Source organism: Protopterus annectens, chromosome 15.part0, assembly GCF_019279795.1.
Source record: "Protopterus annectens isolate FY-2018-M chromosome 15.part0, PAN1.0, whole genome shotgun sequence".
In the NCBI taxonomy this organism is placed as follows: domain Eukaryota; kingdom Metazoa; phylum Chordata; order Ceratodontiformes; family Protopteridae; genus Protopterus; species Protopterus annectens.
In genome coordinates, this window is record NC_056749.1 from 144571144 (window position 1) to 144643232 (window position 72089).

Consider the following 72089-nt stretch of genomic DNA (forward strand, 5'->3'; position numbering starts at 1 on the left):
ACACATAAACTACCACCTCACAGCATATTCTATCAACTCCACACATTAAAACAATGTAGAAATATACACCCAAACCCAGGCCCAATCAATTATTATACATCCACTGCCAGCCAAGCTGACCAAATGCTTTACCACACCCATTCATTTACCACTAAGTTAGACAATCAAACATCTCAACACACACTTCACCTAATGAATATAAACATTCACAGCATCTGCAATAAAGCTATAGAGTTCCATGCCTGGCTAGCTTTACACACCCCAAACATTATTGCAGTAACAGAAACATGGCTGAAACCACACATTGCTGACACCGAAGTTGTCCCTCCAGGATATAACATAATCCGTTCAGATAGGCTTCACAAAAAGGGAGGTGGTGTAACATTAATCTATCAAAACCCACTACAGATAAATACCTATGCAAAATATGTTCCCTCTTTTTGGTAATGCAGAGCTACTACTCGCATCCTATCACATAAATAGAAACAAACAAATATGCATAGCAGTTATTTATATTCCGTCAGGCCACAATACCCACATACTTGAAAACTTATCTTGGCTAAATCAAAATATACTTAATGAAACTATAATACTAGACACACCAATATTAATTGGCTAAACTTAGACTCCCCCTCTCCAGCAAACCACATAAACCTTCACAGTTTTACCGAACTCATCACTACCCCCACTCATGGCCTAACAGACTCTGAATCAACCTTAGACTGGATACTTGTAACACATCCCCAAAACTATGGCAACTCAGGAACCCTACCAAACACACTAAGTGACCACCTTCCATCATATACCCATAGAACTCACCCTCATGCAGTCAAAATGCACTTGTATAAAACCTCCAGGAACCTTGTCCATTTTAACCAGGATAACTTCATAAATATTTTAAACTCCCAAAACTGGAACCCACTAAAAACACTCCTCTTAGATGAAGCCATTGACTATTTTAAACTTTTTTTAAATACTCTCAGTAGCCTAGCTCCTATGTCTACTAAACAAATCAAAACTAACCATGCCCCTGGTTAACAAAACTAACCAAACAAACTATTTCTCTTAGAAACAAAGCATGGAAAACATGTCTGAAAAACAGAACACAACAAAATGAATTCCACTACAAGCAACTCTGAAACAAATAAAAAAAATAGTAGTAATACAAGATAAAAAATTATACTTCTCTGATAAACTATCCACATCACATAACAATCCCAAACATTTTTGAAAGTCTGTCTCGTCTCTATTTAACCCAGGCACCATCCCAAACCCATCCCCTGCACCAGAAAAAAGCCCACAAGAAATCTCCCAAGCCTTTAATTCCCACTTCATCTCTACCATTCAAAACCTGCTCAAAGACTGCCCATCCAACTCATATATATATCCCAACTAAACACACCCCCAACACACAACCAGGCAACTCCTTCATCATTCAACCTGCACCCACCTCTCTGATTTTCAAACTCCTAAAACAACTCAAACCTTGCTCTCTCTCTATCTGCAGATAAACTTCCTGCAGAATATCTGCAAACAGCAGCTAGCACAATAGCATATTCAGTTACCATTCTTATAAATAGATCTCTCACTGAATCTTATGTTCCTCACCTATGGAAAAGATCCATAATTACCCCACTATACAAAGGGGGTAACTCCCATGATCTTTCCAACTACCGCCCCATCTCTATACTCTCCCCTCTATCTAAAATCTTGGAGAAATGTGTTCACTCACAGCTTCTTAAACACCTCTCTAATAACACTCTTCTATCCCCTACCCATCATGGTTTCCAGCCAAGACATAGCACTACTACTGCTCTATTGTCTTTCACTGACTCTGTCAACAAAGCTATCAATATGCAGGCCATCCTACCTCAGTAATCCTACTAGACCTATCCAAGGCTTTCGACACAGTGTCACAGGCTAAGCTAATACACCAACTATCAACACTAGGTTGCTCCCTGAGATCCCTCACCTGGTTTGCCTCCTGCCTACAGTACAGGGAACAATCTGTAAAATGGTTAAATGTGCAACCTCAGTATCAACCTAACAAAATAGGAGTACCACAGGGATCCATTTTAGGACCACTTCTGTTCAACATCTTTATCAACAACCTGCACAAAGCCACTCAAATCCAGAACATCATCCAATACGCCGATGATTCAACACTTATAACCACCTCAAAAACTTTCACAGACCTCCTCACACTTACACAACAGGCTTTTACTTCTATCGAATCATGGCTTATTAATGCAGAACTAATGCTAATCCCCAAAAAAACGAAACTTTTTTACATTTCTCGTCAAAACCACCTAACTTTGACTTTAAAATCATGGCTAAAGATGGCGCAGAAATTGAACTAGTGAAAACAGCCAAATTGCTAGGTATAACAATAGATGATAAACTCGCATATGAACAACACATCCTAACTGCAAAACACATCCTAACTGCAATCAAGAAAACCCACTTCAAACTAGGCAAACTATACCGCCACAAACTCTACCTGGACAAAAGTACCAAAATAAAACTAGCCAGTACTCTACTCATCACCTCCCTCTTATATGGTAGTGCCATTTTTACTAACCTGCACAAAACCCTTAGTGAGGAACTACAATCATGTTGCAACAAAATAGCCAAATTCACCTCTGGAAAACATTACCGCTCTCATCAGTGCCATGCGATCACTGAACTAAGATGGCTAGAAGTTTCTCACCTTTTACAATACATCTAACTAACCTTAGCCAACAAGTTAATTTTCAAACCAAATGACTGCCCTGCCCTCAGTGCAGTCCTACAAACATACACCCCCACTAGAACACTAAGATTCTCATGTATACAGATGCTTACAGTAGCCAAACCCAACAAAAGAGCAGGACAATGCCTGTTCTCCCATAGCATAGCTAAACTATGGAATAACCTTCCATTTGAAATAACCCAATCTGATTACCCAAAAACCTTTAAAGCAGCCCTAAAAACACATCTTAACAATCCATCCTGCACCTGGATTCCCACTCCACAAAAGGGGGAGCCATGATGGACCATGGGAGCTACCGCCCCATTAGCGTGATGAGCCTGGTCTGCAAGGCCGTGGAATGTATCATGGAACTCCTAAACAAAGACATTGGTAATCTCCAAACTCTGGACCCTACCCAGTTTGGGTTTGTAAAAGGCAGATCATGTCTCCTAAACCAGACTGACTTCTTTGAAGCAGTCACTAAAGCCACAGATGAGGGTAAGGTGGTTCACACAGCTTATCTAGATCTCACCAAGGCTTTCAACAGCATCCTCCTCTCTGGAATTATAGATAAGCTCACTAAACTAGGTATAAATCCCTATGTCACAAGATGGGTTGCCAACTGGCTCATGGACAGAACCCACACTGTGAAAGTAGCAGACTCCAAATCCGATTTCAAACCAGTGACAAGTGGAGTACCACAGGGTTCAGTCCTGGGCCCTCTCCTGTTTGGTATCAACTTTTCCGAAGTACAGGCTACCACAGAAGGTCTTTGGTTAACAAAGTTTGCAGACGACTGCAAACTAGGAGCCATAATCGAAACACCTAATGATGTGGGCATACTACAAAAGGGCCTCACTGAGACAGATGCCTGCTGTCAAAGCCATGGCCTGAAGCTCAATGCCAAAAAGTGAATTGTCATCCCCTTTTATAAAAACTCTGTACCCATGAACTACCACATAAGTGGTAGTCTACTTAATGCCAAAAGTGTGATAAGAGACCTTGGGACACAGGCGGACAGTAATCTCTCCTTTGATAATCACAGTGCCACAGTGGTCAGGAAATCCTTCTACGTGGCTCCACATCCAGAAAAAATAGGTCATTGTTCCCCTCTACTCATCACTCATTAGACCCATTATAGAGTACAACGCCCCTTTTGGTATGTACCTCACAAGACATCTACAACAACTGGAAAGGCCACAGAAATATCTCAAAAAGAGGATTACTGGCCTCAAACAGATGCCCTACGCAGACCGTCTCAAAAAACTCCAGCTTTACTCCGTTACATATCGCATACTGAGAGTTGATCTCTGCCTAACCATACAAAGCTATGTCAAACCCAGAACTGTTGGACATGCTTCACTTAAAGAAATCCCAATCCCTCCAAGCTTACACGATCTAGGGACCTAAACCTTGTCACCGCAATAAACAGAACATGCTGGAGGTATAGATTCCTGTCCCAGAGACTTCCCATACTCTGGAACAGACTACCTATCTATGTCAAACAGAGCTCCTCATTAGCACTCTTCAAATAAAATCTTGATGACTGGATGGGAAATAGGAAATTCACCCCAGGAATCACTTCTGTGGCTCTGCTCGACAGGGGCACAGGAAAATTATTTTCTTGGGTGGCGAAAGCCAGGGTACCTTTTTGGCTAGGCTTATATAGGCCTTAGGGCTAATAGCCTAGTACCTTTCCTATGAACCTGCCTCAAAAGTGAACCACCTTAAACAATATACTTCACCAAATACTACGACAACATTTTTTGCAAAAACCTAGTCTTCACATTTATTAAATGTACTCTTAATATGCAGGAAGCTGGAATCTGACCATAGAAAGAAATTATGTAACAATACTAATTCAATTGTAAATTTCTTCTTGTATTTTTAACTGTCATGTCTTCCATTGTGTGTATATATCATATGTTTTTCTCTCTTTTTCTTCCTGTCATATCAGTAGCATTGCCACATTGTTTTTAACAATTTGTGTTTTCTTTTGTATTTTTGCTTGTGGAGCTTTTCTCCCCGGGCCTCCACTGAAAATGGGTCTCTGACCCAGTGGACTTTCCTGGTCAACAAATGTTAATAAATAAATAATAAATAAATTAGCACATTTACATTTTTCCCATGAAGGAATGTTAAACTGTATTAATATATGGTTAGCGTCAGGGTTGTAGCATAATATACCCAAAACTACTAGAGTTTGATTCTGAGGTAAAATCCAACAGAACACAGTGGTATGAATATATTACATCATAACTTACACTTTGACCATGCATTAATGCTATTGCCCTTTGGTTATGGTGGTGCAGTTTTACCACTTTGCAAAAACATTACAGTTTTCCTTTATTTGTGGAGGGGTCTTCCCACATCCGTGTACTATCTGGCTGACTACCACACTTCTGTGCAATTGTTCTCTACTAGACAAGGGCTGATTGCAGTGCAGTCATCATCCAGGCACCCACTGTGGTATATTTTCAGTGCTAAGCTCTAACATGCACACATGCCCTGTAGTAATATACTTCAGCATGCAATGGGCTCCACCAGCACTGGGGATACTAACTGATCAATGCTCAGTTCAGTCATAGTTAACTTTAGCTCCCATCTCCTCAAACACAAAACTGAACTGACATTAAAATATTAGTTTTCTATGTCAGATGGTGTAGTTTATGTTCATTTGTTAAATGTTTTTCTTACAACAGTTAACTGAATCACCATACTGCAATCCAGGCTTTATTGTGTATAGTAGAATGTAGACACAGTAGAGAACGTTCCAGAAATATGTTGGTGCAGGTGGGTATTGAGAACGAAGTATAAAACAGGTAAGAATAGGCATATCATGTATTGGATTGTGGCATGTAAAGAATTGCGTAGTCTTTTATCATGAAAAAGCCATATTTATGTCAGGTACAAAAGGCAACGTTAACACTCTCAGCAGATTTTTAAGTCATGGCCTGCAGGAAGAAAAGCTATATGACGACTATTCTCATAAATATCATTTTTTTTCCTCACATTTTTTGAAATTAGTTTATTTAATTGCATTATGGTGAAACTAAGTACATGCTACCACTACTTTACAGGGTAAGCAACTTGTCATGTTGAAGTAAAAGTCCTATTAAAAAAGTGACTCTGGCATGAATTATGCATTAATAGCCTGCTATATAGCTGCTTATTATTTGGAAATGTTTTGTGTATTTATTGCTTATAACATGCACTATAGTATAATTTATATTATACAGTAAGTAGTTATTAGTATTCAAATGGGTGCATGCTGATTGGACACACCTTGTGCCCATTGTAAATTGAGCATATCCCAATAGAAAGAAGTCTGGGCACTAAAATATTAAGAGTCCAGAATTTATATTCTGATATGATAGGCAGTACTTGATATACTTTACTAGGGACAGGACACTTAGAAGAAAAATCAGGGACACGTTGCAAAACTTTGCAGAGATGAAAAATATGGTTGTCAGTGCTACAACTGATCATACAACCAGTAACTATACCTTTCAGGTGTGCAGAGTTTTGCCAAATGTCCCTGATTTTTCTATATTTTTGCCCTGTTTTACCTTTTCTGTTAAATAAGTTTGACTGTCAGTCAGTAATGACATTTGACTCTGATACTTGGAGAAGGTGTTTTCTTTCGTGAAATGCTTTACAGTGGAGTCTGTATGTATACATTTTATGTTGTCGATGGTGAATGCAGAAGTGAAACTGCTAATGTTAATTTTTCTACAGCTTTTTTGTTCTCTGTAGAAGGAATTAAGAGTTTGTAGTATGCTGTGTCAGTTCAGAGCTGGAATGCTTAGCTAGCTTTTAGAACATCGCTTGAATTTTCCATGTGTGTTGCTAGAATAGGTTGAAGGGGTTTACTGCCCCAGCCTCAAGGTGTTAGGGGATATGATCAGGGAAATGCTGATGATGTGGTACTCCAGAACTGAAATTCATTTCTGAAGTTGAGAACGTCACAGCTTCAGAAATCAATACCAATACTTCCATGTTTGGTTTCATACTTCCAACTTAAAAAAAACAGACACACACATATACACACACATATACACACACATACACACACATATACACACACATATACACACACATATACACACACATATACACACACATATACACACACATATACACACACATATACACACACATATACACACACATATACACACAAATAAATACTCTTTCCTATTTTGCTTCCCTGATACACTGTGCAAACATGGACACGTGTAGTACATGAGAAAATAACCGAGAGAGAGATGAACATTAAAGGGACATCATGCAATGATATTTAAGAAAGGTAAGCAGTGTCTTAAATAATAATGTAATTGTTTAATAACAGTAAACTACTACTGGGTGTATTTAACTCTGGGTTTACCCACATATCTTTTTCAACCACTATGACTCCTCCTCCTTGTTCTCAACCCACACCATTTTGGGCTAAATTCTGTGATACCTGCATCTTGGAGTGGATTATTGCTAACATATATGCGACAGGAAACATATCATAACTTACATTATAAACCACACAGCAAAATATCAAAAGCTGGTTGATTCACTGCACTCCTCAGCTGCTTTGATATTTCCTAATGTAACTATGGCTGAAAATAAAACATCTGTATAATTTTATGTTTATACAGGGGATTAATTGCATAATAGTTATGTATAACACTAAGAGTTTACCTCTCACTAAAGTGCATTGACCAATAATCAGGAAGTTAAACGTAATAAATGAAACAAAAGATTTTGATAGCCGCAGTGAAATATAGATAAAAATACAACTGCCATTTTGAAACACTGCTAAAACTAACAATAAATAAATGCATGTTTTTGTTTTTTTAATATCCCCCCAACTTTGAAAACCATTTAAGTTTGTATATTTGTGCCACTTTATTTTATTCTAAAACGTGCCCATTCTGTATGGTTAAAAAACACATTCTTCTATTTTCTTCTACACTTAGTGACACACAGACTAAACTTCCACAGTTTACTGTGAATGTAGTGCACATGTGTAATAGAAGTTGTGTTCCTCCCCAATGACTCATACAAATGCAGAAAAGGAAAGAAAATTTTTACAAGGGAATTATTTTAAAAACGAAGATGTTTGCTTTGATCTGTTGTGTTTTATCTGTTGTGGGGAATTTCTCCGCTTGTATGTAATTACTTAACTATTGTAAAATGTTTTTGTTTATTTTATGGAGCCTTTCTACATTATTCATTGTAAAATATTTAATCTGTTGTGGAATCACCCCTGCACTATAATTATTCAGCTGTTTAAATATTTTTGAATTTGTTATAGACCTTTTCTCCTGGCCTCTATTGAAAATGGGCTATTTGTACATGTGGCCAAGATGGCTGACTGAGAGCAGCAAATGGTGAACGCTCTGTGACAGAGTACTTTTCTCTGGCAGAAAATATAATCAAAGAATTCTAATTTAGAGATCATCATTGGCTAATTTTAATCACGATGTTCTTCAAAAGCTGTAATTTTCCTGTCAGACTTTCAACTGCTTGGTTAAGAGAAGAGATTTCAACATGAACCACTGAAGAAACGGTACTCAGGATTCTTGCGTTAAAAGAAATCCAGGCACCAATACCTAGTATGCAATATATATTGTGTAAAAATTGATAAACTGGATGGCAAAGTAGAACATTTCATAGAAGATACCAGAAAGAAGATTAAACATTTAGAAATTCTTATGAAACAAAGTATACAAATCAGCAGTATGGAAGAAGCTTTAGATGAAAAGAGAATAACTGAATGTGAGTCTGACTGAATTTCTTTAAAAAAAGTGGCTGATAAAGATGATTTAGAAAATGGAATGAGATGAAATAGCATTAGAATTTATGGTATATCTGAAAAAGCACGAAGGAGACACTATAATAAACTTCTTAACCTGGATGCATAAAACATTACATCTACATGGTTATCTTTTGGAATTGAAAGGGCTCCAAAAAAAGGAACACTTATCACCATCTGTAATTATAGCTAAGTTTATACCTAGCATAGAAAAAGATCAAAAATTATAAACAGTATGATCCTCACTTATTAAAATAGGCGAACATATAGTCAGATTTGACCCTGATTGTTCCAGTAAAGTAAGGAGTAAAACATCCCACTCATTATTGATCTAGAACTTTAAAAGAACAATATTAAAGCCATTTTGGTGTTTCCTGCAAAGATGAATTTATTTCTCTCTGAAGAAACTAAAATATTTGAAACACTGGAAGAGGCATCCACTTTCATCAACAAAACTAAAATATGGAACAATACTGAGGAAATGGATTGAAACAGTATAAAATCAAAAAGCTTAAAAGCAAGTGATTTTATTCTCAGATTGCATGACTTATTTTCTGAAAACAATAGATTTACCCTTTAAAATATTTGTATTGGACTTTTAGCTTCAAAACATATGTAAATACATGATTGTATTCTAAGCTAAAATATTTTTCATGATAATTAATATAAATGGTTAGTTTTACTGTTTTACTATATTTACAGTGAAATAATTTATATATTTAATTTAACTAAACATACAAATGTATTTATGAATGTTAAAAAACACTTCCTGTAAGTATAAGTTAAAAATTTTATTTTATTTGTTTAGCTTTACTTAATGTGTGCATTGCTGGGTTAAGTGAACAACACACTTAAATAATATGCTAATTATGTGTTAAAGTGCTGGTGATTTTGTTTTCTTTGTTCTTCTATAACACATTACTTTCCCATGCCATTTAAGAAGCACATAACACTGAAAGAAAGCTTCAGAACAAAATAATGTTTTAGCTGTGTAAGAATACAGGATTCTTACTTGCCTTGAGCTGTTCTAAAGATGATCTAGGTCAAAGTTCATCACTGATGCCTATGAAAACAGGAACTTTTTGTCTTTCTATTTTTTCAAGTATATATGTGTAAAATCTACTCAAAATAATTTATTTTCTTAGATGTGAGGAATTGATAAAAGATATAGTAATGTTTTATATTGACTTGTTGCGGACATATGTGTTTACATTCTGCTGAATGTTAATAGCTTATTCTGTAGTGTTATTACCTCTAACTGTGCATATTAACAGGAAGAAGTAAAATTAGATGTTACTGATAGAACAGTTTAAAAGAATTAAGAATGAGAAACTTAGAGAGGAAATTAGCAGCTGCTATGTGCTGCGAATTGTCATTTTTACATGTACTAATCTAATTGTGAAGCTTAGATCAGAACAGCAGTTCACAATGGCTAAAACACATTCAAATTAAGCATACAGGAATTTTTTATATAGTCGAGAATATATATTCAAGTTTTTTTGTAATACTATAAGAAGAGTAAACATCTTATGAATAATATGCATATGCACAAGGAATGAAATATATATTATGTAAGATTATCATTTAGATAAATATATACACATACTATAATCTCTTTAGAGAGCCGATTAGCTCTTGGGAGATTTTAGAGTAAGGTAGAATATTAGTGGGTTAATAAGAACATATATTTAAATTGTTTATAAGAATAATATGCATTACATATACTGCATATGGCAGAAATATGAATGTACAAGATCTCATATAATTTATATAGAAAATCATATAAAAATATTAAATATCCTGAAAACTGAAATTTGAAGCTTGGTCATTTTAACTTTGAAGCTTTCTGCATATTGTATGTCGTTTGATTCACTAATACTACCTGAAATAACTAATTTCATAAGTCAGAGCTAAAATCTGAGTGTTATATTGCTAAATCAGTACATCCATTTTGATAGAAAGTAAAGCAGATTTTTCAGTATGTTTGAACCCACAAAGGGATAATGGGATTTGAATAAAGCACATTTTAACTTTTAAATACAATACATAATGAAATTGTTTTTTGACTTTATAGAAATGCCATCAAATCCTTTCATCTGGTAACATCTAGAACTTCATTAGAATGATGGAGTCTTAGATGACACTGGATGAAAGTGCTTAAGGAATATAAGCCTGACTAGCCGGGTCTGCAAAGCTATGGAGCATATCATCATGGAACTCATAAACAAAGACATTGGGAACCTCCAAACACTGGATCCTACCCAATTCGGCTTTAAGGGCAGATCTTGCCTCGTGAACCTGGTCAACTTCTTTGAAATGGTCATCAAGGCCATAGATGAAGGGAAGGTAGTCCACACAGCCTACCTGGACCTTGCAAAAGCCTTTGACACAATACCCCACTTGGACATCATAAATAAGCTTACCAGCTTAAATATCAACCCCTATGTCACAAGATGGGTTGCAAACTGGCTCAGGGATAGAACCCACTTGGTTAGAATTGCAGGTGCCATGTCAGACTCTAAACCAGTTACAAGTGGCGTTCCACAAGGCTCAGTCCTGGGAACTCTCTTGTTCGGTACATATTTCTCTGAGGTACAGGCTAACACGGGAGGTCTATGGCTGACCAGGTTCGCAGATGACTGCAAACTGGGTGCCATAATCGACTCGCCGACTGACACAAGGCATCCTCCAAAACGGTCTCACAGAGACCGGTAACTGGTGCCAGAGCCATGGCCTAAAGCTAAATGCCAAAAAGTGCATAGTCATCCCCTTTGGGAAAAACAAAGTGCCCACAGATTACCACATAGGTGTTAATCCATTAAGTACGAAAGAAGTAATTTGGGATTTGGGGACCCAAGTAGATAGCTTTCTCTCCTTTGACAATCACATTGCCAAAGTGGTTAGAAAGACCTTCTATGTAGCCCACCTTATCACGAAAGGGTTCACATCTAGATGAAGAGCGGTCATTGTGCCCCTCTACTCATCAGGCCCATAATTGAATACAATGCCCCATTTGGGATGTACCTTACCTGACCCCTGCAGCAACTGGAAAGACCCCAAAAGTACCTCACCAAGAGGATCAAGGGACTCAAACAGATGCCCTACACAGTTAGGCTAAAGAAACTCCAGCTCAACTCAGTTGCTTACCGCCTACTCAGAGGCGATCTGTGCCTGACGTATAAAGCCATGTCCAAACCAGAATTAATGGACATGCTCCAACTCAGGAAATCCAAATCCCTTAGTGCCACATGCTCCAGGGACTTAAACCTCAACACAGAAATAAATGGGACATGCTGGAGGGACAGATTCATATCCCAGAGGCTCCCCTCACTCTGGAACAAAATCCCAATCCATGTTAGGCAAAGCGCCTCAATGGCCCTCTTCAAGAGAAATCTTGAGTGGATGGAAGATCGTAGTGGGATCTCTTCTGTGTCCCTACTAGACAGAGGCACAGTAAACTAACCTTAAAAGGGCAATCTTCTGTGACCTACTATACAGAGGCACAGTCAACTAATCTAAAAGGGTGGCGAAAGCCAAACACACTCTGGCTAGGCTTATAAATGCCATAGGGCAGATAGCTTAGTATCAATCTATGAACCTATGAAAGTGACTGAAGTGTTTGCCCATTTTTTTTTGTATCAGGTTCATTCATTATATTGCTTCTCCAGCGAGAAGCTATACACAACACACTCACCTTTATACTGGTATTTTGCTGTGGTTTGTTGACCTTTGGGCCATTCATTTTATTTGGTGACTGCATAGCAATAGCAAGACATTCTGTTTGACCTCAGTAATGTTAATTTTTATATCTATAAATTATTTTAATAAGCTAAAAGATTTTTAAATATTTTTATATTTATATTGAGTGTTGCACAATTTTGCGATATGGTCACTTGTACTTTTAAAATTCAGAGCTTTTGTTACATCTAAAAATGAGTATATATTTTAGCATGATGAATATATGTGTGCATTGATTGTCCTTTTGTATAATAGTTTAGTATAAGATTACCTGTCACCAGTAATTTTACAGATATCATTCTCTCTCCAGGCTCCACTTTGTTGTATTTATTTATTTAGAGATTTTAGTTATACTTAAGTTGAATGAGTAAATAGTGTAGGAATATTTAATAGGTAATTTACACTGGTATTACATAAATAGGAATATAGTACACTGTTGGATTATTTAATAATTGTGATTAATAGAAGAGGATTATTAAACTTGGGTAGCAAAGGGGAGGAGAATTTCAAATGGCAAAATATATAACTATATAGTCTCTTATTATTTTTAACTTGCAAGTCACAGCAGTTTTTTTGGCTCATTTGTTGATGAATTTTAGGTGTTTGTAGGTAGAGAGGTAGTATAGTAGTTTGTATATTCAATAGACAAACACTTGGGTATCCATTGCAAGTTGTATTTAATATAGGTTCATAGGTTCATACTAGGCTATCTGCCCTAGGGCATTTATAAGCCTAGCCAGAGTGTGTTTGGCTTTCGCCACCCATTTTAAATGAATTTTGCTATGCCCTTTTTTGAGGTTAGTATACTGTGCATCTGTCTAACAGTGACACAGATGTGATACCCGGGGTAATCCTACGAGCTCCCATCCACTCATCAAGATTCTTCTTGAAGAGAGTCAGTGAGGGACTCTGCCTAACCTGGACTGGGATTTTATTCCAGAGTGAAGGGAGCCTCTGGGTTATGAATCTGTCCCTCCAGCATGTCCTATTTATTTCAGTGCTGAGGTTCAAGTCTCTCAAGCGCGTAGCTCGATGGGATTTGGATTTTCTGAGCTGCAGCATGTCCATTAATTCCGGGTTGGACATGGCTTTATACGTCGGGCACAGATCGCCTCTGAGCAGATGGTATGCCACTGAGTAGAGCTGGAGTTTCTTTAACCGGGCAGCATATGGCATCTGTTTGAGCCCTTTGATCCTCTTGGTGAGGTACATTTGGGGTCTTTCCAGTTGCTGCAGGTGTCTGGTAAGGTACATCCCAAAAGGGGCATTGTACTCAATTATGGGCCTGATGAGGGATGAGTAAAGAGGCATGATGACCTCCCCTGATCTAGATGTGAATCCCTTCATGATTAGGTGGGCTATATAAAATGTTTTTCTAACCACTTTGGCCACATGGTTTTCAAATGAGAGATTATCAACTTGGGTCCCCAGGTCCCTAATTACTACTTCCGTACTAAATGGATTACCACCTATGTGGTAATTTGTGGGCACTTTGTTTTTGCCAAAGGGGATGACTATACACTTTTTGGCATTTAGCTTGAGGCCATGTCTCTGGCACCAGTTGTTTGTTTCTATGAGGCCCTTTTGTAGGATGCTTGTGTCGGCTGGAGAGTTGATTATGGTGCCTAGTTTGCAGTCATCTGCGAACTTGGTCAGCCACAGTCCTTCCGTGTTGGCCTGTACCTCCGAGAAATATATACCGAACGAGAGAGGTCCTAGGACTTGAGCCTTGTGGGACGCCACTTGTAACTGGTTTGGAGTCTGACATGGCTCCAGCAATTCTAACCATGTGGGTTCTGTCCTTGAGCCAGTTTGCAACCCATCTAGTGACATAGGGGTTTATATTTAAGCTGGTGAGCTTATCTATAATGCCCGAGTGGGGTATTGTATCAAAGGCCTTTGTGAGGTCCAGGTAGGCTGTGTGGACCACTTTCCCCTCCTCAATGGCCTTGGTGACTGTTTCAAAGAATTCGACCAGGTTTAAGAGGCAGGATCTGCCCTTAACAAAGCCGAACTGGGTAGGATCCAGTGTCTGTAGGTCCCCAATATCTTTATTTATGAGGTCCATGATGATCCTTTCCATAGCTTTGCAGACCAAGCTAGTCAGGCTTATGGGGTGATAGTTTCCAGGATCCACTGAGGCACCACCTTTGTGGAGATGGACCACTGTTGCTGTACGTCACTCTTTGGGTACATATCCTGTAGTAAGGCTGAGATTGAACAGTAGTTTTATGTTTGGGTTTAGCTCTTCTTGGAGTTCATGTAGGACGCAGCCTGGGACACCATCTGGTCCCATTGATGCTGTGTTTTTTGCTTTGGAGAGGGCGGCTCTTACCTGAGCATCTGAGATGTCAGGGGGGCAGCACTCTGCTGGGATAGATATTTGCCCTTTTTGGTGGGGGGGGGTTTGCGCTGAACCTGTCAGCTAGGATGTTAGCAATGTCTGTGGGTCCGGTGTATTTTTTGTCAATTTGGACTAATTCTGAGCATATCTGGGAATTCCCACCCAGGTTCCTAACATAACTAAAGAAAGCCTTGTGATTATCCTTAGTGTCCTGTGCAATTTTTCTCTCGAAGCTGGCCTTAGATGATTTTATGAGTGCCCATAGTTTTTTTGCTAATACTGATCAGAGATGCCTTCCCTTTTTGGGATTTTGCTCTGTCATGTAGTAGCTTCCTCCTTCTATTGTATAGTTTGTTCATGGTTGGGGTCCACCAGACAGGATGCCTGCCTTTGGAGGATTGGGTCTTGGTTTTATTTGGGATTGCATGATTCATGCATTCCTGAAGTTGTTCATAGAATGCTTTTATAAAGGATTCTGTGGTCTGGGCCGTATTTTCCACAGTCCCGGGGGCTTTGAAGGATTCCACCTTGATTTTGAGGAGTGTGAAATTTGCATTAGAGAAGTTTTTCACTGTGGTTTTCTAGGCAGGGGGTGGGGTCGGGATGTTAATATCCAGTGAGATTAGTTTATGGTCTGATCTTACCAGTGAGGGATACACTTCGGATCTGAAGCATAGAGCCCCCATGTTGGTGATGATCAGGTCCAGTATGTTTTCCCCTCTTGTGGGAGTGGTAACAAGTTGTTCCATAGCATTTGAGTTTATAAATTCTAGGAACCTTTGGGCTAGGGTGTTGGAGCTACAGTAATGCTCCCAGTCTGTTTGGGTAGTTGAAGTCGCCCAATATAATGGTGTTTGGAGAGATCTTCATATTTTCCAGTGTTCTCAGGAAGGCTGAGTGGGGTTCCTGGGTTTGGGAGGGTGGTCTATAGCAGGCTATAAACTGGAAGGCAGTTTTACCCACTGTTGCACATGGATAGTCTCTGATGCTTCATGCTGTGCCACCAACCTGGAGGTGTGGGTATCTTTGACGAATACTGATACTCCCCCTCCTTTTGTAGTTCGGTCCAAATTTTGGGGCTGAAAAGCATGGTATGAGGTATAACCTGTTAGTGCTGGGGTCCTCTTGGGAGCCTTGAATCAGGTTTCTGTTACTGCACAGATATCGATGTTCTCCATGCTAAGGAGAGTTTCGAGTGTGTACATCTTGAGGTTTAGACTTCTGGCATTGAGTAGCATTACTCTTAGTTTCTTATCCCTTGTGATACCTATGGAGGTGGGTTTGTCTTTTGAGCCTTGCCTAAAAAAGGCACTATGGGGGTGGCAAGAGCCTTTGCCAATATCCGAAAGCCCAGGGGTGACCAGGTGCAAGCCGTCCCTAGTGAAGCATCGTGGCTTGTTGAGCATGTCATCCCAGGCTGACAAGCATTGGATCCCCTTTGAATGACACCAATACTTAAGCCAATTGTTGAAATTGATCATCTTGTCTTCATATTGTGGTATCATTCTTGGTGAGGGTAAGATGCTACTCAAGGTCAGGGTCATACCGGCCTAGGCTATATGCTCAGAGAGCTCCTCTGTCTCTTTTCATGTAGTCCAGGGAGGTACATCTCTGGTCATTCACACCAGCATGGACAATGACCGAGTCATATTTGTACTTGCCTTGGAGTGACATGAGTGCTTGTGTTATGTGGCGGATTCTAGCGCCCGACAGCTCACCGTGACCTTCTCCTTGTTCATCCTGGTGAGTGGGACGTCAGTGTGCCTGATGATAGAGTGACCTATTACAAGTGTATCAGGTGTGTTGTTTAGCCTTAAGGGCTGTGACTGTTCAGCACACTGGCTTTGTGAGCTATTTGTTGCATGTGTTTTGTTTTGGGGTAGCGGTTGCTTGGGTGTCTGCTTTGGAGGTCTCTGCTGCTTAGGCAGATTTTTATTTAGAGCCTCCGAGTATGTTTTTGTGTGTTTATGTGTTTGGTTTGCTGTCATGGTAGGTCTATGTGAGACTGGAATTGTAGTGAGTGTGGTTTCCTTCTCCTGACTGGTTACGCCAGTACTGAGTTGAGAGAGATTAGCCTCCAGTTTGGCTATATGGTTGCATCTCTCACATGTGTTGGAATTTGTCTGGAGGAGGAGAGGGTTGTCTCTGTACATGACGCAGTCGTAACATTGCCTCAAGATTCCCAGATTCACCAGCTAGACTGGAGAGGAGATTGACAATTGACCTTTGGACATGCTAGAATAGTATTGGGAATTCCTTTATAATTGAAAAATAGTGCCAATGGGGAACAAGGTACTCAAGGGGAGTTTGTGAGGGTGTAGTGCTTTTTATTTTGTAGTGCTGACTTATATAATTGCTTTAGTGAGCAAGTGCCAGGCTTTAGAGTAGGAACAGGGTGTTTATTATGGGAACTACAGTACTAACTGTTAAAAACCGTCAACTACCGAATACACAAAAGGAAGCAGATCTAAGAGACTCACTGGTAGCAACTCCGGGTACAATAAAAGCCCGAGAACTGGCAACTTTTTTAAGTGTTTACAATAAAATCCACTTTTCGTCAAGTCGCTCTTTACTCAACTTCATCAGATACAATGCACAAGTTGTGAAACTCACTATGAACTGTTGTTAACAATCAAATTTAAATTAAAACTCCCCTCCCATATATCCTTAAACTAGTAAAAACATTGGTACACTTCAACCGGTTGTGATGTAAATAATACAATATGTAGATGTATTTGAAAGTAACCTACACAAATGTTACATTAAAGGGCGTCTTACTACTTAGAGTACTAAGTACTAATTAACAATTGAACATATTTAGTATATATTTAGTACTAACAGGTACCTCAATTACTATGTCCCCCTGTGTCTCGATATATTCTGTTATATTGTCTCTATACACACTAAATGTACCAACACATAATACCTAGACCGCTGTTATAGCGACTCTCCAACAAATGTCTACAAGGAGCGGAGGTCCGCATAACAGCCAGTATACAAAAAACTAAGTAAAGAGACCAGGTGTCAACTATCGCCATTCAAACTAAAAACAAATGTAATCCTTTGTATAATACTTAGCTTTACATATAGCTAAAAAACTCTTAGCAAACATTTGTAATAACGAGTTAAAATAAAGAATGCTACAAAATGTAACTGGACTCGCCTCTAGCCTTCAAATGTTGTATCTATGCTATACCTTGTACCTCATTAACAAAGTAAAAATGGGCTTCAAAGTAAAAATCTAAAATATGTAAATAGTAGGTGAAAGTACAACACACCAAGTTAAATTCAAGTCAAAAGTGTGTATGCCTACAGTTCATACACGAACAACTAACATGAGAAATAACACTAAAGCTATATACAAAGTTATTCATATCTACCTGTTTTTCCTCAGCGTCTTAATCAATCAATACTCTGATGTATTTACTGTCTGTGTAGTTAGGTATAACCTAAAGGAGTCATTGGTTAACTATGAAAATGCTATGAAAAATACTATAAACGTACTATAAAAATACAATAGAAACAAAATAAACACCGTAACAATAAAAATATGTTAATTAGTACTGTAAGTAGTAAGACGCCCTTTAATGTAACAACATTTGTGTAGGTTACTTTCAAATACATCTACATATTTGGATATTGTATTATTTACGTCACAACGGGTTGAAGTGTACCAATGTTTTTACTAGTTTAAGGATATATGGGAGGGGAGTTTTAATTTAAATTTGATTGTGAACAACAGTTCATAGTGAGTTTCACAACTTGTGCGTTGTATCTGATGAAGGTGAGTAAAGAGTGACTTGACGAAAAGTGGATTTTATTTTAAACACTTAAAGTTGCCAGTTCTCGGGCTTTTATTGTAATCGGAGTTGCTACCAGTGAGTCTCTTAGATCTGCTTCCTTTTTTGTGTTTGGTAGTTGACTGTTTTTAACAGTTAGTACTCGTGTTCGTGATGGATCCTGAGTCCTCGCCGAATGCAAAGATTTTTACTTTGAAGCCCATTTTTACTTTGTTAATGAGGTACAAGGTATAGCATAGATACAAGATTTGAAGGCTAGAGGCGAGTCCAGTTACATTTTGTAACATTCTTTATTTTAACTAGTTATTACAAATGTTTGCTAAGAGTTTTTTAGCTATATGTAAAGCTAAGTATTATACAAAGGATTACATTTGTTTTTAGTTTGAATGGTGATAGTTGACACCGGGTCTCTCTACTTACTTTTTTGTATACTGGCTGTTATGCGGACCCCCACTCCTTGTAGACATTTGTTGGAGAGTCGCTATAACAGCGGTCTAGGTATTATGTGTTGGTACGTTCGATACTTTTAGTGTGTATAGAGACAATATAACAGAATATATCGAGACACAGTGGGACGTAGTAATTGAGGTACCTATTAGTACTAAATATGTACTAAATATGTTCAATTGTTAATTAGTACTTAGTACTGTAAGTAGTAAGACACCCTTTAATGTAACAACATTTGTGTAGGTTACTTTCAAATACATCTACATATTTGCATATTGTATTATTTACATCACAACCGGTTGAAGTGTACCAATGTTTTTACTAGTTTAAGGATATATGGGAGGGGAGTTTTAACTTAAATTTGATAGTTAACAACAGTTCATAGTGAGTTTCACAACTTGTGCATTGTGTCTGATGAAGTTGAGTAAAGAGCGACTTGACGAAAAGTGGATTTTATTGTAAACACTTAATAAAGTTGCCAGTTCTCGGGCTTTTATTGTAACCGGAGTTGCTACCAATGAGTGTTTTAGATCTGCTTCCTTTTGTGTGTTCGGTATTATGAGAACTAGATCAGTTCTAAGGGAAAAAGTGAAGAGCAGACTTTGTGGAGCCGAGAATGGTTTAAACCCAATTAAGTGGAGCTGCCCGATGCTGCGCTATGTGCAAAGCCGCTCCGAAGCGGGTTTTATTCAGGGGGACTTGAAAGAGCTAGAAATTGGCCCACAAATGGCCAATAGACTACCAGATTCTTGTGCTGGGAACACTCCTCCAGGGATAGATAGGCTGCTGTAAACTTCCCACTGCCACTAGTGAACAAAGAAGCCTCCCTTTATCCAAGAAAGGAAATGGGCAACACAGGAACTTTCCAAAAGTCCAGAATACAGCAAAGCCTGTATTTGGACTACTCTAGGTCAGGAAAGACTGGAAACAAGGATATTTTTTTTGTTTTTTTTCTTTTTTGCAACAAACAGCAGGGAAATGCAATAAATATGTAACACAGGCTAGCGCACTTGAGTGTGTAGTCTTAACAGGTAAATGCAACAAACAGGACAAACTTTAAAAGTGCAGGTGCAAAAACAACTTTAAACAGTTTAAAACAGTTCAAGAAGCAGAAATACATGCAGTTTAGCTAGATCGGACAGTCGCCCAGGTAGTAGCAGGAAAAACAACACTTATCAGGTTAGCAGTCGCCTTTTAGCCTCTCTGCTGCTAGCACCACTCTGCAGGACCATGAGGAGCTTGGCTGAGTAGTAACAAGTGCAAAAACTGTGCCAGAGTGGGTTTTATACAGGGGGGACTTGAAAGAGCTAGAAAATAACCCAAAACGGCCAATAGACTATCAGATTCTTGTGCTGGGAACACTCCTCCAGGGTAGATAGGCTGCTCAATGCTCCCCACTGCATATACATATATATATATATATATATATATATATATATATATATATATATACATATATATATATATAAATATATACACAGTTACAGTTGTAGACTTGTTTTGTTTTAGTAGTTTAGCTTGTAGAAAGGAAGAATTAAAAATGTGTAATGTTAAGGTAGTGATGAAGGAATGCATTAGTGTTGTATACAATTTAATATGGTGGATAAATGTTATATTCTCTTTTAAAAATCTTTTTAAATACACACTATGGATAGTTTTAATCTACTTTCTTTTAATGTACATGGATTAAATAATGGCAACAGAAGGAAATTAATGAAATATGTAAAATTAAATAGAGGAGACATTATATTCTTGAAAAAGATTCACTTAATAGATAAAGATAGACAATATTTAAATAACTTAGGTTACCAAATATTATCATCTGCCTCTTTTAACATGAAGAAGGGAGGAACTGCTGTAATTTGGAGAATACTGTATCTTATGTAATGCTTAGGGTCATGGACTTCACTAATGATTCCAAAGGGATGTATACATTTGTAATAAAATATAATGGCAAACTCTATACACTAGCTAATTTTTACTGGAGCCTCTGACATAGGTGCAAGATCTTTTAAATGTTCTACAAAGTCATTGGAAGGGTAGTTCAATTATAGCAGGGGATTTTAACTGCATATCTAGTATAAAAAGTGTAAGTAAACAAAAGAAAGCTAAAATTCTGGCATCAACTAAAACACTAAACAGATGGATTAGTACTTTAGTTGATTTAATAGTAAAAGCAAAGTAAGTCATTGTAATTCACTAATTTTTCTTATTCACATGGGACACAAACTAGAATTGTTAGGATGTACGCTTCTACAGATTTGCTTAATAAAATTAATTATTTTAAAACAATTCCTTGTCCTTTACTTGATCATAATGCACTAAGTATTAAATTAATGGATATTAGGGAATTTAAGATTATAGAATCCCAGTATGTATAATAAAAATTTAAATTATGATTTTTTTGAATCAAGAATTTTGATCTTTAAGTTTAACTGATAATGGTCAGGTTAGTGAAGTCATACTATCGGACTATTTAAAATGCAAATTAAAGATAGAATGTTAAGATGGGCTGATAAAATAAGAGTGCAACAAATAGTTCGTAATGCAAGATGAAATTCAAAAAACTAGGTTTGAACAACCAAGAAATTAAATAATACCAAAGTCATTAAAAAAATTATGACAAAATCAGTTTTAATGCATAAAGTGGAGATAGCTTTAGAAAACATAAAATTGCACAATGATGTGATGACTTAAAAATCTACTTGATTAGATAATAGAGGTAAGATGTTAAGCAAAAAGGCACATCAGTAATATCTGAAATCCTCAAACTAAAAAGCTTACTTCAGACATAGAGGAAATGCTTAATATTTTTTAAATTTTCTATGAGGATCTTAAAGATAAAAATAATCCTGATTACAAAATTGTCATGTCTTTATAGAAACATTTTGCTAATAAACTTAATGACTGACAAATATATTTGTGGAATAAACCTGTCACTAACAAAAGTTAAAGAAGCTTTAAAAATGGAAAATTGTAAAGATCTAGGATCAGATGGTTTAAGTATGGAACTAAACTGCTTCTGCTAAATATTTTAGAATTACTGAATTTATTAAATATAGAGTATAAAATATTTACTTCCATTTTCACCACAAGATTGAGATATAGTACATTAATTTAAAGATCAAATAGAATTTATAATCAATAGATTATCATACAATATAAAAATGTATTAACTATCTTAGATTTAGCACAAGGAATGAACAATTGTCCCTAATTAGAATAAATATCAAGAGAACTTTTATTTCTGTAGATTGGAACTACTTGTTTAAAACTTTTAAAGTGTTTGCATTTCCAGAACAATTTACTGGAATATTAAAAAACTTGTATAGAGACTTTTCTATCTCAAGGAATCTCGTTAAGCAGATGCACAAAGCAAGGGTATCCCTTGTCCCCCTATACTGTTTCCTTTAGTTATCAAAGCCTTAGCTAATACAGGTCTATATCACATAGTCAAACTGCAATAAGTTTAAATATGTAAATGTTGAACCTAGACGTTTGAAATGCAATAACTTCGAACACTCAGAACAGCGATTTCCCAGGGAAAAAAAATCGCTGTGCTGGTACAAAACCAAAAAACACACGTACACTGCAAAATGTTCCTAATGTGGGGAGGCTTCACCCCCCCCACACCCCTGCTACTTAAATATACTAACTCCGAGATTGCACCACAGTGGAGGAAATAGCAAAGCCATGGAAATGGCCCACCAATTTTTTTCCCTGGGAAAAAATTTTGGTGTTCTGCGGCTTTGCTTATTTGACATTTTGAAATTCCTAGTTCGATGTTATGGCATTTGGACACTTGTGCATTCGAACTTCTAATATAGATCCACTAATACTACAAGAAGCAATGGAAAGCATGATGAATTCTTAATTAACAAGGATTGTCGATCTAAAATGCAGTGTTTTGCAGATATTTTATTAACTATATGAGATTTAAGTTATTCAATTGAAGAAATAGATGAAATTAAAATGTTTTAATGAGTATTGTTGCTGAAATTTAATAATAAAACTAACTTTAGTGCTAAAGTAATTAGCACGTTTAATGATAAATATAATTGGGAAGGAAAAGGCCTAAAATATTTATGACTAAAGCTCTATTAAGATGAGAGTAAGATTTTTGAAACAAATAATTGTAATTGAAGCATTACTTCTTCTTGATTAATTGTAATTAAATGTATATTGCAAAGAAATAAGTATGTTTTTAAGGGGTTATCGTTTGATAACTGTTCTTGAAGTACAGAATGATTTTTTTAGTTTTGAAGATGACTTAGTGCTTATTAAAATGATTATATTACCCAAGATTATATACACATTACATTGAATAGCTTTAATACCAGAGAAAATGAAAAAATGTTAACTTCATTTATATGGTATCCTAAAAAATCTAAAAATTGCTTATAGAAATTATATAAGATTATGGGTGCATGGTGCTATCCGCTACTCAGCTGTAATAGACTCAGCTTAAACTAGTCAATGGAAAAACTATTCAGGAGCAGATTTTACTAAATTATTATAACTTTATAAAATATGATAAATTATAAATATGTAACAGTCCTTTCATCTGGTTAACAAAATTTGCCTTAGAAGGAAATTAATTTCAATCTTTAGACTCTGTATATATGAAATTAATTTGTAAAACATTTAAGAAATATGTTTTTAAAACTCTAAATATCAAAATGGAAATTTTTCTGCTTTCTAATTGCACATACATCTAGATTTAAGGAAACGCAGAACAATGTAAAAATAAATTTACTAAAAAGGACTGTATTAGTATTATCATCTGATTGCTTTGAAAATGGAAAAGCTAAGTCACCAGAATATTTAATGAAAGATTATAATTTGGATGGATCTGTTAAGCGGTTAATATTATCCATTAATAACAAATTAAATGAATGTGTAAATAATATAAGTGAAGAGGAACAGAACACTATTTCCCCATTATATGAATATATGAATGCTATCATCAAGGGTAGATTGACGAACAAAGGAAGCTTGTTCTAGTTATATATGTTAATTATAAATAATGTTGATGCACAATTATGGAACTTTGTAGATAGAAGTGGACTGAGTGACTCAATAGATGGCAAAATAGAACTTTGTTCCTTTAATCAGTTAGTAAAACCTCAAGTTTATACTGGAAAGCTTTTATTTTGAAATATATACGTAGAATGTTTGTTACTCCATTTGAAATCTCTAATTTTAGTAAAATGATTTCTTCAGTCTATTGGGGGTATAATACAGATGTAAAAATTGATTGGACGCATGCATATGGATTGTGAAAAATTAAATGTATATTGCAAATAAATAAGTATGTTTTTAAGGGGTTATGGTTTGATAACTGTTCTTTAACTAGATCAGTAATTCGAATTAATGTTCCTCTTCCTTTATCTGTAAAGCCAAACAAAATTGTGCTGGAGTCTCCAGGCAGTAGCTAGAAAAGTTATTACAAAAAATTGGATATCGAATTCAGTTCTACATTCAAAGTACTTTTAAATTTAACAGCAATACTATGTAAAACTGAAAAAGAAGTGATCAAAATAAGATCTATAAATCAAAGTAAGACTTTTAGCATTTGCAATAGCCTTGATATGTTGCTATTGAAATACTAAGAGTCTTAATGTGTTTATTGCTTAAGACTACCTTTGATGATTTGATGTATTCCTAACTTTATTTAACAGTATGTGATGTTGAATTTCATCCTTTCTGTGTAAATATGTTAAAGGTTCTTAAGAAAACTGAAAATGGGCTGTTGGCTCAATCACACTTTCCTGATTACCAAACAACTAATAAAAATATTTAGATAATGCCATTGTATAACAAGTAATTCTTATTTTAACCTATGTTGGAGGAACTTCTTTCTAGTTTCTTGAGCTTACACCCTCCTGGCTAAACAATGTCTCCCCATGGCTAAAATATTTATTATTCCAACTCTCTGAGGTGGCATAATGCCATATTATATCTACTAGCATTTTATTGCAGTATATTATCACTCTCTTGAGTGCAGAAGGCATTCTGCTTTGCTTTATGAATCTGATTGTTACATTTTAATCTCCTATGCATAAGTCAGTCTACTTTTCTTCATTCTTTAAATCATTATATCCAAGTGACGCCTTTAGGTGTACCTGCAGTTAACTCCTACTGATACCTCTAGGTGTCAAATATTGCTTGTTCATATTTGCATCAATAATTCTAAAATCATGTTATGTACACCATTTAAAAAAAATTCATCTTAAAGCTTACACAGTAGTATACTCAACTGCATTAATATTTCAGGTCTGTCTAGTGCAGCAAACTAGGTATTACCTGTTTTTTATTATATTAATTTGTATAGATATAATTTTCACATTTTTCTAAATATCTCAACAGCCATTTAACAGAATGCCTTAGCCTCATATAAAAGCTCTCAGCAAGATGAATAAAATGCTGCTGACAGTATGTAGTTGCTGAGATATTTTATGTTTATAAAATATTACAAATGTAATAGTTACTGTGTTTACTGTGACTTATAAAATTAAGTTTGACACAGAACCTAAAAAAATACTACCACTATAAAAATAGTTTGTGCTGAAGAGTTTGCCATTTATAATCCCTATGGTTCCAGGGATATGAACATCGGTTTGAAATGTGAGGACATAATTTGATTCTGTCAAAAAAGGCTTAGGCTCCACCCATTGGAAGTTACAGTGCAAACTTCCTGAGCTCCAGTGGAGTGAATGAGTTAAAATGCTTCTCAAAGCATGTTGCTATCCTCCTCTAATTCTTTAACAACAAGGCAGATTCTAGACTTGTGATAGGCCACAGCTACTGTGACATCCTTATGTATGATACCACTGAGAAAAGAAGCCCTCTAAATTAAACAAATTAAATTAGTCAGAAGAACAACTTTATTATGGTATCCCTTGGTATTGTACCATGAAAATAGAGGCATTTTTCATTTACCTCACCAGCAGTGCTTGGGTTTTAAAAAGCTTTTGTGTATGCTGAAATAACACCATTAACTTCTTGACTGTAGTATGTATCAGTTGACGGATCAGAATAATGATAAACACTATGTTTTTATCCAACATTGGATTTATCACTGTAGGATTTGAACCTTTAGTAATAGGCTTCATTAAGAGTTATATGTTTAGTCACACGTTGTTTCACTCGGCACTCTGCTAATCTTAATTTCAGCATCTAAACCATTAGAACATTAGACATTCAAAACAGTGATTCACTAAACATTACATATAAGGCATAACCAGTTCCTTTTTCAGAGGGGCAATCCCCTCCTACACCCTTCAGTGTAAAGGAATCCCCACAATTTCTCTCTGTGAGTGTGTATGTATAAATATATATATATATATATATATATATATATATATATATATATATATATATATATATAAGGACAAAAAAAAGGAAAACAAACGCAAAAGTCATGTTCTCTGTCTCGTGTGTCTTAATTCTATTCACTATTACTTTAAAGCACTTAGCTTTAATTGTTGCTACATCTTTCACTATTTGCTTCCTATTGTAACAAAACATCACATTGTAATTGCATATAGTCATTAGAGTACAGTACAAGGCTGGAATTATCAACAGCTTGTTAGCTGGTTTTTCTCTACTGTGGATTATGGGAACATTGCAGATATATTTTGCTCATATCTAGTTGTAGAAATGCCTTGAGCTTTTTTTGAAAAGCCAGAGTCACAAGTGAGGTAGTCTAGACAGAAGCATAGACAACTATTTTTGATTTTGGTAGATATCACAGATTCATAAAGGGCAACTAACTCTTTGACTATGTCCTTGTGGCTGCAGCAAAGTGTTGACTATTCTTCCTCCACTATGTATACCCAGCTAGCTGCCAATGCATTTGCAGTAAATCACTGACTTTATCAGTACTAAATCTTGTTATTCAAGATGGCCTGTGCTTAGAAAATTGAATGTCTTGGTCAGTCAGCAGTTTACTGGATTTGCAATAAAAATCCTTATGATTAAGGAGAGATTTGGCTTTGGTTAGTTCCCCTTAAGTCATCAAAGAAGCCATACTTCAGGCTATGTCTTTATCACTGGATATAGCTATATACAGGCTGCAGGTAAAACCAGTTTCCATCTTTCAGTATAATCTGTTGGACTACCTACATTAAGGTAACTCAGTATTGAATTATTTCAGTATAAAGAATTATGATACAGCTGTAATGGTAAACTGATCTCCATACTGAACCAGAACCAAGACCAAATGGACTGCAGTGCTGGTGATGCTTAGGCATTGGTCAGTGTCTACAATTTTCCAATGCCTTATGGCTTTGGTCATTTAATAGCTGGTAATATGCATCCTATCCCAAACATATGTCATGTGGTTGTATGATCATGATCTTCATGAGACATGGAGAGCATGACCAAGTATCAACATTTAGTAGAGGTTTAATCTTTTGGAGCACAATCTCAGATCAGATATATATAATATGGCATATCACTGAGAAATCTCATGGAAGAAGGTAATATTCTCATCCAGTTAAATTTCTGCTTTGTCTCACAATTTAGGAAAGCTGTTTAGTTGTTATTAATCTACATGATACAGCCTTCCTGTTCAGCTGAGAGGATTTACTTCTCCTGAAGGAGAGGCAACTGAACAGGTATTCATTGATAAGACTGGCATGATTAGGCTCGCTCTTCTTCCTTGTGCCTCTTTTGAATATAGTTCATAATGTGGATTAGTTTGATGTCTGTTGGCCAAATTATGGCTATGCTGACTATGAAGATGCCATGAATGTGGCCTCCGCCTTTAATTCTACCTTTTTAAGGCTGGACCTTCATCTACAAAGTTTGTTAAAACTTGCATGGTGGTCCTAGTCCAGTAATTTGTTCAGCTTGTGTAGGTTCTTAATGGATGAGGGCGTTTAACATTTGCCTGAAGCTTTATTCTTCCTTATTCCTTATGACGAATCCCTATTTAGATCTAAATATTTTGGAATACTGCTAGTTGTTCTCAAATGTGTTTTTTGGAAAGTTTTTTTTTTTTTTCAATTTTTATTCCACAAGCAGGTAAAGCCTCTTTCTGAAACTGAAAGGTGCTGAGTATGTTAAGTAAATGGATTGCATCAAGGACATAATGAACTTGACTTAAGAGAACTGATTCTCAACTGTAGCACCCCAAAACCAAAGCAGCAAATGTATAAAAACTGGCTATAATGTTTGAAGAATTAATCACATTATACATGAGAGCAGTAGCTCACAAATTAATATTGTAGCACAGGAATTGAGCAAGAATCTGAAATCTATGACTAAGAAAATGTTTTCTTTGTTTTTGTTGTATCGGATTTTGACATTGTGGTAAATCGTCACCTTAGACATTAAATATTCTGTATAGATGTGCTAGTATGAGCTTCAATGGTGATCAGTTTTTTCTCCGATAGCCTCAATTCCAGCTATTGCAATTTTATTTAGTTTCAAAAATATATGTATTCCTCATTGTTATGCAAAACCAGACATTTTAACTTCACACTTTTTTATGGCTTCTATCCTTGCATACCAGACATAAAGTTGAACAATCCTATAGCGTGTCCTTCAAACCCACACTCTAAAAGACTCCAAATTGTCTAACATAAACAGAAAACCCTCTGTGGTTTGCTAGAAGGTCTTTTTGAAGATGATGTATAGTCTTTTTTATCACTTTTTAACATCACTTTGTATTTTCAACTGCCCTTCATGTCTTCTAGTTGATCAACAGTTGGGCAGGGTTTGTGTTGACAAGCACAAACATGTTTCATATAAAAAGCTATACACTTCATTCATAAAGTCTCAGTCCAGAAAACCTGTGTGAAAACATGAGGTTAAGATTATACAATTTACATAACATCAGATTCTTCCCAGGTTTGGAGTCCCTTCCCCAATCCTATTTATTCCAGCATAACTCAGAATTTTGCTTTGTATAAAAATGAATGTCACAAGTATATCTGCCATTAAATATGAATCCATACATTTATAGCAGTTGGCCTTAAATCTAATGTGTCAGCCAACAAACTGTACATAAAAGTAGCCTTATCAGAATGTTTTCCTGTTCAGTGTTAAAAATCATAGTTTCATCACAAACTACATATGTAGATTTTTTTCTATTTTCATTGTCTGGTAGATCTTGGTAAATTCCTTGATGGTAAATCCAAGAAAACACAAAGTTATCACTGTGCTCAATACAATAATCAGTCAAACAGCAAAAAAGAGAGCACAGAATGTTCAGTATCCACACTTTAACACAACAATACAATACTTAGAACAGCAAAGCTTTCGGGTCTGAGGAAGCACTGAGGAAGGGGTGACCTGAAAGCTTTGCTGTTCTAAGTATTGTATTGTTGTATTAAAGCGTGGATACTGAACGTTCTGTGCTCTCTTTTTTGCTGTTTGAAATTCTTTGATGGTAGCAGCCAGTTCTTTCTTCTTTACGGCCAGTCTTCCTGGCTTGCGAATTCCATCAGCCCCCTTGTTCCATCTTGCATTCACAGTTGCAAATTCAGTTGTTTTTTCTGCTGCTATAGTGTCTCTGACTGACATACCATCCAAACATTGCTCACTATTTTTTCTGCTTTACTAAAACTCCATCAGCTTGTCCTGCATTAACTGAATTTCGTTTAGATGGAAAAAAACACTGTCGGGTGGAAAAGTTCAACAACAGCGGCTGAATAGGATTTCCAAAAAGGCAACAGCTTATTCTTCTGCATTTTTGACAACTTCATTTTAGTTGTAATAGGATTTGGCAATATTTTTCCTACATATTTCCTGTCTCAAGATTCATGCACTGGTAGAGTTTTCACTTGAATCTAAAGCAGAAGCTCCTGTTAAAAAAGGGGCAGTTAGTAGGGCATACAAAATATTGCATGATAACTATAAGGATCAATCACAGGATGTTAGAAAAGAGTGGGGCGAGAGATTCAATAAGCAATTTATAAGGGAACAATGGGAGGACATATGTATGGCTCCTAAGTGTGCAACAAAGTCCAGAAGAAGATTTAGGATTTTTGTTTGGAAGTATTTGCATAGGTATTTTATATGCCAAGTAAACTTCGAAGACTTTTTCCTCATAGAGATCGCAAATGTTGGAGGAATGATGCTGACGAAAAAGGTAAATGGAAACATTTTGAGAGTGCAGTGAGTTGGCAGATTTGTAAAACTTCTCTATAGGGTATTCTCTTAGAAATACTGGTTGAGCAAATGGGTGTAACTAAGGGAAATGATTCTTCTGAAGTGGGGCACAGGGTCCAAATTGCCTGTACACAGTAATTAAGTTAAATTTGACAACAAATACTAGAAAAAGGAAATGAAAATCTAAGACAACTGTATTTGAAGTGTTTAATATTGTAATGGAGATAAGAACTAGAAGTGGAATCTTTAGAAAAGGGATGAAGCAAATTACATAGAAATAAATTGAAACTGTGGGAACAGTACCTGTAGAATAAAGTTCAGGAGAAGGAGACAGGCCTATGGGAAGGCAGGAACTGAGCAATGTAATTTTGGACTAGCACTCAAAAAAGAACATCTGTGATGTATGATGTATGTAACTGGAAATATTAATATGGTTTGTTTTATTTTATATTGATGTATGTTTGCTTATGTCTTAAGTAATTTTATAAAGCTGGCATAAAATTCATACAACACTCATTCTTGTCACATTCTCCATGATTTCTCTGTGTAACTGATTAAACATCTTTTCATGTTAGAGTGGGCCATAGTTAAATGTAAATGACTGAACAGAGTTAAATACAAAAATAGAAATATGTAACGTGGGTAATACTGGATATTTGCATTTGGTATATCATCTAATAGCCCAAAGTGTACCAGCAAGTACTATCAGAATCCTTCACTCTACTAATGCCATTCCTTTTCCACAGAACGGCCCAGTACAAAAGCTTAAGCAGATACATCCCAGATTAGTATTTATAAACTGACTACACTTAATGGGTTGCTTACCTAATATGAGAGAATCTTGCAATGTTTGCTCACTCATATATATATATATATATATATATATATATATATATAGGTGCAAGAAAAGTTTCAAATTTTCGCAGGTGTACAACAAACACCTCAACTGTGGCTACTCTGAGCAGCAATGAGCCCAGTCTTCTCCAGCTGTGCATCCACAAAAATGTCTTGCCCCTGATTTTTTTGCATGTTGGTCTGAACCATAATCAGGTAAGCTGGGTAGAGAATGACCCATAAGTACTTGGATGCAGCTCTGTTCCATGAAAAATGTCTGCATTGGGTTGATTTCCCATACTGAGCCATATTATTAATTGCTTACACTTATGATCTGCGAACACTAGTCCATAGACAAGAAACAGCTGCAAACCTTGACATCATCTTCATAACTGTCTGAGTGTCAGTTATAGGGTCTCATGTCAAAATGGCACAATTGTATGCAAACACCAGTGCTGTATTCACTACTATAAACATTTTCCACCCTTAAACTTTGTTGAGAAATCCATACTTTATTCAGTGACTCAGTATCTAGATCAAAATGGGCTACTGACAGGGGAAACACTTCATATGTTTCCTTAAACAGCATAAGTAGCGGGGGACATCATACTTCTGGTTAACACTCAGGCTGAAAGGGTGGAGCACAGAGCTTTAACAGTCCTGCTCTACAGAACAGAAGGCTTTTTCTAAGTCTTCCATAACTGGCAGAGTTGGCTTAGGCAATCCCTTCAATGTCTGCATGTACAGAGCATTCCCAAGTGGTCAGCACCTGTTTTGCCCATTATAAAATTACCTTTTGTGGGCAGTATGATAGTGAGTAGGATGGTCTCCAGACTGAATTATAAAATTGTAACATAGAACATTAAATCAGCATCTATAATGGAGACTGGCCTGTAGTGCCCCATTAAAAGAGGATCCTTACCTGACTTGGCAAGTAAACTGATAACGGAGACTAGAGATGAATATTTCAATTTCTCTTCTTTCTGAAAGCTCATAAATAGATATGTCAGCATCACTGAAATTTGTTCTGCAGTCACAGTATGTATTTCATCAATCATCCCATCCTGGCCAGGATTTTTTTGGGGGGACTTTAACTTTTCTCTCCCTAAAACTGGCAAACTTGGTGCCACTTTTTGAGAGGGTTGTGCATTGGCAGGTCCACCTTATTTAGAAGTAATCTGCCTTTTGCAGTCAACATTGTTCCCTTGAGAATCAGGTTATAAGGCCTCATAAAATTGCAAGAATTCCCTGTTGTATCAAACTTGTTTGCCATGACGACGGCACCTCATCTGGCTGTGATAAAATGAGTAGCACTAAACATTTCCTCTGCTTCATTATGAAAGGCAAAAGTTTGCCTAGCTTGTTTCCCACAGGCCAAGACTATAAGGATGCATGCTAAAAGTACAGATGCTCTGTTTCTAGCTTGGTTTCCTCAATGTCTTGTGCACTTTCCTGTAAATATTTACCTGGGTTTTATCTTCAAATCTACTCTATATGATTGGTTGAGAAGCACCCTACATTTCCCCTTCTCATCCCCTTGGTCTGCTAAGATCTATCCACTGAGATAGCATTGCAGTATTCCATCTGGAAACAAAATACCACCAAACTTTTGCAGGCATGCTTCCCCAAGGATGCCTCACCATATAGCCTTTCATATCATTCCAAAATGACTCCCTTAAATTCTCCTTCTCTTGTAATATAATGAATTTATCTTCTATGCCTTGGCACATTTGTCGTTCTCAAAAAGCTTAAACTCTTGACTAACTGCTACATGATTTGCTAGTGCCTTTTGAAATTAGATGAGCTATATAGAAGGATTTCTGAACAAATTCATTAACAAAATGCTCTAAAAATGAAGAAATATCAACAAGCATATCTAAATCTGTTACAATAATACCTACCTGGAAAGGTAGGTCACCTATATGCGATGATGTGGAAATGTTTGGTTTATCAAATGATCTGTACTATATTTTTTCACATTTAATTTGAGACCAGGGTCCTTGCAGCAGTTGTTGACATACACAATTGTGAGTCTGTGGAAGATCAGATAACATCCAATTTTCAGTCATCTGAAAAACTTAAGATAACTACAGACAGGGATTGTTTGCTTGCTGGTCTGTGAAATAGATATCAAATAGAAGAGGGTCATCCTTGAACACTAAGGCACACAGCTAGAATCTTTCCTACTTTAAGAAATGACAGCTGTGACTCTAACTGTATGGGTTCTTACAGAAAACCAATTGGGTATCTATCAAACATTTGGATTTATATTCAGTTTCAAGTCTGTCAGTAATGCCTGCATGGCAAGTGGTATGAAGGGCCTTGACCAGAATCATGTACGTCATAATATCTATCCATTTCTTTCATGATTTTTTTTTTAAGAAATTGAAAAGGTTAAATAGGCAGATCCTGCCTTTGACAACCTTTCAAAAAAAGTTGAATTGATAAAGGTCAAGGATTAATAGATGTTCAATGTCCAGATTAATTGTGTCTAAGATAATATACTTTGTATATGAGGTTAGGGGCTCCTAATGTGCATATAAATTGCCCCTTCTGCATGGAGCCAGATCCAAAGATCACTAAGTTTCTACTTTTGACACCCTTCCTCTAGAAGTCTTTAGGACTTGATGTGCCTCTTTGGGAGTTGGCATAATGGTTAAAGTGTTTACCTCATGGATAAGAGGTATAGGGTTTGAGCCATATCAAGGCAAATTGGGTAGGCCTAAAATGGTCCACAAGATTAACTAGTCTAGTACTTGCCTATATCTTATTTGTGGGGTGTTGGCATAATTAAAGTGTTTCCCTCATAAGCACAAGGTACAGGGTTTCTCACCTTTTGAGAGAAATTGGCTAGGCCTTAAATGGCTCAAAAGGGCAGCAAGCTTAATACTTGCCTGTCATTATATCCTAATGGATTCCTTCACTACATAAAAGTCTCCTGCTATTGCAATATGTTATCTTGGGTCTAGTTTCTCCAAAGCTGTTAGAAAAAAAAAAAACTACACAATCATTTTTATACCCATACATGTTCTTTGTCAATAGCTTGAGCTGAGGTGCGGACCACAATGTTCTCTGCTCCCAGCCCCTCTGTCTTGCTATCTGAATAAACCTGTTGCATTTTCTAGTCGAGAGTCACGAATGCAGAAGTGCATCCCAGCCAGTAGCTTAACTTCAACATTACAAATGCAGTACATCCCTCAAATCCTTTGTAAAAATGTGTGCATGCTTCACAGCTAATTTGCATTTTTTGTAGACAAGCAACATCAGCTTTCATCATTTTAACCATTTAATCATGTATTTCATATTTTGTGTAATGAAATACTTCACATTTTGTGATGGGCGCAGTCTGTCTTAGAACAATAAAACAGTTAACCGGTTTCTGATCCAAAACTCTTAAGAGAATTAAGCAGTCCTTAAAAGTTCAAAAATAATTATTGTCTTGTATTCACTGGAAAGGGGGCAGAGAGAGACCGGCTGCTATTTGTATTGATTGGTAGACTGTTCTTGCACAGTCAAGGCACCCGACTTATTACCTTCAAAGACAGTCGAGTTTGAGCATATATTGGAACCTGATTTACTGATTCTTTTATGCTTCATGAGTCCTCAGTTGTTCTCAGTCCCCTATCTCTTTGTAGCTGATTTTTCTATCACACTGGCAACCTTCCAGATGTTTCTAAACATGGATGTCCTGTTTGTTTTCTTGCAGCTCCAAAGCCAAAGTTTTAAAAATGTTCTTTGGTGGTACTGCAGATATGAACAACTGCCTTGCCAAATTGTCCTTGTCATTGCTCTTCTGTTTTGCATTGAGGTTTCACTATGAAGTCAGGCTGCTTTGATACAGGCTAGTTGCATAATGACTACATTGCCAGAAACTTGTCAGGACCTGCCACTGTTTTTGAACTATTGCCTAATGTTCCTTGCAATGAAAACCTATTAAGGTTACAAAAGTGTAGCATTTTCTTGGAGGCAAACAATGATATGGCTTACCTAGTTCACCTAATGAGCAATTCCATGCAATACGTAATTGTTGTAGATAGTATGTTCTTGCAACATGGCGGGTATACATTTGAGAATGCCCATCTCTTCTTCATGGTGCCTAGACAGAAATCTTGTAATAGCAGAACTGTATATCCAGCCATCAGAAACTATCACCCTTCTTTGGTTGTCAAGTATTCATGCATGACTTTGGATCATAGACATAGATCACTTTGGGGAGATAACTTCAGGCATCATGAGTTGGTGTCCTATGTTCCCAGTCAAATACAAAGGATATTCCTGGGCTCAGGTTTAACAGTTTTTACAAATGCTTCTCTAGAAATTTGCACAGGCTTTTAATTTGCACATACTCAGATAAGCCTGCCAGCTAAAAATTGCCCTATTTCTGGGGTTTCTACCTATCTTCCAATTTACACTGTAAGAATGCACTGACCATGATGCGGTAACTGAGTCACTTGTGTATTTCAAGCTGTTGGTAAAAAGGTGATTCACTCTACACATGCTTACACCTTCTCTTGAATAGCCAGGTTCTCAGCTTTGACCACCATGGTATCTTTCAGCACTTTGGTGACTAGATCAACGAAGTTAGCCAAGCTTAACTTCAAGATCCTAAATTTGTTGGAATCCAGCCAGGCCACCTACTATATTGCTATCTCACTAGGTCTCAACCCACCTTTCTGTGGTTCAAAAGCTACTTGTCCAATAGGTATCAGTCAGTAAAATTACATTACACACACACACACACACACACACACACACACACACACACACACACACACACACACACACACACACACACACTCCTCACCTTTCAGTCACCACTGGTGTTCCTCAAGGCTCTGTCCCTGGTCCCTTCCTCTAACATTTTCACCAACACCCTGTGTACATCCACACAACATGCCACCTTAATATAATAGAGCAAAGCTTTCTGGTCCACACCTTTCTTCAATACTAAAACTTAATACACTACACAGATGATTCCACTCTCATTTGAACATCTGACATGTTACACCTCCAAACAATGACTAAGGAAGCTTTAACAGGCACTGAAACATGACTTTTGTAACTCACAAGTCATGCTTGACCCAAAAAGACAAAACTACTACTTTTTTTTTACCAAATCCCTCTCGCATGAAAAAACACAATTTAAAGTCCTCTCTCTTGATAATACAACCATTGAAGTCACTTCTCATAGTAAGTTATTAAGGGTGATAGTAGATGATAAGATTACATTTGACCTGCATATACAAAAGTACATAAGAAAAACTCATAAAAAACTAGGGATGTTTTACAGAGCCAAAAACATTCTCACCGATACAATTAAACTACACTTGCCACTACTAATCTCCTCCCCATGCTTCTTTATGGTGCTGCCATCCTTATTCCAGTCTTCACAAAAATTAAAACTTGAACAATGCTATTGTAAAGTTGCTAAATTTGCAGCATTTACCCTTTCAGAACCCACCACTGTAGAGCAGTGAAAAGCCTAAATTGGTTAGAACTCCCACATCATCATTTTATACATAACTTCTTAACCCCTATAAAATTATCCGTCTCTCTCTGCTTGTCCAGCACTAAAAAACATTCTACACAACTATGTTTCCAGTGATCAAAATCTCCTGTTTTTCTACAAACCTAGCAAATCTGCTGGGAATTGTTTGCACTCATACAAGGTTGCTAAGGCCTGAAACTCCTTACTTGTATCTCTTTAGGTGTGTAGCCTCCCATCTTTCAAAATCACTCTGAAAGACTTCCTAGCTAAAATCTGGCTGTGTTCTTGCTCAAAACTAGGATAAACTATATCCCTAAATGTGAACAAGTAACCTTTCATTCCTTATACTTCCTTACTCTCTCTTCTAAACTTACTTTCTTACTGCCATCTAATTCTCTTCCCTGACTTTCTCTCTAAATATACCATAAGCTATGAATACTATGCAACAAATCTTTCATGGCTCCTCAACAGGAGAGTAACCAAAACATACAAACTCTACTGAGATGACAAGTTGAGCAGCAGAGGGCCATTCATCTCCTTCTGGAGGAAATCTGGGCTCCAGATTTAATCACAGTTCCCAAGGAAATGCAGCTTTCTGCAAGTTATTATTAAAGGTGATCTACAATGTCACATGCAGTTATTTTACTCGGTGTGCATTTAAAATGTCAAGTCAGCAACTGCTAGTCTGTGCTTTTTAACAGGCCACCACTTGGTCTTAATTGCAATAGAAGTCTATGACTCCAGTTCTATCCAAAATTAGTACAGCAGATTACATTGAGGCCTACTTACTAACCTCTTAAGGAGCAGCCAAAATGGAATGGTGACCATCAATGAATAGGCTGAGCTGATGGGCCCAATTTCTGACTGGCAAATTCCAGCAAGCATGCATTGACTTGACTAACACTGGTTAATGACTATAAGGAGATGAAAGAAGAAATGTTAGTCCCCTCAAGAATTATATCTACGGAATATGCCCAAAGATTTAATATGTACTATTATCTGGATAAGACAGTCTCTTCCTTTTCCATTTGTTATTCAAAGACTAAAGTCAGGCTTATGTTTTTCTGTTTTTTTTCTTACAGAACCAGTTGAAATGTGATTGAATAAAACCAACTTATTTTATTAAAAACTGACTGAGTAAGACTTAGTTGATTACCGAATTACACTAGAAAATATATTGTAACAGATGTGTCCTGTTCAGGTCATGATATTGTTTCCTGCCTTTACAAAACACCTTAATGTTTCATCCTTGCATTAAAATTATTGCTAAATAACTCTTTTGGCATGACAGCTTGGACAGCTCATCATTAACCATGCAGGTTTCTTAAGGTGACAGGGAAGTTGTCACAGCTAATAATGAGATGGCATCCCTTATCTCTTGTGGAAAGCCTTGCACCAGGCTGTGTCACCCATTTCTTTAATGTTATCAGCAACCATGGTTAGGCATATCAAGAGGACACTGCTTCTGGTTTATACAGTGAGCAGTACTGCCATTAATAAAAACACTTCCCTTAAAATAAATGGTGAAAAGAAATACACACACACACACTCACATGTACACACACACACACACACACACACACACACACACACACACACACACACACACAAACTTTCTTTCAGTTTGAAGAAAAATGGAAAATCGTACAACTCAAAATGCAGAAACTGTAGCCATCAAAGGAAAAGCTATTACAGAAACCAGCAACCCACGAAGCACACACATTATTATCATAATCAGTACAATAAAATGGTTGCCTACGTTTACAGGACAGAAAACTTTGCCCAGTTGGGTTTAATACATAAAACACACCTCACCACACCATGAAAGGCTGATGCACCTAAAAACTGATTTAGCAAATGTAGAACACATATCTCCCCACACTGAAATTACTTTAGCAAATGATCATTTCACTACTCCTGCAGATTAACCACTTAGCTTTGATTTTTTTCACTTCTGTACTATGGCCCACCATTTACTGTATCCAGCTGCCCCTGTTTAATAGTCACAATAAAGCAAATAAAAGTGATATGATCATCCTTTTATGGCACCATCCTGCAGTAAGAGAGGATTTTCCCATATGGCTTCTCTTTAACCCCATCCCCTTGCTGTGTTAAGCAGTGATACCTGTATGTACTGTATGGCTTTTGTACATGCACACACAATGTCACAGATGATTTCCTGTGCTTCCCCACACAATATGTCTTCCTGAGGTAGAAGTTCTGCCTTTGTAGGAAGCTGAGGCCAGGTGAATAATGTACACTGCCACTCTGTAGATTGTGTAACGCGATAGGTAGCAGGTTCAGTGCTCAATGTGGGAAATGGGTGTGTGTGTTTGTAAGGCTTTGTGCTGTATCCATGTTGGAAAAATATGTATTAATGTGTGTATTAGCAATATGCTTAGTGCATTTAGAAGCTTGAAAAAGAGTTAACACATTTATTCTATTTCATACTGCATAAATCTGTACAAACTGCAGTTGCTTTCTGACCTTGTACTGTTAGCTAAAATCTTGCTTGTGCCTTGGAAATTTACTGAGAAGCAGGTGATTTCTGCTTGCGTTAGGAAAGTAATGAATAGAACAATACTACTTGTATGAAACTTAGACGAGAAGTTCCGCTGTGCCATGAGAAAATACACAGCTGTAGAGGTTACAGATAATTAGTACAAAGCCTGCTTGAAAATATGAACTGCAATCAGCATTTGCTTGTATCTGTATTGGAAAAGTACCTTGAAATGTAATACTGTACAATAGACGCTTGTAAACGGATTAATGGTCACCAAGGCCAGGTTGTGTTTCTGAAAAGTTTCTCACAAATCTAATCATGTCAGCAGAAAATCTGAGTAACATCTGCTGTAGAACAATACTGAAAGTTGTGTTTGATTACGTCAGCTTAGAAGGCCATGTCTTGTAAAATAGTATAAGAATGAACATACTTCCTGTTAGTAGTTAGACAAATCCTTGTATTTGCATGCTTTTGTCTCCTTGCTGCAAGTAAATTAAAGTGCCTTAACTGAACCTTATGTGTATTGGTCTTTGAAGTTTTTTCCTTTGACAGATTGGTCCTTCGGACCGGAAACCTTCACTTCACCTCAGATCAGACAGGCCAGGTGGCTTGAAACCATACGGGGAAGAAACCACATCGGTTCTTCTTATTTGAAAAGTCCTCCGACTGAATTGTCGTACAAAAGAGGCCAGCCACTTTCTGATCTGCGACTGAAGGATGGGTTTACTCGAACCAGGTGATCAATCACGAAGGCTCAGGTAAGGTGAATCTACCTTCTTTTTCTGTTTTAGATCAGGGACTAGATTTGTATTTGTTCTGTTAGACACTTTATAAGTCAGGGACAGAAAGATTACTGTCTTGTCATAGATCAGGGAAACAGAGCAGGTAGGCAGTCATTCTGAAGAGACTATAAAAACATCTGTGGTACCACATTAAAAATAAGGTGTTACGTAACGATTAAAAGGGTGGAACAAAATGGGTAAAAATTGTACAAAAAGGTCCCAAAATCCGCCGTTAACCGAAGACGCAAAATACATGCAGTCACAGCGTGCTGATATTAATTAATAAGTATGAATTTGATGGTAAACTAGAAAAATCCTCACTTGTCAAACTTGTCAAACAGCTTAAAACCGATTCTAGAGGTCGGGTAAAAAAGCAACGTCAGTTAGGAATTCCTCAGGCACACAGGTGGATTGAGGAAGTAAACCGAAGGGAACAAAAGAGTAATAATTCAAAAGCAATGTTTTTAGATAAGGAGGACAATAACTTAGTAATAGCATCAGCCCCTCCGCCTCCTTTACCAGAATATGAGGCAAGTGAACAAGTTAGTCCACCCCTGTGATATCCTACTGTCACTATGAGTAGAGACGCTACAAAAGCGAAACCATTTATTAGAGATCCCGTCGAGACCAGGTCTTGAACACGGGCAGGAAACTCAAAAGGGGACATTGAGTTATATCAAATGGGTAGAAATTCATGATTTATGAGTGAAGAAGAAATATGCCCACTTATAGAAATGCCTAATCGTCAGGCAGGGCAAGAAGGTCAGGACCCAACTATTCTAGTGTATGGACCCTGGACTCCGGAAGACATCCGGAAAGCCACTGAGGGAATTCCCCATCCAAAAGTTAATTTTAGAAATTCTTAGAAGATTTGCAAGGAATGAGGCTGAGTTATAATTTAAACGGAGAAGAGGTAGAAAAAGTAGTCAGACAAATTGTGGGACCAGATTGGCACATGATTAGTGGCGACTGGAATCCCCATGATATTGCGCTCAGGCCCCTCCCACATAGCAGCGCAGAATTAGACAATAGAGTTTAAGGTCGTACAGACCGAATCTCTGAAAAATGGAAGCCTAGGGCAGACTGGACTTGCATTAATCAATGCATCCAACAGGAAGGTGAAGCTATTGACCGATATTATGCCAGACTATTAGAATGTTTTAATAACCATTGTGGAATGCAGGTTCCTGAAGATCAGACACACAATTTCCCCATACGAGCAGCAGCTAAAGAATGCATTTCTGAAAGGCAGTATTGCACCTATAAGCAGCTTTATTACAAAACACATGGTAGATCATCGTACAAGCAGGTTACAGTCATTGCTTGAATATGCTAGACATGCCGAAAGGCATTTTAATAGCAAAAAGAAAAAGAAAGCCCAAGTATTTTCTGTAGAAGATGGAGCAGAAGTATATGTAGTACAGTCCGGGAAAAAGAGCAAGAAAAATGCCCAGGGAAACAAACAATCTGATCAATGATCAGAGGACTTTGAAGGGCGAAAGAAAAGGGGTGAATGTTTTAAATGTGGTAAGAAAGGACACTTGGCAAGGGATTGCAAGAAAAACAAGAAGGCAACCTTGGAGGATAAGGAGGGTGAGGACTGACTATATGATAGTCAGGAATCACTAGAAGGGGATAGCAGAGAAAGGACAAATGAGTATGTGATAGAGGGAGTAGAGAATGTGACAGAAGAAATAGAAGAAGTGCAAGAAATCGTGGATAGTGAAGAAAATGAAATATTAGGTTTGGCTTTATTGAGCTTAGAGCTCTATTTAGCAGACACAAAACCAGAAGTTACACTCCTGGTAGAAGGGAGGGAAGTCAGATTCTTGTGTGACTCAGGGGCATCACGGACCCTGGTACATCCCTCCAAACTGCCAGAGAATTCAGAGTCACCTGATTACATATTAGTGAAAGCAGCTAATGGACAGCTGTATCGGGAGCCCCTCTTCCATAATATTGTGATAACTGATCCTGTTTCAGGATTGACCCAGAAAAGTAAAATTGTTGTATCTGCAAAATGACCAGTAAACCTCTTGGGCAGAGACCTTATGTAGCTATTTAGTATAGCAGTAGTTCCGACTATGCAGGGTATGGAAGCACAGCGACAAATTGATACCTTTGCAGTGCAACCGGAGGGTGAAATGTTTTATTGGTACAGCCAGGACTTGGTTACAACTGGTCCAGGGGCAGTGACCAAAGAGTTGATGAACGTAGCCATCAGCAAGTTCCCCTCTCTTGACATTGATAAACAGCATTTGTTGCACTGTACTCTGTATTATTGTAATACTCCAGGACCTGATAAGGAATATGAGCAAGAATTGTTTAGAAATTGTGCGAACAGATTGGTATTATATAATCTGTACTGGGACACAGAAGGGAACAGTGTAGCCAGCTGTTCATTGCCCCAGGAGTTCTTTACACTCTATAGATCTAATTGATTACCACATGTTAGCTTAACTAAGGACAAGAGTGTAAAATGGGTAGACTTAGGAGAAAAAGTCATGAGATGGGAAAAATAGACAGAGTTAGAAGTGTCAGAACAAGGAATACAAGTGCAAAAGCTGAATTGGATAACTTAGACCCACCCAGCTATACACTTGCAGTCTATCAAGGACAGCTGATTGGCAATCCTATTGAAGGAGGAAGAGAATTCTTTACAGAATATACCAGAAAATCTCTGGTCGACAGGAAAATTAGATGTAGGACTTATTCGTACAGTGGGACCAGTTATTATTACGCCAAAGTCAGCATTTAGACCACAAAAGAGACTGTATCCCTTAAGAAAAGATGCAGTGGTAGGAATCAAACCTATTATAGCAGCTTTACTTAAGGAAGGGGTGCTGGTGGAATCTCCTGGTTCACCATGTAACACGCCCTTATTTCCTGTTAAGAAAGCAAATGGAGAATGGCGTATGGTCCAAGATTTACAAGCTGTAAATGATGCAGTAATACCAAGGGCACCTACGGTGCAAGACCCACACACCCTGTTGAATGATTTAAAACCTCAACAGAAATATTTTTCTGTGGTAGATATCAGCAATGCGGTCTTTTCGATACTCATACACCCTGACAGTCAGCATTGGTTTGCATTCACATTTCAGGGGAAAAGGTATACATATACGCGACTACCACAGGGGTATTGTGAAAGTCCAACAATATTCTCACAAGAAATGTCCAGCAACTTGGCGGCGTTTACCCCATCAAGAGGTAGTCAGATTTTGATTTATGTTGATGATATCCTGCTGGCGTCCCCCACCCAGCAAGATTGTAAAGAAGATACCATAGCGCTATTACAATTTTTAGCCACTGAAGGACATAAAGTAAGCAAAAATAAACTGCAGCTTTGGAAAAAACAAGTTAAATACCTAGGATATGTAATATCCGAGGAAGGTAGGACATTAGATGAGGACAGAAAAATAGCGATTTTGCAAGCAGCAAAACCCACTACCAAGAAGGAAATTGTCCTTCCTGGGTACGACTACTTTTTGTCAGAGTTGGATTCCAAACTATGCCTTGGAATCTGCACTGTTGACTAACCTGATATATAAAAAGCCTATGGCAGCACAGGATTTGCTACAATGGACACCAGAAGCCGAATCTGCTTTCTGCAAACTGAAACAGTTAATAGTGTCCTCATTAGTTTTGGGATTACCAAACTATCATAAACGTTTTTTCCAAACTGTAGACTGTAAGCAAGGTTATATGACATCAGTGTTAACACAGCAGCATGGGGACAAGCAACGCCCTATTGCTTATTATTCATCACAACTGGACCCAGTGGCACGGTCTTTACCTCACTGTGTACAAGCAGTAGTTGCAGCTGCAATGGCAGTACAGGCTTCGGCCTCAGTAGTGTTGTTCCACGCTCTCACATTGAGAGTGCCTCATGCAGTCGCGATTACTTTACTGCAAGAAAAGGTATCATATCTTTCCCCTGCTAGGCATCTTTCCTGTATGACTATATTGTTGAGCCAACCTCATATGACAATCAAATGATGTACAACTCTGAACCCTTCTACCTTGCTCCCAACCCCTGCAGATGGCACACCACACAGTTGCCTGCAGGTGATTGAGCAAAAGACACTGCCTAGAAAAGATCTTACAGATGTTCCCTTGGATGATGCTGAGGTGACATAATACGTGGACGGCTCATGCAAAAGGGGTCCTGCAGGACAGAACCTAGTAGGATATGCAGTAGTTTCTGACACAGACATTATAGAAGCGAAATCTTTACCACATAGTTTATCTGCACAGGCAGCAGAATTGATTGCCTTGACACGGGCATGTACCTTAGCAAAGGGTAAATGTGTGAACATTTTTACTGACAGCCAGTATGCTTTTTCTACTGTACATGTTTTTGCGCAACAGTGAAAAAATTGAGGAATGATAACCTCTACTGGCAAACCAATCAATCACGCACAGTTTATTTTAGATCTTTTAGAATCTATTCAGTTACCTCAGAAAGTAGCTATTTGTAAATGCACAGCTCATACCAAGCAACAGGACAGGATTTCAAAAGGTAATGCGAGAGCTGATACAGCTGCAAAGCAGACAGCTTCAGAAGTATTTCCTTTGAATGAGGAATTACAACCCTCTGAGATTTTAGACTTAGAAATGCTAAAGACAATGCAAACACTTACTATGCAAACTGAAAAACAAAGATGGGTAAAACGAGGAGCAATTCTCGAAAAGGGGGCTGTACATCTCTAAAGAAGGGAAACCGATATTGCCGTCTAATTTGTTTAGATATGCAGCTTTGTTGAGCCATGGGCAGTGCCATGTCTCAACAGGGGGGATGGTACAGCTGGTGAACCAAGTGTTCACGACATATGGATTCTTAAATTATTCTAATTCTAAAAAATTCTGTTCGATGTGCCATGTTTGTAATAAACATCATGCACAAGGGGCGTTAAAGCCCAAGCAAGGGAGTTTCCCTACACCACCGTATCAGTTTCATACTATCTGTATGGATTTTATAGAATTGAACAAATGTGACAATAAGAAGTATTGTCTTGTCATTGTAGATATGTTTTCCAGATGGGTGGAAGCCTTTCCGACTAAAAATCCAGACGCTACGACCGTGGCCAAAGTTCTTGTTAAAGAAATCATCCCTAGATTCAGCATTCCAGAAAGGATCTACAGTGACAACGGCACACACTTCGTGAATCAGACCATACAGCAATTAAGTAAACATTTTTGCATTTCCCTAAAAAATCATTGTGCATATCACCCTCAATCAGCAGGGCTAGTAGAGAGACATAATGGGATTTTAAAGAGCAAGCTAAGAAAATTAGTAGCAGAAACGCAGAGAAACTGGGTGTGTACTGTCTGCCCCTGGCACTGTTGAGCATGAAAACTGTTCCGAATGCAAAAGGATTGACTCCTTTTGAAAAGCTCTTTGGAAGGGCTTACTATATACCTCAGTGGAAATCTCTCATGCCTGCAGACCAGGAATCTGACAGTACATTAGCAGAGTATATGCGTAATTTGTTAAATTCTAAACATTTGTTGCAGTTAAATTCTGTTTCAGATAAAGAACGAACCAGACCATTAGAAGTGGCAGTGCCCCCTGGAGCGTGGATCTGGCTGAAGGTGGTCAAAAAGAAAAATTGGGCGTCTCCGAAGTGGGAAGGTCCATATCAAGTGCTTTTGTCAACATCCACTTCAGTCAAAATCGCGGAGCGTGCTTCTTGGATCCACCTGACGCACTGTAAATTAGTTAAAAACTTTGAACTGGACAAAAATCTTGTTACATGCCAAGAGCAAAAAATGACAGAGTCCAGAAGAAACAGGAATGCAGAACAACCCTTTCCTCAGAAGTATTGCATAATCATCCTGTTAACTGTATTTGTGACAATAATCTTTTTGTTGTGGCCTTTTCTTTTTCCAGCCACACAGACTGAACTGAATAAACGTGAAGCGTTACTCTTGAACTGGCATCCAAACTTTAACACTTACCAGGTAATTATATATGTGTATGCTGAGACTTTCAATGTTTCGAATTGCTGGATTTGCACAGCTTTGCTGACCGCATGCGGGGAGATTATTAATGTCTATAGTCCCCCTAGGGGTCAATGAGACCTGGGAGAACTTGATTTATGATACCTCAACCATTACAGCACAAGATAAAATAGCATTGCACTTGTCTGTTCCACAAAAGGGAACTGTGTGTTTTTATAAAAATTATACTGTTCAGGTGGGTTGGAGCAATTGCAATGTGACTGTCATTTATAGATGTCACACTAAAGGTAACAAAGTAGATCTTTATTGTAATACAAACTATGATTCATTTCTTGGATTGATGCACAAAACACTTGATGAAGTAAAACATAATTCTGTTCTTTATAAGCAGCTGTCTATAATTGATGGAAAAATGTTTCATGCAGGGTGAGTGTATATTCATAGCAAGGTTACTACTAAAGTAGAGGATTTTTATTTTGTGTGTGGCAGAAAGGCATACAAATGGTTACTTGAGAATTGGTCCGGCAGTTGTTTTTTGGGTTACCTGGTTCCGGCCATATGACACACTGCAGTTTTGCCTCATGGGAAAATTTGAAATGTCTGAGAAGTCGTCAAGAAACCTATAAATCCAGTGGGACAAATCGATGCACGTTGGAAAGACCATCACTCTTTAAGCAAAGGACTGATGCACATGGACTTGAGCAATAGCGTTATATTGTGGGCAGGCATATTACCAGCATATGGAGCAGTGAAATCGATCTGGGAGCTGAGAAAACTGTCAAAACCTCTTGAAGTAGTGAGCAACACAACTTTTTCTGCTCTCAAATTGGTGACTGATGAACTGAATGCTATGAGAACTGTAGTGCTCCAAAACCGCATGGCTCTCGACTTCACCCTAGCGGCGAGAGGTGGTACGTGCTCTTTAATCCAAGAAGAATGCTGTTCGTATATTCCTGACCATAAACACGAGATAGACAATCATCTTGAGGTAATTAAGCAAGTGTCTGACATGACCAAACCAGGCCCAAACCCACTGACGGACTTTTTACAGAAATGGTTTGGGGGGTGGGGTACCATCCTAATGAACATCCTGATTGCCATTTGTGTAGGTATGCTCCTACTGGGAGTATGTGTTTGTTGTGGTATCCCCTGCATGAAAAGACTGGTTAAAGACCTAATAGACATTTCAGATTTTGAAACCCTATATCAAAGTACTGAGTTTGAAGAACTGTTAAGACTAAAAATGCTTTCATAAGTTTAAACTGACTCTCTTAACTGCAAATCTGGAGTGGAAGAGGTTAGGAGAAGAAAACAAACTGTTTATGCTTATTTTGAAAGTAGAATAAAAGTATTAATAGGGGGGAAATGTTAGAAAAATATGTATTAATGTGTCTATTAGCAATATGCTTAGTGCATTTAGAAGCTTGAAAAAGAGTTAACACATTTATTCTATTTCATACTGCATAAATCTGTACAAACTGCAATTTACTGAGAAGCAGGTGATTTCTGCTTGCGTTAGGAAAATAATGAATAGAACAATACTACTTGTATGAAACTTAAACAAGAAGTTCCGCTGTGCCATGAGAAAATACACAGCTGTAGAGGTTACAGATAATTAGTACAAAGCCTGCTTGAAAATATGAACTGCAATCAGCATTTGCTTGTGTCTGTATTAGAAAAGTACCTTGAAATGTAACACTGTACAATAGACGCTTGTAAACGGATTAATGGTCACCAAGGCCAGGTTGTTTTTCTGAAAAGTTTCTCACAAATCTAATCATGTCAGCAGAAAATCTGAGTAACATCTGCTGTAGAACAATACTGAAAGTTGTGTTTGATTACGTCAGCTTAGAAGGCCATGTCTTGTAAAATAGTATAAGAATGAACATACCTCCTGTTAGTAGTTAGACAAATCCTTGTATTTGCATGCTTTTGTCTCCTTGCTGCAAGTAAATTAAAGTGTCTTAAATGAACCTTACGTGTATTGGTCTTTAATGTTTTTTCCTTGACAATCCACTTCTCCTGAGGGGAATTCATTTAGACTTCTCCTGTGGTGCTTGTGACTGTGCTCATGGGTGTGCATTTGAACATATTACCAGCCTTCTGCCTTGTTCCCCTGGCTTACAAAGCCAGTATTGAACCTGCTTGTTCTATGTCACAGTTAGGGTTTGTTCCTACATCACCATGGCTACACACTTCTTTATGATGCTAGAGAAGCAAAACAGTATGGTCTTTAGTCCTATATCTGAATTTTGGTTCACATTTCATTTTGAGCCAGTACTTCTAAATGGTCCTCCATTCCTGAAGTGCAATCTTTTGGCTGGGGCTTTGTACTGAGGAAGAAAAAAAAGCTGGCTCAGCAACATGGAACTGAAATATTTTATTGAAATAAAATATATAAGCTTTTGCATAAAATGTTTTCTGAAATATTTGAAACCAGAAAGGCACTTAGACTATTAAACAGTGTATTAAATCATGTGAAAATCATATGTAAAGTAAGTTCATAGGCTCCCTATTGAAATGTTGGCACTCAAAATGACAAGTGTTGACAATCACTGTTCTACTTAAAGCTTCTTTGTGTGTGTGTGTGTGTGTGTCGGGGGGGGGGGCAATCTCCTCTGTACCCCCGAAATCTGACATTGCCATACCTTAAAGAAAAGTGAATAATCTGAGAAATGGCATCTTGGACTTGGGTATATGTAAGTCCATTCTTCAAACTCCCATTCTAAAACCATCTCTTGTTTTCTGTGTTTCAGTCAGCAAACTATGTTGCATTTTTCTTCTATTAAAATACTAAAATAATGTCATAGTGCCATAGTCAGTTTTCTGCAGATCACAAAAAAAATGTAATGATGCAAAGAAAACAACAGGGTTCAGCAATTCTAAATTTCTTTTCTCTTTCCAATTATACAATACACTTCTTTTTATTGAATTCAGCTTAGGGCCCAAATTATAGAAAACACTACATTTAATGACTCATATTTATTTTTATATATTTACTTACATTTGTTGATCAGGTAGTTGGGTTGTCTGCTGACCTTTTTCAACTTTGACCTAGGCTGTAGGAACACAAAAAATTTACATTACTCTAAAATTATTAGTACAGTACAGTAGTGACTTCTACAGTGAGACTAATGGATAAAATATTTAGCAATTACAATATTTTCATAGGGTATATAGCAAAAACAAGATGATTTAATAAAATGAGGGTTATGTACATTATTTAAATCTGTTAGAGAAACATTGATGGAAGAATTAATGTATTAGAGCAACTATGATGGAAGACCGCCATTATCTCTGTAACATCTGCAGCTACATTCACTAATGAGGAACTTGTGGGCAGCTGCTTTCTGTCTTTTTTGACAAGACTCATGGCCTACAAAAACTAAACACACTGTTTGGGGACTCCTTGCTGGGTGAGAAAAGTAACTCTTTTTTTTTTATCTTTTAGTTGCTTAAACTGATGGAGCTGTTTTCTGTTTTATCTGCTCCATTCTGTTTTCTGTTTTAAGAAATCTAATTGGCCTAGTGTTTTTGTTCTATGAGGCAGGTAGACAACTAAAATACGTAGACTACACTTTTCCCGTTTTTTTTTTCCTTTGGTTAATTTATTTCTTGGATGATACTTAAATAAGCACAGAATTTGTGTCTTTGCCATTATTGATATAACTCAAGACCTGCAAAAACTACAAGTACCGTGGTGACCCCTGTTGGTTATTTTTCCTACTCACCCTCCCATTCCTTGATATGTTTTTAAACTTGGTGATTTTAAGCTGCCCCACCTTATTGTAAATTGAGCTTTATAAGCTCCTCCCTTTTTACACTGATGTTTACATCTAGAATTATTTATTTCCCTTTCTTTGTGCTTTCATTGAATAATCACACTTCTAAAAGCTGTTTACAGTACACTACTACATCTGTATCTGTGTTTGTTTGTGGTACTATTTAACTCCAGACACACTTTTCCTGTGCTTTTACATTGGGAGGACTGGGATTATTCTTCTGGTGGCAGTAGATGTTTACCTGGTCTATGTGATTTGGGAATCACACAAAAGGGCTGTATGTGTAGTTGTTTTATTGACCAGAGGGCTCAGTAGTCAGTCTTATGAATTTCCAATGCTGGTATAAATCTGGCACATTTGCACAGAGATGCTCGCTGTGTTAGTGCCCTGTACAGATGCAAATATCTAGAATCATTGCTTATTTTCCTTATGCTGTGAAAGTTTACTGTGCTATTTACCTTATTAAGCAACCCAGAACTATTGCAGCTCAGAGAGCATCTGTTATGGCACTGGGCAGCATCGCTGGTTAGGTTAGCTGCAGATTGCACCAGATAAGCACCCTTTCCACGTCCATTTACAAACACCCTCCACTCCTATCCTTTCAAGTACACATTAGGACCTGCAACCATTGATGGGCACTTTACTGCTATCTCTGCATCCCTCACTGGTATCCTGAGACAATATAACAATTGCATTATGTACAATAACAGCCATTTAATTCTCGAACAGACATACAGTATGTGAGAGATGTAGTTACACATTTACGCTGGAGGATAAATTCTCATATACAGACACAAAAGGCAACAAACAGGTTGTCAGCAGCTCAAACACATCATTCACCACACCTGCAAAGGACTACACAAACAGACCAACATATGTGGAGGTGCTCACATGCAACTTACCCAAACCTCAAGGGACCTCTGAGAGACAGTCCTCTGAAGCTCTGCATGCACACACATGACAATTCACTTCACAACACACAAAGCCACATCTCATTGTGTCTCGACTACCAAGCCCATTACGTGAAACACTCCACAACCCAGTAGGTCATAGGAATTTTGAGACACACTGATGTCCCTCTTAACAGGCTAGATAAGGGGAAAATTACAATTTGTTGCCTGCCAGGGGCCAGGATTCACCAGATCACATAAGCACTCCTTTCACTTACCCCTAAGTACCAGTGTGACTCAATCATAGTCCATGTAGGTGTGAATGACCCGATTCCTATCTCCTTGGACTATATGAAGAAAGATATGACTAAGTTCTCATGATATGTCACAGGTAGGCCTAGCATCAAGCAGCATTCTACAGTCTCCAAGGATGATGCGACAATTCTTGTTTTGGCTTTTCCCGGTTAGGGGTCGCCACAGCGGATCATCTGTCTGCTCATGATTGGCAGTGGAGTTTTACGTTGTCAAGTTGCCAGCCCGGCACCCAACCTTCAATGGAAGGCACACACATGCACGCACTCATGCCTAGTGCCAATTTAGAGTGTCCAATCCACCTACAACATGTCTTTGGGATGTGGGAGGAAAGCGGAGCACCCGGAGGAAACCCCCGCGACCACAGGGAGGACATGCAAACTCCACACAGAAGGCACCCCAGCCGAGGATCGAACCGGAGAACCTCTTGCTGTGAGGCTACAATGCTAACCGCTGCACCACTGTGGCTGCCCAAGGATGATGCCACAATACCAGCAGAAAATTATTTACTTTAACAATTGGCTTAGCTGCTAGTATTGGTCCAAGGGGGTCCAATACTTGTTAGCCTGGGAGGACATGGTTGACAGGCCACACTGCTTCACCATAGATGATCTTCACCTGTCCCCTCTATGCTTTTGGGTACTGGTCAAAACATTATCCACCCTTATAGTGTCTTTTTTAGCTATTGCTTAACAGACGCACCTAACATAAAAGCTACTCAGGACAGACTAAATGTGTTTCTACTCACTACTATGAGCTTCAACAAGAAACTGCACTCTATAAAAGCTTTCTTCACCCTGGTGAATGCTGAAATCTGTGTAGTTAAAGAAACATGGTTCAAAGCCACAGAAAGTACTGCAGCAGTACATGCCTATGATGGCTTTCATACATTCTGGCCACCCACTACATGAAAGTGTAAAAGACAGAGGTGGATCTACCTAAAGGATAAGCATACCTCAAGGCTGGTCAAGTGACATGCTCAAACTACTCCATGTCCAACTAACCATGGGAAAAATCCATTATCATATTTTTGGTAGCTACAGGTCCTGCATCATGAACCAGGAAACCCATACATCATTCCTGAAGCTACTAGAATCACTCACCATCCAGCCCAATACCATATTAATGGGTGATTATAACTACCCCTCATTAATTGAGGCATACACGACCACTAACATCTAGGTCCGAAGATTTCTTGATTTAGTGAATTCAAATGCCCTGAAGCAGCTAGTCTGCACTCCCACTATGGGAACAAATACTTAGATTTGGTAGTCAGAAATATGGGAGAGTGCTGCACTTTAGGGTACATGCCACTTGTAGAATGAGGAACCTAGTATATTTTGCGCAGTGTGCATCATGCTCTAAATTGTACATAGGTAAAACAAACAGAATGCTGTTTGAAAGAATGAAGGAGCACGAGAGATATAAGAAATCTTAATATTAATAATTTGCTGACTAGACATGTTAAAGAAACTAATATAGAAGACGCTTTTAAATTTAAAGTGATAGAGATATTTAATGACCATAGCAGACTGAGAGATATGGGCAATGAAACAGACTACAGTAAGTTATTTTGGATTTTGCATTTGCAAGCTGACAAGACAGGAGGTCTTAATGATGAGGTGTCTTTAAAACCCAAATTAAAGAAAGGAAGAGGGTAATTATTTATTTTTTTTACATCATGTGATTTGAAGCTGCTGGCACATTGAATAATGTGTGTGTTTGAATTTATATTTAACTGGTTGTATTGTGATGCTATTTTAGGGTCTGAAGAAGTTTTTATGAAAGTGCTTACCTACCTGTTTTATATTAAAAATACCTACTGCCATCATAGCACAGTTTTTTTTTTTTTTTTTTTTAACAAAAGAAAATCCTGTGGAGAAGTAAGAAGGAATGTGCACAACAGAGCAAAACGTCCCTTAGTAGTCTAAACCAAGTAGATCAGAGAATTATTCAAGTATCTGAAAGCAGACTTGGAGGTAAAAATAGCCCCCAAAGCTAGGGATAACTATAAGACATCAGTCATGTCTGCAGTCTTAAGGACAACACTCAACAATGTGTGGAATTAGTTGTAGATGCCATCATCTATACTCAGCCAGAAGATGTAGCAAATCTGTTCACCAACAACTTCAGCTCAAGTTTCACCTCCCATATCCATCAGTTCTCCCCCAAGAAATACCTTGGTGAGGAAGTCCTTCTGTGACACAACCTGTATGTAAAGGTATGGCATTCATATCCAAGGAAATTATAGTCACGCTATACTTACCCTCATTCAACCAATAATCAAGTACAGTGAGTCATTTAACATGTACTGGAGAATGCACTTATAGCAGCTGAAACAGCCTTAGACATTCCTCACAAAGAAAATACAGGATGTAAACAACATGTCCTATTCAGATGAACTAAAAGCCCTATCCCTTTACTCTGCCTCCTAATGATTAAGGGGTGACCTATGCCTGTCCTACAAGGCACTTACAAATCTAGCCCTGATGTAGCTACTCTACATCCACAAGTCAAACATTATGAGGGTCACCTGATCTAGGAATCCAAACTTATCAATTCAAACAAAACATGCTAGAGAGACAGCTGTGTCTCAGAGATTGTCCATTCTTCAGAACGGGCGCTCTGTTCACATTAAGCAGATCCCTTCCCTGGCCCTCTTCAAAAGTAATTTGGATTAATGGATGGGGGATCACAAATTCACATCAGGGGTAGTGCCTATGTCCCTTATGAACAGGGGCAATCTGTAAAATACTCAATGCATAGGCACAAATCCATGCCACCCTCATGCGCCTCAGGGCCATATATTGGATAAAATTGGATTATTGGCTAGCCTTGTAAGAGCTCTTAAGCTGTTTGCCTAGTAATCTCCTATGAACCTATGGAAACGTATCAATGCCTGCCAATATAATAGATTTTCCCTAAAACCATTGAATACATTAAATAATTTTGTGCTCCTTGATTTAACTTAACGTTTTACAAAAATTTACTGTTTTTTTTTTTTTCTTTTTTGTATTTCTCTAACTTCAGTCCATTGTTTTACCACACCTTATTTTCCTCCAACTCACAATACTTCAAATTTGGATTGTTGAAAGTATAAATGACTAAACCCCTTACATTTATTCTAAACTTTTGCTGGAATGCAGTTAAAAATTTTCTACAATATGTCTTACCACGTTCTTCTAGGACTTGCTGTTTCCATCTGCACTAAATCATCTTCATATACAAAAGCTATCACATGAAACACACCCTTCTCAAGCTTCCATTTTGCTTCTGTTAGCTTAAATGATGCTGTCTGAGAGTATTCATCATCAAAGTAAAGACCCACTTAAGCAACATCCTTGTTTCACCTCCTTACACACCTTCACCTTCTTAATGAACCACTGCTTAACAAGTCACCTCACCCATGCCTTATTATATGCCATTTTAATAAATGTTACTATTTATCCCATAAACTGCATACTTCTAAAATAGTTTCTAACTGATTATAATGCACTGTATCAAATGCTTTTTCTAGATCCCCTGCTATCATTTTCCCTTCTTCTTTAACCTGGCTATATTATTAACAAATTTCCTAACGATCTGCATTGTATTTTTACCTTCTCCCCTCTGTACCATATATATTCATGGTAAAATTTAATTGCAGTTCTACAACATTAATGACTGCCAGTTATTGAGATAATTTCTTTGTTCTTCTTTTCTATGAATGCAACACTATATCTGCACTCTTCTTGCAAATTAAACAATGCTGTCAACAATTTATTTCTTTTTTTTAGAAAAAAAATTATTTTTAACTATTTTTGTCTGCTTACAAAAATGATATCCAGCATCATCTTCCCCAGATGAAATGTCTTATTTAACAGCATTTAGAACAGCATACAGTTCATCCATTGTAACTTCTTTCTGTAAATTGAGCCTCTCTTCATCAGATCATTTCAGAATATTCCAGTCCTTTTTTACATTTATTTATCATTAGTCCCACAAGACTGGTGGCCTATTTTTAGGTGATATTTATGCTGATGAGGGGAGATTTGGTCAGGGTACTGGGACGTTTCCTTATAGGTTCATAGGTAGGTACTAGGCTATCTGCCCGAAGGCATTTATAAGCCTAGCCAGAATGTTTCGGCTTTCGCCTCCCCCTTAGATTAGTTCTCTGTGCCTCTGTCCAGCAGAGCCACTGAAGCGATCCCCAGGGTAAACTTGGTTTCCCATCCACTCATCAAGGTTTCTTTTGAAGAGGGTTAGCGAGGAGCTCTGCCTAATGTAGATTGAGAATCTTGTTCCAAAGTATGGAAAGTCTCTGGGATAGGAATCTACCTCTCCAGCATGTCCTATTTGTTGTTGTGGGGAGGTTTAGATCCCTAATTCCTGTACTATTTTTTTTTGAGATAGAAGTAATCATGACTTCCTGTATGTTTGGTTGGCGGTAGAGGATTTCCGGCTGTGATAAATAGTTTGCACCTTTTTCTTTCACAAAAAAAGAGAGAGAGAAATATTGTACTGGATCTTAATGAAGCAGCATTTCTCAAATAAAAAGATTAATCAATTCATCAGATCTCCAGGTGTTTTTGCTATCTTATGGTCAAATACACTAAAGCACTGTGAGAGACTGCATGCTGTGAAACATAAGAAGAAATTCTGCATCAGTCAAACTCCACTTCTAAAGATTACATGCAGGAGTATGATAACATTGGCTATAGGGAACTGCAGAGGCTGAATGTTCACCAGAGACACACAAATATTGTTGCTGTTACAGGAAAAGACTTGCTTTTTGAGAATTTCATCAAAAAAGAAACATAAGCTGGATGGATTTATCATGGACAATGACATAAAGCCTTTATGTTGTGTCCCTTCAGAAATGTGTTAATAATACCAGGAAATTAGGTCTTTGGCATTATATTTGAATCTTTCGATTTAATGAATTACTTTTTAAGTAAGCTAGATTCAAAGAAGCATGATTATCCATGGAATTAATTTATTTGTACAGAGACTTTTTTAATACAGACTTTGGATGCAATTTCAAATGGGCATTGTGTCAGAATTTAACATCAGATCTTATTTAATGCATGATTGTTACCAGGTAGTATATTTCCTGTGTGCTTAATATTGATAGAATAACAGGTTCTTTAAGGTACCCTGGGCAACAAACTCTATATGATTCCTATAAAAATGTGATGAAGGTTAGACGTGAAGCTGGAAAATTACAGAAGGAAGTGCATTCTGAAAATGGCAGATATTTTGATAAAGCTTTAGAGGTTCCTAAAGTTACAGAAAGTACAGAAAAGGAGCTACAGTAAAACATATCCATGGGGAATTTAAACAAAGCTGTACAATAAGGACATTTTAAGTCCGTGCCAGAATGTGATGGAATTACTTATGCCTCTCATACTAAAATAAATGAAGCAGAGAGGAAATGCTTGCTTAAAGTAGTAAATGAATAGTTTAACAAAGGTAAGATGTAAAACTTTTAGAAAATGTTTTAAGATACCTTAGCAAGATGATTTATTTCATTTTTTAATTTACTTATCATTTTGATTACAGTACAATTAACTACTTTAACATTAATAAGACAATCCTTGATAGTATGAAATAAGAATCATATGTGTATAGAAAGCAAACTTTCTCCAATAGCTTTTTATGCTTTACCAGTTCCCATTCTACATGAAAGAAGAACAATTTAGTCGAGGACCAGTTTGTTAAACTCTCCAAACCAATTTCTGGTGATGGTGTTTATTTTCAGAGGCCAATATACTATGTAACCTTTTTTGATGTAAGGGCATATCATAGGGAAGTTTGTCAATGAGATAAGAAACTGGTGGCCTATACTTGTAGTACAAAATACACCATCCTTTGTATAAAAAAAGATCTACATATTTTAAATCAAGTTAAAGTCGAAAAAGTTAAGAGGGAAGAAGATTATGAAAGAGCTATGATTCTAGTCTATGGGGACAAAAGTGACAAAGTAAAGCAATTTATACCTAAGAAGTTTAAATGACTGCAATAATCCCAATGTTGGAGGAGGGATTACCATTTTGTTATGTATAAATAGGGGAAAAGTATTAAAATATTACTGAAAATACTGGATCGGGTCATTGTCAGTATTGTACGAGTAAATGTAGTGCATGCTCCACTGAAGATTTATTTATGATGGGTCATGTAATAATCTTCCTACCTGAGAGCTGTAAAAAGAATGGTACATTTAATTATAATTTTACTAGGTTATTTACATAGCCCTGTGTCCACCATGTCCTTCTTTTTACATTGGGAAGACTGAGTATCAGCATAGAAATAGAATTTATGAATATAATTATGCTGTAAAAAAGAAGCAACTCCCATTAATGCACTATTTTGCCATTCCTTACGGTGTAAGGATTAAAAAAATATATTGTGTGTCTTAGAGAAGGACCTTGACTTGATAGAGGGGAAGCCTGGCAAGCAAGGCTTGAATCCAGAAAATTGCATTGGCATTGTGACTGAATCAAACATTACATCTTATTAAATTCATGAATGTAAGAAGTCTTGTTTATTTAAAAAAAAAATAAAGAAGGCAGAGATCTATGGAATGGAGATAGAAAGAGTGGATTACATTGAGAGAAAAAAACTTGATAATGTCTTGTAATATATTTCCTGTGTGATTAATTTTGATGAAATAAAGAGGTACTTTAAGGTATCCTGATCAGCAAACTCCACATAATTCCTATGAAAATAAGATGTGGAAGGTTAAAGATGAAGCTGGAAAATTACAGAAAGAATTAAGCAAGCAAGTTGTTGAAAAATATTTGAAAACTATGTTTTTTGATGATGGCGGATTTTTTGATATTTCAGAGGTTCTCCAAAGTTGCAGAAATTAGTGGAAAGGAACTTGAAAGAAGCATATCTTGAAGTCTGTACCAGGAACAGGATATGATGGAATTGCATAAGCTTTTTATAATGGAATAAAATGAAGTAGAGAGGAAATGCTTGCTTATAGTAGTTTGCTTATAGTAGTAAATTAGTAGTCTAATAAAGGTAAGATGAAAACTATTTGAACATTTAAAGTATCTTAACCAGATGATTTATTTTTTAAAATTTACCCTATCATTTTCATTATAGTAGCATTAACACTTGAACATTAATATTAAGAAAACCCTTGAAAATTATACAGCCCCGGGCCTTAATGACAAGGTAGCACTGAGTAGTAGTTGACCCCTTTGAAGTCAACATATTTTAATCAAGGCATAGCATATGTGCACACAAATTATACCATCTTTGTTTTTTAATTCTTACTAATTTTTTATATACGTGAACACTTCCTGCATTTTTTTATACTTTAATATTTAACTGGCATCATTGTGTGAATGTTTTTGGAAGTGTTTTATATTTAAGGCATTTATATTGTAGTTAGGAACTATCTAAGAGAAAGAAATAAATGATGTTCTGTAGTCCCATCTCGCCTTCATTCTTACTTATGGGTTCGGAGCCGATCCTCATCTCCGACTTGGCCTATTTACAAGCTCAAAGTCTTCGAGTTGACTCATGGCAAGGTAGGTATCCCATAATGCACCAGTACAATCCCCAAATCTTGTTTGCCGCGTCGACAAGTTCAGATGCACTTCTTCTTGGCCATGGCTAAGTCTAACACAATTTGTTCTCATTTTTGGATATTTCTGCTATTTTCATATTTTGATAGACTTATATAGCTATAGTTAGTGTAGTGTTTGTAGTTAGATAGTTAGTGTTTACTAGAGTGCTTCTTGTGTGCAGTTTCTCTGAGAACAGTTGGCCTTAGTGTTCTCTGGTATCCTGTTGTTTCTTCACTGGGTTGATATTCTCTATATTCCTAGTCCTCATACTATTGATATTAGTTGTAGGCACCTTTTGCGCTTAGGTTTGACTGTGTGCTTTTTTCATATATATTATAATTGATAGCTTTACTTGCGGAGCTTTCTGCTTGTTGATACTTGCAGTTATTGGTGTTTGCATACAGAACGGGGTTCTGTTTGACCTTCATTCACTTTATTTCAATAATTAGACTTTGTATTCCTCTAGTGTGTGTGCGAGACTCTTGACTTGTCTTCTATACCCTCCCTCTAGGTCTGTTTTAGTTAGAGGACCTAGTTTTCCTCCTTTCTTCTCTACCAGGGCTAGGCCCATTTAAGTTAGAGGACCTAGTCCTCATGGTGTGTCTTTGTTGGTACTTTTAGGGCTAGGACCGTTTAAGTTAGAGGACCTAGTCCTCCCACTTTCCCTTTATTCTCTGTGTGTCTGATATCAATCTTCTGTGGGATGTCTAAGGAGGTCAAGGATCATAAGCTATCTGGCTTTAAAAAGTGAGTGAAATGCTCACAGAAGATGTTTATAATGGATGGTCACAGTAACTGCGTATACTGTCTTGTGGCCGTCCACTTACAGGAAACATGCTTATTTTGTCACTCTTTTAGTGCCAGGGTGTTGCAAGAGAGGAAAAATAAGCTCATATTAAAAGGTCACCTAACGCCCTCTTTTGAGGAAGATCTGGCTAGCTCAGGGATCTAAAAAGGAGAAATCCAAATTCTCTAAGAGGCCCTCCCTGGTGCCAGCTGGTGCTTCAGAGCCACCTCTTAAAATTGCCAGATCTGACAAAACTACTGCCTCCTCGGCTCCACTGAGTTCGGAGCCAATCGAGGGTTCTACTACTGTGGCTACAGGGTCGGCACAAAGTACTTTGGAGCTGACCACTGACAGTATTCACCGGAGTAGGAATACAGCTCCTTTAGCGGTCTCCCCTACATTAAGGTCACCCATATTGCAGAGATCCCGTTCTCCTAGACTGTCTTCCAGAAGTTTATCAGAAGAAGATGTGGAGAGTGTAGTGCTGAGACTCCTGAAGTCATTTGCCTTACCTAAATTGTTGTTGGCTCTGACCCAGTTGGTCCCTGGGCCACTTGAGTCCATTACCCCTTTGGTGAGTCCTCTTCTGAGCCGTGCTGGTTATTTTGAGCTGGAATGTTTGGTACCTCTGGTGGAACCCTCGGTTCCAGCTCCCCCTGAGGTTGTTTTGGAGCTGAATTCCACTCTGACACTCTCGGTGCTGTCTGTGGTATCTAGTAGCCGAAGCTCCCTGGTTGGCCCCGACAGGGAAGCCTTGAACTGAACCTGTTTGGTTCCGAGCCTTCCTCTCAGCGCATCAGTGAGGGTGAGCTTGGACCCTATGTCTGTCTTGGAGACAATGACATCCTCTGTCTCCTCAGAGCTGGGGAGGTCTTCTAAGCCAGAGAGGTCAGCATTCGAGATGATTGTGCTATCCCGATCATCAGCTCTACCAGGGGTACCGAGACTCTTCCACCCTAGGGCACCAACTTCTGTCTCAGCTCCTACTCCCTCTCTGGACAGCAGAGACCCGCAGCCTCAGGAACCACCAGCTGGTGGCCCCCATTCTTCTGAGACCTCCCTGGAATATCCTTCTGAGGAGCCCCCATGGAAGAGAACATGCAAGAGGAAGCATGTAGACTCCCAGCATGAGTCTCTTACCTCGGACGCTGTCCTTGAGGAGTCAGAAGGGTCCCCCAAGTCATCCTCTGATGTCTCCTTTGTAGACATCCTAGAAATCCTTAAGCAGAGGTGCAGCTGGCCCACTGTCACCTCTTCTGATGAGGTGTCGGTGTACCTGAAGGCTTTCGGGTCTCAACATTCAGCCTTTTGGGTGTCTCCACCTTTCGACGAACTGATGGAGCTCATTAGTCGGAAGGTGCAAGATAATCCTGATGCTGTGGAGCCAGTCCCAGGAGACAAATTTCTTTCTGTGCCTGGGGAAATGGAATTTTTGTCTAAGGGTGTTCCCACAGATGCCATGGTGGTGCCGGCGGTGGCCACTAAAAAGGAGCTAGTGGAAACTTCTTCTGTTCATCCGCCGAATAAAGAATTTTGAATGATGGACAGATATGGGAAGTGTATCTTTTTGTCAGTGGCATTTACTCTTAGATTGCTGAACTACCTTATACACTTCATGAGGCTTCAGAGAGATGTCCTTAAGGAGTTAGGAGATTCTTTACAATATGAACCTATGAACATTCACTGAGGGAGTCCCTGAGAAGGTGTCTGCCCAGTTGTTCACCTTGAACTCTATTGTCAACTCGTCCATGAGGCATATCTCGTATGCAGCCAATGCAGCGAGTAGGGCAGCGGGTTCAGGAATTTCCCTAAGGCATCATTCCTGGATGCACTTGTGTAATTTTGCTGAACCGTTCAAGTCTACCTTTACCAATGCCACCTTCGATGGTTCTTCATTGTTTGGATCTAAGGTAAAGGAGACACTCACCTGGTGCAAGCAAGAAGGGAAAAAAACTCTCTGCCATGAGAGTACATTTTACCATCCCCTCTAGACCATACCCTAAGGGTCAGAGGGGTGGTAAAATGTGGTTCAAGAAGTCCCAGAGGTTTTTCCAGGATGCACAGGGTGACTCCTCCTTCAGAGGCAGAGGAGGAGGAGGAAATGGTAGATGTCACCCTAGAGGCAGGGGCAGACTGCAAAACCAGGGAGGCCACGATTCATTTTGGGACCTGCCCTATCAGCGCTCCTGACGTGGGGGCCTGTCTGTGCTTCTCTGAAGCTGGTCGAGGGTCGCATTTCTTTGTATCTGGAAGCTTGGTTAAGTATCACTCAAGACAAATTGGTACAAAGAATTATCACCAGAGGTTATGTCATTCCTTTTTCTCTGCCTTCTCATGTTCCCAAGAGGATCCCAGATGTTCCACCCAAGCACAGGGATCTGGCATCTGTGGAGGTCAACAAGTTGCTGACAGAGTCATCCAAACTGTCCCAGCAGACCAAATAGGATCCAGAACTTACTCCAGATTCTTTTTAGTGCCAAAACTTACAGGGGACTGGAGGCCCATCTTGGACCTCAGCAGATTGAATGAATCAGTAAAGAAGGACAAGTTCTGGATGGTGACACTGCAGTCTATACTCCTGTTACTAGGGAAAGACACTTGGATGTGCTCAATAGACCTCCAAGATGCTTACTACTCCATAAAAATGGACAGGGCATCGAGGAGTCATCTATGCTTCTAGCTGGGAACCAGTCACTACCAGTTTTGTGCTCTGCCATTTGGTCTCACCACAGCCCCCAGGGTGTTCACCAAGTGTATGGCAGTAGTGGCAGCTCACCTGAGATGTTGAGGATTCCAGGTGTTTCCATATCTGGATGACTGGCTCCTGACCGCCCCCACCAGGCATCTACTACTTCAGACCAGGGATGCTATCATTCATCTTTGTGCCCAGTTAGGGATTACTATCAAATGGAAAAAACTGCCTTATTGCCCTCTCAATTTGTATTTTTTATAGGCACAGAGATAGACACAGTAGCCACATTGGCTTGACTTCCAGTAGAAGGAGCACAGAATCTGGTTCTTCAAATTCACCGACTTCTCCCCCTACGAAAAGTCAAGGCCAAGACTGTTCTGAGGCTTCTAGGGACCATGGCTTCTACCATACTACTAGTGCCGCTAGCCAGACTGCACATGTGGATTCTTCAGTGGCTGCTGTTGTCCCAGTGGTCCTTTCAACATCTATCATAAACTCCTCACATATTGCTGACAGACTCTTGCAAGAAGGACCTCATTTGGTGGACTCAACCCAACCAGTTAACCACGGGCCCTCCATTTGTCCCTCGCCAACCCATTGCCACTGTGACCACGGATGCCTCACAGGGTGGGGGGGGGCATTATCTAGGCAGGACTGTCCAAGGCACATGGCAAGATCACGAGGCACACCTGTATATCAATGTTCTAGAGATGAGGGCGGTGCTCCTGGCGTTGCAAGCACTTCATGACATTCTGCCTCTTGGGACGATTGCAATACAATCAGACAACATGTGGGTAGTATGGTAGATCAACAAACAAGGTGGAACCAGATCATACCCACTCTTGTCGAGAGGCCATTTGAGTTTGGAAATGGGCAATATCTTCCCAGCGTGTTCTAGTGGCAACTCACATCCCAGGGAAAACCAACGTGATAGCTGACAAACTCATCCAGGCAATTTTGATGCCTCATGAGTGGTCTCTGAAACAGGAAATAGCGGAGCAGATTTTCCGCAGATGGGGGACAGCCTTGCTGCAATCTCTTTGCCAGCCCAATCAATGCCAAATGCAGCAGCTATTTCTCCCTCATCCCCCCTCCAGGGGAGTCATTGAGAGACGCACTTGTTCATGATTGGCCTCTGGGTCTCCTTTATGCTTTCCCTCCCTTTCCTCTCATATCCAAGGTTATTCAGAAAGCGTAACAGCTGGGAAGCAAACTGATCCTCGTTGCTCCTTACTGGCCTCATCAGGTTTGGTTCCCCTTTCTCGGGCCTCTTCTTCTAGACGATCCTTGGATTCTGGACCCAGTGTCAGAGCTCTTGACGCACATGTCAGGTTCGCTTCATCCCACATTACATACCCTCAATTTGACAGCTTGGCTGCACCAGTTCCATCCCTAGTCAGGCTTCACAACTTCTCACCCTCTGTGACTCATATCCTAACATCATCTCATAAACCCTCCACTAGGAAATTATATTCCAGTAAATGGAGGTGATTCTCTGTCTGGGCTGAGATAAAGAATGTTGACCCTTATACTGCTTCCATTCCAGTGGTTTTGGAATTTCTGTATGAACTTTTCCACCAGGGATCTGCGGCTGCCACAGTCAGGGTTCAATTGGCAGCAATTTCTAATTTTCATCTAAGCATAGAAGATTCTAATCTGATGTCACATAGGCTGTGCAGAACCTTCCTCAAAGGTGCCACTTTAAGACCCCCATTTCAAGAACCTGTTGCTTCATAGGACTTGAATTTGTGCTATCCAAATTAGTCTCTGCCCCTTGAGCCTTCTCATTCATCGCCTTTGAAATTTCTGTCTTGGAAAACCTTGTTTCTAGTGCCAATCCCATCTGCTAGACCGGTGTCAGAGTTACAAGCACTGTCTGTAAAACCCCCTTATCTGATATTTCACTAAGACAGAGTATCTCTTCGTACTAATCCATCCTCTGTCCCCAAGGTCTGTTCCCATAGCACTTTGAACCAATCCATAGAACTTTCATTTTTCTTCCCAAATCATTCCAATGCAGCAGAATACAGGTTTCATCAGTTGGATGTTCATAGACAATTACGTTTTTATTTGCACCGGACTAAGGAGTTCAGGAAGTCAAATCAATTATTTCCTTCTCCGAATCCAGATCAGGTCTATCAGTTTCCAAAGTGACTCTCTCTCAAATTGGATCTCTAGCTGTATAGCTTACATTTATGCTTCTGATGGTAAGCCTTTACCTTTCAAAATTACGGCTCATTCTACGAGATCTCAGTCTACCTCTGCAGCCTTTCAAGGCAGGGTCCCACTTAATATCTGCACAACAGCAACTTGGGCTACCCCTCACACATTTATTACTCATTACAAATTGGATTTAACCTCTAGGGGTAGAGCATCATTTGGTTCCACGGTACTCGGGAGTATTTTTCCATGAGCCACCCAAGAATAAGGTGCTAGGGACGCTGTCCCATGAGTAAGAATGAAGGAGAGATAGGACACCGAACATAAGTTATGTACTCACCGTAATGTACCATGATTGCAGTCCATCTTGCCCTTCATTCTTATGAACCCACCCTGGAAGCATCTGGAGACAGAAAAATATTGCTATCATTATTCACTGGACACCTTTTATTATTGGCTTCTTTCTGTATGTTTGTTATTATTTCTCTTAGCAGCAAACAAGATCTGGGGATTGTACTGGTGCACCATGGGATACACCTACCCAGCCACGAGCCAACTAGAAGACTTTGAGCTTGTAAATAGGCTGAGTCGGAGCCGAACCAATGAGTAAGACTGAAGAGTGAGATGGACTACAAACATGTGACGTTATGGTGAGTACATAACTTCTTTTTTTCATTTTCATATAAAATAAAAATCCTGGTTTATAGTGCCCACTTTTTTTTTTCTACACACTGGTCAGTATGTGAAAATAAGTAACAATGATGAGGTTTATAAAAGAGGTATACAGTAGTACAAAATTTGTTAATGAAAGGAATTCTAACATGAAAAAAAAATTTGAAGGGGGAAATTACGATATGGTAAAGAAGTTTGCAAAACAGGTATGTTTAAAGCTCATATTTGTAGTATCTGTAGATGTGTATGAAGGTAGCCGTGTTTGAGCACCACTAGAACACGTGTTATATTAGTTTTTTTTTTTCACGTGTTTATCAGAATTTGTGGTTTACCTTGCTTTGTACACAGCCTGTAAGCAAGATAAATAGAAATAGACACAAATATGTATCTGCAATAAAAAAATATTTCAATGCTTTGTATAGATATTCAAGCAAATATGTGAATTTTAAAATTTTCATTTTTTCAATAATGTGACTGATTACAAAAGACGGGGAAGTAAGGATTATAAATTTGACTATTTGAAATATAAAAGGAAAATTTATTAAATCCTTTTAGTAAATTTGGTCTTAATTTTATTTTAACTATATATGTTGCCTGAAGAAGAAATGGATAGTCATGTAAGAGTTAAATATTTTGCAATTAAGTTTCAACAAGTGATTTTTCTCATAAGATTTTTAAATATGATTCATATATAAAAAGGTATGTGTTTGTTTTGGGGACTCTGTCTCTTGACCAGTGTACCTATACGCTCCTGTGCAAATCAAATTTTTGTGTCACATTTGGGTTGCATAACTAGGTGTATAAGGGCCCTGGTGGTCATGAGCTTTGTAAACACCTGTGCACCTTTGCTATTTGTAGATACAAAGGTGCTCACAGATTTACTCAAGTGTATTGTGAATAAAGTATTTTTATGTTTCTTCCTGCCTTTGCTAGTTTCTTTTTAAGTAGACTGAGGGGAACATATCTGGATTTTTAGCTCATGCAATTATTTGCTTTAAATGTAATGCTCGTTAAAACAAATTTACTTTGTTTTATACTTGTTTTTCTGTTTATGCATGCGATATTGTGTTGTCCTGTGGCTAAACCCAAATAAATCTACATTTAGTTATGTTCTGCTTCAGTTAAATATTAAAGAAGTAAGTCAATAATAAAAACAAATATAAAGAAATAAATCAGTAAATAAAAGTCCTATATAATTGGAATATTTTCTACTAGCAGTTGTCAAAATAAGACTACAATGTATTTACTGAATGTAAGAGCTGGGCATAGTAACATGCCATGGTCTGATATTTTTCAGGATATTGAGCAAAATGTGTTGTTTATTTCAGTCAGTTTTATACGTGTGGGCATTTTGTGAGTCTTGCATGCATATTTCACGATAGAGTAGTATAGAAATCCTCTACTACTACACTTACCCTTGGTGTGCAAGGGTAGAGGAGATGCCGTTTCAGTACTGATGACAAAAAATGGGCCCTGAGAAAGACAGCCATCATTCTGTTTGTCACAATCGAGTTAAGAATATTAACTGCAGAATGTACTTGTTTTCCACAGTGTGTGATATGTTGGTGTCTTCAGTATAATAACCTGATGTATTTCACCAAAGGGAAAAAAGGAAATGACTTAAAAACAGTGAAATTCAGAAATGTACAAATTATTTTTTCCTGTATACCTGTCCATACTTGACAGCACCTAGAGGGTATCTGGAAGCAGTTTGTTGCAGGATATGGTCAGCTGTCATCTCTGAAAAAGCTTCTTCCATATGCCAGGGAAAGTTTGGGACATGCAGTGTGAATGGACCTTGTTCAAGACCTCAAATCACTGAAACAGTAGGAAGACAAACCATCAGGTGAATTAATAAGGGCCTAGGAAATCATTGCCTATGTTGTTAAAGAGACTTTGAGCATGACTGGTAACATTACAAGGAACATTTTAGTAACTTGTAAATGGAATCATCATGCCTTCCTTTGAGAAGGCAGTTCCAGGAAAAATGGAAGGAGTGGGTTCATTTCTTTAGATAAAATCATTACAGCAATTAAATAGGTCTGGAGTACAAACGCTTTAGGAGAAGATCAGGTCCGGTTGCAAATGCTGAAAGCATTGTTTATTGTTGAGATCTGATTGTTATTGCACCTTTTCAATGCTGTGAAGAAGAAACAGACTACTAGTACTTCTAAATGGCAAACTATGATAGTGTTTCCCATTTTTATAAAGAAGAATAAGACAGCTTTTTCTACCTAAAATGGTTCTATGGCCTTTCTGGGAAATGCTACAAAAAGTGGTACTGCAAAGGAAATTTCAACCAATAGTTGACGCTTTTTAACAGGAGGATGAGGAGCATTATGGATTATATCTTGGCTCTGTAACCACAAAGAAGAAGCATTTGTGTTAAGTGAAGCACCATTGAAAGAACACTCCAATATTAAAAAAGAGCTCCAAAGACCAAATAAGTAACACAATCTACCTTTATTAAAAATATTAGTTAAGCACGTTCATCCTTTAACAAACATCAAGTACTTCATCACAACAATGAACATCATATATTGCACATTTTATACCCCACCTCCTTAGAGACGGCACATTATTTCTTTCACTGAAATGTACATTTCCCTACAAAACTTATGAAGGTGCAGAAGCCATTATTAATAATGCATATCCTAAAAAACTTTATGGATCCCTATCAAATCGACGAAGTTTCAAAACTCCGAAGACCATATGGCCCAAGACCATATCTCCAAAGTTTTGAAACTCCACAACAGAAATAAAACAAAACACCTTAACTGTGTGTTTTTGCAGGAGGGCAAGCACCCCTGCACTCCCTGCTACTTAAATATACCAACTCCGAGATCATACTACAGTGAGGAAACCAGCAAATCCTGGGTTAAGCGCTATATGGTGATCCCAATGCTAAGTAGTGGTCGGAGTTTCAAAACTTCAGAGATATAGTCTGAGCCATATGTTCTTTGGAGTTTTGAAACTTTGGCAATCTGATAGGGAACTATATATATATATATATATTAAAAGATGCTTATGAAGGGGTGGCCACGGTGGTGATGGTGGTGCAGGTTAGTGTTGCCACCTCACAGCAAGAGGTTCTCCGGTTTGATTCTCGGCTGGGGTGCCTTCTGTGTGGAGTCTGCATGTCCTCCCTGTGGTCGTGTGGGTTTCCTCCGGTTTCCTCCCACATCCCAAAGACATGCTGTAGGTGGATTGGACACACTAAATTGGCCCTAGGCGTGAGAGTGTGTGTGTGTGTGTGTGTGTGTGTGCCTTCTGTGGAAGGTTGGGCACCGGGCTGGCAACTCGACACCGTAAAGCTCCACTGCCAATCATGAGCGGACAGTGATCCGCTGTGGTGACCCCTAACCGGGAAAAGCCGAAAGAAGAAGATTAAAAGATACTTATGAAAATATTTAGAAAAATATTTAGAAAAATAAATATGAAACTATATAGATTGAAAACAATTTACAGTATAAAAAAATAAGCCTTTACTTTACAGTTAATCAGCTTGTAATCTCAAAACTGCTTGAATTGAAACTATTTAAACCAGGTGGGGTCATGGCATTGAACCTCCAATGCCGAAGCAGTTCTTTGTGTTCTTGTCTCCCATTCACCACCACATGGGTTTAATTCTACTTTTTCTAATATACCAAAGTGAATTTTTTCAAAAGAAAATGACACAATTCTGAGTGTTTAGCAAGTTCACCCCTGGGTTTCTTATTAAAAATATTATAGCAGTGCTTGTACATTCTTTTCCTCAGTGGGCGTTCTGTGTTCCCTACGTATAGTGCTGAGAACTCCCTACATTTTGTAATGTATGCTACCCCTATGTAACTTGATGACAGAGCCTAACTTATTCTCTCAAAAAACTTTCTCTTATTCCATAATATAGGTACATCATTTACAAAACCAACCTTTTTTGTGCTAACTCTTATTAGACTGCACTTGTAAATTACTCTTCTTTTCAATAAGGTTTTTTTTTAAATTAGGGACAATTTTAAATATAAAAAGCATTTTTTCTCTAATTTGAAGTACATCTATCAACTATGAAAATGTTTTATGTAAGATTTTTTTTTATATTTTTAGAATCTACATTGTATTGTAAAGTGAATGCATGTGAAAAGCTCCCCTTGTCTCAAGTTTCCATATTTGGTACACTAGTATTGTCTAAGGTATTGAACTCCAACAGAGGTTTATATTTAACACCCCATTGCTGCAAAACTGTATTACTAATTTTATGAACTATATCTTCTGGGCAACCTCTATCTATAAACATTTTCATAAGTTTATTCATTTCTTTATGTAAAAATGTTCCAGTCAAAATCATTCTAGCTAATCTAATACATTTTCCTGTGACAACTTTTCTTTAAGTAAAAGGGGTGTCGACTACAAAATATGTAAATAATTGTGGGTTTTCTATACATGTTAGACTCAAAATCTATGCAATGTTTAATATTAGTATCCAAGTAGTTCACTTCAGTTTTACTAAAAGTATGAGTGAATTTCAACAGTTCAGTTGTGGAGTACAAATATTTAATAAATTCACTAACCATAACCTCTGAACTGTCCCAGAAGATAAAAATATCATCAAGGTATCTCAAATATATTTTACAGTGCTGAAAAATGTAGAACTAAAGACAAAAGTGTTTGCCCATGCACATAGTACTAAGCTTGCATAAATGGGAGCAAGGGCTTCACCCAGCACCACTCCTGCTACTTGTTTGAAGGTTTCCCCTTCAAAATAAATGACATTATCCAGCACAATATCTGTTAAATCCAATAAATTAATTTCATTCCCATTAGGGAAAACAGTCAAATGAACACTGTGTGTGTGTGTGTGTGTGTGTGTGTGTGTGTGTGTGTGTGTGTGTGTGTGTGTGTGTGTATATATATATATATATATATATCTATAAAAAACATTCCATCCTAGGGATGCAAGTAAATAAATCAACATCTATTGTCAGGAACTCATTGTTCCGTATACTGTTGTTTAGACTACCCTAAAAATCCAAGGAGTCCTTCAGTAAATGAGTAAATGTTCCAAAAACAAGTTTTAACAGCCCATAGAGGAATACTGCTAAAGGAGTATGTCTTCACAATTTGCACTGCTACAATGATTCTAAAAGGTGAACTTTGAGTATTATGTATTTTTGAGATTTTTTATTTTAACATTTGTTTACTGGGAAAGTCTGACTTGGACAAAGCCAGTTTTCAGCAGAGGCCCGGAGAGAAATTCTCCAGACGGATGTCTTTGTAACATGGGAGGAAACCGGAGCACCCGGAGGAAACCCACATGAATGCAGGGAGGACATGCAGACTCCACACAAAAGCCACCCTAGCCAAGAATCAAACTGGAAAAACGTCTTGCTGTGAGGCGACAATGTAACTGCTGCACCACTGTCATATATGATGATTCCATATATGGTCGGAATAGAAATTTATCGTGCCTTAAAAAGTTTGAAGTTTCTAATGATATCCTCCGTTCTAATAGTAAATCTTCCAAAACCAAATCAATTCTTCTATGAGCTATATTAATTTTGTTTATTGAAATCCCGGAGTATGTACCTTCCTCTTGTAAAATATTGAGTATACCTCCAGGATAGCTGATGGCATCAAAAATTATACTGCCACTACATGAATTGGTCCATCTTTTATGTCAGAGCCAGCACACTCTGGAGAAATGATATCTCTAACGTTGTCTGCAAACACCTGGGACTCATTGTGATATGCTCAGATTATTGACATGCATACAGAAGTCTGGTCAGCCCTGCTTAGCTTGTCATCTGCGAATAGTTCACAAGCAACCAGTTAAGAAAAATGGAATGATGGATACATATGCAGTGATAAATTTTTATTTTTTTCTGATTTTTCTTCCACCATAGGCTAATGGCTCCAGACCCCTTACAAGCTTAGCCAATTTTATCCATATTTTACTCAATTTTTTTATCCCTAGGGGAAAGATAACAAGGATCAGCAAGCAGGGTTTTGAATATCTTTACAGACTGCCTCTGTCCATAAGGGACATGGGTGCCACTTCAGTAGTAAATTTGGGATTTCACATTCATTTGTCCAGACTACACTTGAAGATGGTCAGAAAAGGGCACTGCTTCATGAAACTGGGAAGCCTATTCCAGATGACAGGCAATCTCTGGGACACACATCTGTCTCTCCAGCATGATCTATTCACATCAAAGATCAAGTATAGATCTTTGGAGTGGGCACCCCTCATGCATTTAGTTTTGAAAATAATCATTTCCATTAGGGCTGGGTTAGAGACTGCCTTGTAGGTCAGGCACAGATCACCCCTCAGTAATCAGTAGGAAATTGAAGACACTGATAGGGATTTTAATTGGGCCTCAGATGACATGTTGGTTATACCCTGTTCTCTTTAAGTGAAAAAACCCTGAGGATGCTGCAACTGTTGCAGGTGCCTGGTGAGGTACATGACTAAGGGTGCATTTTACTCTATTATTGGACTGATGATGGCTGAATATAATGGTACTAGGACATCCTTAGATCTGGATGGGCATGCTCTTACTTAGAAAATGAGCCACATAGAAAAAATTCCTCACCACCATAAACATATGGTTGCCAAAGTTCACATTACTATCTATAGCAATACCCAGATCTCTTACCACTGGGTCCACTCTTAGGGGGATGCCATCTATGTTGTAATTTTCATAGGTATTTGATATGCCAAAGGGTATACTAATGGACTTGCTGCATTTAGTTTGAGGCCATGGCTCTGGCACCAATCATTAGTGTATCAGACCTTTCTGTAGGATAACAACATCATTTTTGGAGTCAGTGATTGGCCCCATCTTGCAGCCATCAGCAAGCTTTGTCAGCCGAAGGCCATCTACATTTGCCTTGACATCCAAAGAGTGTATCCCAGACAGGAGGGGGCTACACACTGAGCCCTGTTGTACTCCACTGGTGACTTGGCTCTTGCTAGATGTGGGTTTCCCCACTCTAACAACATGTGTCCTGTTTGCCATTTGGCTATTCATCTGGTGACATAGAGGTTTATGCCCAATTTTGTGAGTTTAGCCATAATACCAGAGTAGGGTATTTTGTCAAATGCCTTGGCCAGGTCAAGGTAGGTGATATGTACTCATCCATGGCCTTTCTGGCCTTCTCAAAGAAGTCCACCATACTCAGCAGGCAGGACCTGCCCTTGATGCAACTGAACATGGTTGGGTCTCGAGTCTGGAGATTTCCTTTGTCATTGTTAATCAGGTCCATGATTATCCTTTCAAAAGCCTTGCATATAAGGCTAGTCTGAATTATGCGTTCGTAGTTTCCTGGGACAATTGATTGTACCCCCTTGTCCAAAGGGCGACTGTTGCTGTCCTCCACTCTACTTGGAAAAAGCCTCATATTTATTTTTTGAAGACCTGAATAGTTCCCTGATTTGCATGTTGAAACTAATGAGGGATTTTTTTTTTTTTGTCTGTTGTGCACCCTCCTACTTACGTTTAGATAGACTATACAACCGAAGGAAGAAATTCCTATTTATGCCAGGGTCCACCAGGTTGGCCTGTTTTTCTGACTAAACCTGGGTTTAGTTCAGCCAGGTACTACCATTTCTAAGCAGTTTAAGTGGTTGTACAGGGAATTCATGTATACTTTTGCATATGCCTCCATGTTTTTGGAGTTAGTGTGAGCTTTAAA